Below are 72,089 nucleotides of genomic sequence, written 5' to 3' on the forward strand. Positions count from 1 at the left end.
CATTCTAGGTTAATCTTGAATGATCCATTTAACCAAAATTTAGGCAGTAGTAGTGGTGGTGGTGGTGGCGGTAGTCGTAATGGTAGTGCTAGTAGTAAGTGGCAGTGATAGTGGTAGTAGTGGCAACAGTCCTAGCAGCAGCACCACCACGACTATCTACGTACAGGTCTTAAATCAAATTTATCCTACAGAACAGAAAAACAAATATGGTAAATTACACCAATAACACATGACAGACGGGTTTCAATTCCAAATGAAAATTACCTTTTGAAGGAATACTTTGGGAAGTATATTTATGATAAGGAGTAAAGAAAAGGTACAACGTTTTTATTTGACAAGAAGAAAAGGTACAACTTTATTACAATCACAGGCAGCATCCATACCATACCATAGGTAGATGGTATTGATACATACCGAGCGGCCCAGCCAAACTATCTGCCTTTGTGTTTGATATTCTTCACACGCAGGTGGCGGCGCACTTGCTGTTGCAGTCGCTCGTGCACTGCTTACCGGTTTGCCTCATGCAGTCCGCGCACGAAGAACTGCCGGAGCAAGAGCCCGCGCATGACCGGGCCGCGTCGCCATCGCAATCGCAGCCCCCAGCCTTGCACCTGGCCCTGCAGCCGCGGATCGCGGCGGACCGGCAGTCCTCACAGCTAGGGACGTCGCAGTACCGGCTGCACTTTGGGGGAACAGAGACTCTGCACATCTCCGTGCAGTGCGGGCCACATTCGCTGCACCGCTTCGCCGGTGCAGGAGCCACTACTAGTTCTTCTTGGCCCAGCGACGAACAGCGCCCCAAGGAAGGCAGGACCAGCATGGTGAGGACAGCGGCGATGGTGGCCACTTTGAGGGCATTAGCGAGAGTGGGTGAACCAACAGGAGCCATGTTGGAGAAGAATGTATCAAGATCAAATACTAAGCGTAAGTGATGTGCATATAAAAACGCATAGCCATGTTTGTTATTTATAAGCACCCAGGGACCCTAGAGGTAGCAACCGCGCACCTTCATCTGTCAGCTATAAACATACTACTATATACGGATTCATTCATGCTACCAAGTTGATCACATGTTGAGATCTACACCATGCACGTTGCTCCATGTGTACATGTCTTGTGAATATTATTTTTCGTTTTGAGATCCGTACTAGTGCCGTAGTGCTGATCGTGACTTGTGTTTCACGAGGACAAGAGCAAGGAGCTTGCTTGCTTCTCTTCTCACGTCTTAATTAGTGGCCACCGTCGCAACACAAGCCCAGCACATGTGACCATACCGCCCAAAGCAAAAAGAAGCACATACATATATGCATTGCCCACAAATATAAATAGCGAGATATGTATACACACATGTACTCGTTTCACAACCACTAGCGTACGTGTAGACAACAAATGTGCCACCAACAAACTCAATAGTTATGACAATTATTACTCGGATGTTTGATGGCCTGTATTTGGTGTGTGCGACTGTAAATGCTCTAAGGATGAAGGACCGATAACAAACAAATGACAGACACATGGGAGCTTTGGGGTAATTAGACATCACTATACGTCTGGCCAAACAGAGATGTCAGCGCTCAATTGCTCCATCATGTACGGGGGCCTTGCGGTAGGTGATGCAGGGGTGCCTCCTCCTTGCCGTAGTCATGGACCTCCTCCTCACCTACACCGTGGAAATGCACGGCAACAACTTTGGCCTTCATGGCCGGGATGCGGCCAGCCTGCAGGTCTTCTGCCACTGTAGTCATCAAGGAGACTAGAGCCTCTGTTGGCCGTCCGCGTGGACGAGTATCCATTCCGCCTGACGAACCATCGGAAGGAGAGGAGCCAACGCCCGCTCCATTGCTTGGTGAACCTCCTCGATACTCTGGTTGTCGGGTTGTGGACTCTGATAAGAGAGGAGCATGAGAAGAAGCATAACCATGATCTTAGTAGCCATGCCTGCTTTGCAAATGTGTGGTAGTTCCTCCAATATCTCAATGGACAAATCTCAGTTGCATAACAAAGTTAAGTAGCACAAACATGATTCGGACATCTATCATCTAGAGCAAAACTCTTACAACATAGCTATGCTCTCCACTGTGTATGAAGCCTTAAATAGGGCCCTTCATCTAGTCCTTGTCATCATCACACAAGTAACTTGTTGCTCTAACGTCACCCATCAGTATCGCATGAAGTCATTTCCAAATTCCAGGCACTTGAAGAAAAAATTATTTCCATGTTCCAATACGAACAGCTAACTATTCCCTCTTGTTTGCATTCATATCAACACAACTAGTTAATCGAACTTACAGTTGTACTATGTCTAATTGTACATATCTAGTAGTTGATCACCACTACTTCTATTTATTTTAACATGCACACATGTCACCTCGCCACAAATGCCACATAATGAAAGGACCACCTCAACATGCATGAGATGATGAGAAACAGTTTTTCGCTATTAGTTGAATCCTACTCGAAAATGACAAACGGAGACCGAGTTCCATGAAGGCCTTTATTTGAAAACTTCAAAATTCAATGTTTTCAGTTTTTAAAATTTCTGAAAATAAATACACATACACCTAGATACATAATGTACATGTGTGTAAATTTTCAGGTCGAAATACATTAAAATGTGAGCTACACAAAAAAGACAAATCTGGGGCTTTTAGCATATGTATTGTTCATCTTCAAAGTCCATGATTTTCCTTTTTTTTTGCAGATCGCAATTCAAGGTATTTCATCCTGAAATTTCTCACACATACACTTTACAACCTTGCATACATGTGTATTTGGTTTTAGATATTTTTGAAACAAAAATTTTGAATTTTGAATTTTTCAAAATAAAGAGCTCCATGGAGCTCGGTGTCCAAAATGCCCTACTCAACCCTACTACTCTATTTATCTCAACATGTACACATCTTATCTCACCACAATGTCACCTTATCAAGGGACCACCACAACATGCCTGGGAAACGTTTTTCATTATATTATGCCTCTCATTTTATTTATAAATATTTTTCAAATATACAATGATCAAATACAGTATATAATATTAATTTTATTTTTAATTTACATAGTAATTTTCAGATACCCATGTTTTATAAACCAAATTATATTGAAATATATTGCGTCCGACTCCGAAGCAATGCGCAGTGTATCGCATAGTTTAATCTGCCCCTAATAATAATAAAGCAAGTGTTGCTTCTAGTCGTCCCTCTAAAAATTACCCTCGGATTGTCATATATTACCCACTATGCCACCCATTAGTGAAAACGCTTCGGTCATTTTTTTCAAAGTCACCGTCAAGCTCAGAATATTTATAGGTATAAAACCCAACACATATTCCACACATGCTAGTGACGTAGTGGCCACCGCTTATATCTCCCACCCAGATGACTACGGTTCGAAACCCAGGTTGCACCGTTTTTCCCCACCCCTTTTTCGCCCACACACTTCCTCCCCCAACGTACGTGTTCTTGGGCCGGGCCGCGGTGCGTGGCGCCCCAATTTTTTCCAATTCATTTTTTTGTCTTTTCTTTTCTTATCTCTGTTTTTATTTCTTATTTAAATTAATTCGAGATTTATAAATTTCAAAAAGTTGTGACTTTTGAACAAAAATCGTTTGGGAAATCATAAAATGTTTATAAATTTTAAAAATATTCAAAAAATCATACAGTTTCGTGGTTTCATTTTTTTTGGTAATTTTACAAAAATGTTGGAAAATTATAAAAAAATAAAAATTTGGAAAAAATGTGGGAAATAAAATCATGTTCTTGATTTTGAAAAATGATTGTGTATTCAAAACATATTCGTGAATCTAATGAAATATCTATGAATTTTTTGAAAATACTAAAAAAATCAACTTTTTTGTGAGTTTCAATTTTTTGCCCTAATTTTAAAAAATCATCGATTCAAAGAATGTTCATGAATTCGAAAACTACTCATGTATTTGGTAAATGTTCATCTAAACAAAAAATATGTTTGCGAATTTTTTAAAATGCCCAATATTTTAAAAATGTTTGTCGATTCAAAAAATTGTTCGTTGTTTCAAAAGTCTTTTATGTATAGGTTTTGATTAGTTTTTGGAAAGTCTTTATATATCTAGGCATTGGGAGTAGTTCGTGGTAGATGAGATTTATTTTTAAAGTTTTAAACATTTCCTTGCGCTACACAATGACAAGTGTGTCATGCGGTGGCAAGCTCATTGCCTTGTGATGTATCATGTCGAATGCATTGCAATCATGTGGACATCACGTCCATCATCAGCAAGGGTCGGAAGAAAAATAATGACAAAATGATGAGCCACCAAGCTAAAATAGAGGACGCTCACATGTCGGGGTATTGAGTCATACTTGTTTGGCCAGCGTGCAATTTTTTTATCTACCATTGCAATGCACGAGCATGTTTCGTAGTTAGATATCAAGGTAGGAGAACTAAAAAAAATTTATTTGTTTCACAATTTGCATATGGTTTACTCCTCATTTGTTCTTTGTTCATAAAAAAATAATAATTATCCATATTTAACGGTTGTTTGTCTATTTTCTCATACCATTAATCCATACACGACATCACGTTGCGCATTTGGCAAACTACTATCTAGATGTACTTTTGACCATTGAGAAAGATCACTACTGCAAACAACGTTACAGATAGATCGCCATCACAGATTGGTTGCCAAGTTCGGCCCATGAGTGCTGACACCATTGATCTCAAGGGGCGTTATAACCGCTCGACCTGCCGTCCCCTAACCCAAACACTCCCCTTCCCTCCCTTTTGTATCACTATCCAGCCTTCTCAACCAAATCTTCACCACCTCTCACCCGTCTAGCCGCCGCTCCTCTCCCTCCCATCCTCTTCCCTCCCGACCAATTTCAGACCTAGCGTGCAACAAGCTCAAAATGTCTTTCCTGGCCGCTTCTCGCGCCTCTGTGAAATGCTTAAATTTCTTGGTCTCGGGATTATAAACTGTCTTCACAATTGTTGAACGAGATAGATAGATGACATCATCTTTGATAGTAGGCTTGGTCATAGTGATGGCCGTTCACATGAGTTGCATGCTGGAGCAGTACCACCTACTAGCCTAGTACTCCATCCGTTTCTAAATACTTGTCTTTCTAGGCATTTCAACAGGTGACTACATACGGAGCAAAATGAGTGAATCTACACTCTAAAATATGTTTACATACATCCGTATGTAGTAGTCATTTGAAATGTCTACAAAGATAAATATTTAGAAACGGAGGGAGTATCTAATAACACCTACTGGGCTACACCGAACAGGGGAAGAATAAACTGCTGCTGACCCCTGTTATACACATCAACCCAAAGGAAAGGAGCAGCAGAAAACCAAATCCAGAGCAGATCGTCTTGGCCGGCTGGGTGTGATTCAGCGATGCTCGACTCTGACTCCGACACCAAGCAGTCACCCCACTCTTCTCCATCAATAGCTATAGCTAATGCAGTACAATACACCTGCAGAAGCAATCGCCACATCCTTCGGCAGGGCTTCAAACTGCAGAGTATAGCAAAGTTTCTCAATAAGTTGAAGCTTTATCGATTCCTACTGCGAAAGGCTGGTTTGGCATGCCGCGGCCATCTGCCCAGAAAACAGCATTGCCGCCCAACCATCCGTATGAACCAGGATTGCATGTGAGAAGGGACCTTTTATTCTTGGTCTGTGATGAAATGGAGTAGAACAAGTATAGTGCCATGATGTGAGTTCATGCCTTGAATTGCAGAGCTGGAATCTAGACATATGCGGGGGCTGGACAAACACGAAGAAGAAACGCACGTAACAAAGTACTCACGCTAAACACGCCACGATCCACACATCGTGTGTGCCATCCTACGTACCATAAATTGAGATGTTTGACTTCGAAACTGATGTGCAAACTGAACCTGCATGTTACAACTCGACATTACTGAACGTCTCGGTAAGGTTCAGAATGAACAATACTGAGCTCACAAGTTAATTTAATGAAGTAACTAAATGAACGATGAAACAGAGCGAAACAGACATTTTTCACACGATCGTGCAAGTCGAGGCCAGGATGAGGATGGTTGACGTCTCGCACACACCGACTGCATGAACAGCTAGCGTCACAGAGCTTGGGCAAACCCTTGGAGGGATCAAAGCAGAAATGAGAGAGCGCCAGGAACAAACGTGACCCTTTTTCGAAGGAGAAAAGACGAACAAAAGTGACACGAGGTTTAACAAGATAGGGAGGCTGAGATTGGGCCATGATGTGGGTTTAAGCCTTACATCACAGAGCTCGAATCTGGACACACGCACCGGCTAGACAGACACGAAGAAGGAACACACATAACAAACTATTACTCACGCTAAACACGCCACGATCAGTGAAACAGAGGACGGGGTGAGGATGGTCGACGTCTCGCACATGCCGACCGCACGAACATCTAGCGTCACGGACCTTGGGCAACCCCTTGGAGGGATCAAAGCAGGTCGCATTTGTTAAACACCATATATGTGCGGCATATTGGAGATAAGGCTAGGAATATTAGAGATAAGGTTAGGAGGTAGTTTGTATTGAGATATTCTTGTAACCATCTCCTCCTTTCTTCTCTTACAAGTTGTATCCTAGATTCTCTCTTATCTCTCCCCTCAAACCGCATGTAAGCCGTCTAGGGTTTCGGCTCCCCTACTATATAACATGAACACGTCGCCTTGACAAGGGCAAGACGTTTTACCGCTCGCACATGGTAATCAGAGCCCCTCTTCTTCAACTCGTCTAGCTACCATAAACCATCTGTGCCAAAGCCACCATGTCTTCCTCCTCCGGCGCTTCCCTCCCGGCTAGTCTCAATGGCCAGGTCACCGAGAAGCTATCCCGCACGAACTACGTGCTGTGGCGCACGCAGATGATCCCCCAACTGCGTGGCGCCGGGGTCTTCGTCTACGTCGACGGCACCCAGCCGGAGCCGGCAAAGCTGCTCGTCACCACCGACAAGGAAGGCAAGCAGACTTCAACGCCCAACCCTCTCCACCCTATCTGGGTCCGGGAGGACCAGCAGGTCCTTGGCTATCTGCTGGGCAACCTCACAAAGGAGGTGCTCCTCACGGTGACCACGGTCACCACCGTGGGCGCGCTCTGGACGACGCTCGCCGGCATGTACTCGTCACAATCGGTGAGTCGCATCAACAATATTTGCACCTCTCTCATCAATGCGCAGAAGGGAAACCTCTCCGTCGCCTCCTACTTCGCCACCATGTGTGGCTACGCCGATGAGCTGGCCGTGGCGGGCAAGGCGATCCTCGACGATGAGCTCATCTCCTACATCATCCACGGGCTCGATGCTGACTACCAGCCTCTGATCTCTACTCTGGACGCTCGTGTGACCCCGGTCACCCTCGACGAGCTGTTCGCTATGCTCTCCAACTTTGATGAGAGGATGGTGCACTTCCACGGGCCCGGCGGCGGCGGCTTCAAATCCTCCGCCTCTCCCGGTCGTGGCGGCTCCTCTCGGCGTAGAGGCTCCTCCCGTGGCAGGGGGAGATCCAGTGGAGGCGGAAACGGCAGCGGCTCCAACTCCCGCAATGGCGCGGGCATGCTTCCTCCAACAACCGCACTCGCCGTGGCGGCGGCAACCCTCGTGCACGCCCCGATGCTCCTCGCTGCCAGATATGTGGCAAGTTGGGTCACACAACAAAAGATTGCTGGTACCGCTATGAAGAGGATGACGACTCCTCTCAAGATGATGACAAGGTGGTGGCGGCTACAGATGGCTCCTACGGCATCGACACCAACTGGTATGTCGACAGCGGCGCCACCAACCACATCACCAACAAGCTCGAGAAGGTGACTATGAAGGAAAAATACCGCGGCAAGGACCAAATCCACACGGCTAGTGGTGAAGGTATGGAGATCCGTCACATTGGTCACTCAAGTTTTAGTACCCCTTCTCGTAAAATCCATCTTAGGAAAATTTTGCATGTTCCTAATGCCGACAAAAGTCTTCTCTCCGTCCATAGAATTGCTCTTGATAATCATGTCTTCCTTGAGTTTCACCCTTACTTCTTTTTGATCAAGGATCAGGTGATGAAGAGAATTCTCTATCAAGGTAGATGCGTTCGTGGACTCTACCCGTTGATTCCGGAGCTTAGGAGACTGAATAACCAAGCTTGTGGTGCTATCAAGCTTTCCTCCACACGATGGCATGATCGTTTAGGACATGCTTCTTTTTCATTAGTTGAAAAATTACTTAGGAAGAATAAGCTCCCGTTTGTTGGTGAGCGCAATATTGAAACTATTTGTGATTCCTGTCAACGAGCTAAGAGTCATCAGCTACCTTATCCAATATCCACTAGTGTGTCTACCAAACCATTGCAATTAATTTTTTCAGATGTTTGGGGTCCTGCCCCCAACTCAGTAGGTAGACATACATACTACGTGAGCTTTATCGATGACTACAGTAAATTCTCCTGGATTTATCTTCTTAAGAAAAGATCCGATGTCTTTCAAGTTTTTAAAAACTTTCAAGCACTCGTTGAACGCCATGACAGCAAGATACTTGCTGTCCAATCAGACTGGGGCGGAGAGTACGAGAAATTAAACTCTTTCTTTCAAACTCTCCGCATCTCTCACCATGTGCCATGCCCCCACGCTCACCAACAAAACGGCTCTGCTGAACGCAAGCACAGGCACATTGTTAAGGTCGGCCTAGCTCTCCTAGCTGGCGCCTCCATGCCCTTGAAATTCTGGGATGAAGCTTTTCTCACTGCCGTTCACATCATTAACATGCTTCCTAGTCGTGTTATAAATAATGAAACTCCAGTAGAACGGCTACTCCACACCAAACCTGACTACACCTCGCTACGTGTTTTTGGGTGTGCATGTTGGCCTAATCTTCGTCCATACAATCAAAGAAAACTTATGTTTCGATCAAAGCAATGTGTATTTCTTGGGTACAGTGCCCAACACAAAGGTGTCAAGTGCCTAGATGTGTCTACGGGGCGAGTTTATATCTTTCGTGATGTTGTTTTTGACGAAGCAAAGTTCCCTTTCGCTGATCTTCATTCCAACGCCGGTGCCTTACTTCACAAAGAAATTCTACTTCTACCCTCTTCTCTCACCGGCCTTGATCATGGGGGAATTACTTGTGATGATTCAATGTTGACTAACCCTCCTAATGGTGCACCTGAGTTTTCTTGTGACGTTGCAGAAACAACCAGCGAAAAAAATGATGAAGAAAATGGCTCCCAAGTGCCATATTTGCTGTGTCCAGATTTGGGGAACAAATCCCTCTTGGGATCGGCGCCGAACCAGCTGCAGCCCAGCAGATCCGCGCCGGGATCTGCGCTGGCAGGCGCGCCAGACCGGCCAGCAACGGAATCTGCTGCGCGTGTGGACCAGGCCTCGGCTGGTGGCTCACCCGATGCCACGCGGCGGCGTCCCAGTGGAGCGGGCGGCGTGCGCTTCCCCGACCAACCGCGCTGCTACAAGCGGCGGGCCCAGGCGCGGCCGACCGGCGCGGGTGTGGGTTCCGGTACCGACCCGACCAGCCAGGAGGGCGCGGGTTTCGGTGCTGATCATCGTGGCCCTGCGCAATCATTGGCTCATGATGAGCCCGCTGGCGCGTCAGGAGGTGCGCCAGGATCTTCTACGGCTGATATAACCTCGCCGTCACGTGCTGAAGCCACAGAAGATCCGGTGCGGGTGTCAGGCGAATCTGGCGAATCTGCCTCGGGATCACCTGCACCAAGGACTCCTGTGCGCGGCTCTGGATCTTCTGCGCCGGCTGATCCTGCAGTACAGTCCAGGAGGCTCACACGGCTACAAAAAGGTGTAACTCAACCCCTTAACTACAAAAATCTAAGCAAATATGGCCTCGTTTGTTCTACAGATGAACATGCCGAACCAAAAACTCTGGATGAGGCACTTGGAGATGAGAAGTGGAGAAAAGCAATGATGGAAGAACATGTGGCACTGAAGAAAAATGAAACATGGCATTTGGTTCCCCCACGGCAAGGTAAAAATCTTATAGATTGCAAGTGGGTGTTCAGAGTTAAAAAGAAATCTGATGGAACTATTGATAGATACAAGGCTAGGCTTGTTGCAAAAGGCTTTAATCAAAGATATGGTATTGATTATGAGGATACATTTAGTCCAGTTGTAAAAGCTGCCACCATTCGCCTCGTTCTATCTATTGCTGTATCCAGAGGATGGAGTCTCAGACAGCTAGATGTCCAGAACGCGTTTCTTCATGGTGTTCTGGAAGAAGAGGTGTATATGAAACAACCTCCTGGGTTTGAGAGCAAGTCTAATCCCTCGTTTGTGTGTAAACTTGATAAAACACTCTATGGCTTGAAGCAGGCTCCAAGGGCGTGGTATTCCCGTCTTAGTCACAAGATGCAATCACTTGGTTTTGTCCCTTCCAAGTCAGACACCTCACTGTTTATTTACAATAAGCTCAATACATGCATATTTGTTCTCATTTATGTTGATGATATTATTGTTACAAGTTCATCTAGTGAGGCCATTGCATCATTGTTGAAGGATTTAAGTGCAGAATTTGCTCTCAAGGATCTTGGAGATCTGCATTTTTTCCTTGGGATTGAGGTGAAGAAACACAAGAATGGACTTCATCTCTCTCAAGAGAAGTATGCAACAGATTTGGTAAGAAAGGCAGGCTTGCAAGGTTGTAAACCCTCTTTCACTTCATTATCTAGCTTAGAGAAGCTATCTCTCACAGAAGGGCACCTCTTGAATCAAGAGGATAGTACAAAGTACAGGAGCTTGGTAGGTGCATTACAGTACTTGACTTTAACAAGGCTTGATATCTCATTTGCTGTCAACAAGGTATGTCAGTTTCTGCATGCTCCCACCATTGTGCATTGGACTGCTGCAAAACGCATTGTCAGATATGTCAAACATACTTTGAGCATTGGTCTCAACTTCAGCAAGTCATCCTCAACTCTTGTCAGTGCTTTCTCTGACTCTGATTGGGCAGGTTGTCTGGATGACAGACGCTCCACTGGTGGATTTGCAATATTTTTTGGACCAAACTTGATTTCATGGTGTGCAAGAAAACATGCCACAGTGTCTAGGTCTAGCACAGAGGCAGAGTACAAGGCATTAGCAAATGCTACAGCTGAAATCATATGGGTTCAATCAATGCTAAAAGAACTTGGTATTCGAAGTTCTCAAACTCCATGTTTGTGGTGTGATAATCTTGGTGCCACCTACTTGTCTGCAAATCCAGTCTTTCATGCCAGAACAAAGCACATAGAGATAGACTTTCATTTTGTCAGAGAAAGAGTTGCACGGAAACAGCTTGATATTCGGTTCATTCACTCCAGAGATCAAGTTGCAGATGGGTTTACTAAAGCCTTGCCTATCAAAAGCTTTGAAGAGTTTAAGCATAATCTCAACCTCATGAAGTTGTGATTAAGGGGGGGTGTTAAACACCATATATGTGCGGCATATTGGAGATAAGGCTAGGAATATTAGAGATAAGGTTAGGAGGTAGTTTGTATTGAGATATTCTTGTAACCATCTCCTCCTTTCTTCTCTCACAAGTTGTATCCTAGATTCTCTCTTATCTCTCCCCTCAAACCGCATGTAAGCCGTCTAGGGTTTCGGCTCCCCTACTATATAACATGAACACGTCGCCTTGACAAGGGCAAGACATTTTACCGCTCGCACATCATTGACGTTGCTGGCCTCTGTTGGGACATCAACAAAGCGTGATGCATCCGTTGACGCTACCCACAAACTAGGCTTTTGCGTGGCCTATCTTTGTGCTCCCCTGGTCCAGAGCCGAGGCGCGGATGGTCATGACCGTGACCTTGGACTCCAGCGTCATTGTAAGGTCAAATGGTGGCGTCAACATGAGCTCTGGCTTACAAAGGCAGTGTTGGGGCCGATGGACTCGTACCGCTGGGGACAAACATTGGGAGATGGATTAGGCGGGAGAGGATACATCATACATGTATATTTGTTTTCCTCCAATATTTTAGATAGACTGCGGCTGGATAAGGAGAGAAGCAAATCTGGAAACATATGGCATTCACTTTCACACCCTAAGACAGTGGACTATATATACTCCTTTTAGGAAATAAATAAATAAACTGTAAGCATGGGATATGTCTTGAGCAAGCCAGTCAAGAACTGTTTATCATGTCTTTTGAGTCATGTGACCATCCTAATTGCTTGCTTCCCTCCGTTCCTTGATATAAGGTGTGTAGATTTTTGAGAAAAAAAAATCAAAATATAAGGTGTATTGCGTTGCACCACTCGGTTGGATAATTGTTTAGGGACATGATTACATTTCCTTATATCAGGCAAGCTCCTATATTTTTTTCATGTCAATTAGTCAGGTATAAAGTGGTAAAATTCTCCCTCCACGTGTGTTCCTTAATTTCCGTGCCAAAATCTATACATCCTATATTTAGGAACGGAGGGAGGTAGATTAATCTAGCCTTTGAAAATTGTTGAATGTGTAGATATAAAATCTGTTTCATGCATATAAAAACTGTATACAAAAAAGGTGATCATTTATTTTGAGAAAAATAATCAAACATTTGAACAATGCTAATCAAGTATTGAAATCTTAGTCAAGCAATTGAAATTTGTTAAATGTGTACCGAAAAAATGTTTCCCATGTAAACAAAAAATGAATGTATAAAATATACGATGTGTATGAATTGAATGTTGATGGTGTATTTAAAAAATTTCGATCATGTATGTATCAAATATTAACCATGTATAGAAAAATGCTTATCATGTGTTCCACGTTTTTAGTGGCGATAATCAATTTTTGCGTACACAATGCACATTTGTTTACACATCAAGAACATTTTTATATACATGCTTAGGATGTTTTAAATATAGAATAACTTTTAGAAATATATGTTTCATGGTGTCTACTTTTATATAATGTACATTGTACATTTTTGGTATAATTGATCAGCATTTTTATATACATGTTTAAAATTTCAAAAAAATATGATAAACATTTTCCACATGAACAAAAAACAAAGAAAACAAACTAAAACTAAAACAGAATAAAACGAAACCAAATAAAACCATCACAAAAATAGCAACAGTCAAAACAAGAAATATAAGAACATAATGAAAAAAGGAAGATACAAAAATAAAATTGAAAAATAAGAAGAAAACAATAAAAGAAGAAACAAGTGAAAAACATGAAAGAAAAAAAACGAATCAAAGAAAATGAAGAAAAATAATAATAATAATAAACAATTAAAAAATATAAGAAGAAATAAAACTGAAAAACTAAAAAAATGAAGAAAACAAGCGAAGAGAGAAAATGCTAAAAAGAATTGAAAATAATAAAGAAAACCAAATTCGATCCAGCAAACCAATCACGAGCTAGCATTTTTTTTCCCGAGAAACGAGCCTTCCTATTTAATTCGCAAGAGAACCAATCGCGAGAGAAGCTACAGACTCAGGTGAAGCGAGATATAGCTCTCGCGGCACACAAGAGCTCCTTGCATGCGCCTTAAGCAAGGCACGACTATGTATCACCTGATGCGATATGGAGCGTGCGATCGCTTTGGTGTCACTGTAGATTCCGCTCAGACTTTATAAATGTTAATCTAGCCTTCAAAAATTGTTAAACGTGTATATATATAATGTATTCCATGCATATATAAAATGTATACAAAAAAAGCACATCGCATATGAAAAAGGTGATCATGTATTTAAAAACAATTATTCAAGCATTTGATTTTTTAATATAGTATTGCAAAATGTTAATCAGGCAAAAAATCTTCTTAAATGTGTACAGAAAAATTGTTTGCCATGTAAACAAAAAATGAAAAAAAAATATATAATGTGCAGGAAACGAATGTTAATGCCAGATTTTATAATGTTGATAAATAATTGTGAAATTTGAAAAATTTATGAAAATATATTTCTTATGTGTTCAACATTTGTTAATGGCGATAATACTTTTTGCGCGTACAATGCACATTTCTTCTATACATCAAGAACATTTTTTTACATGCTTAATATTACTAAAATACAGAATTACTTATTTATATACATTTTTTATGGTGTCTAATTGTTTTATGTGAATTTTACATTTTGGTATAACTGATCAACATTTTTGTATACACGTTTAACGTTTAAAAAAACATGATCAATATTTTTCCATATGACCAAAGCAAATACAAAGAAAACCAACTAAAAAATAAATATAAACAAATGAAATTGATAGAAAAAAGGAAATAAAAAACACCACCGGAAGAATAGAAAACAGCGAAAATCAAGAAAAAAGGAAAAAAGAAAAAAGTAGAAGAAGAGAAATAAAAGAAAAAACATCTAAAAACCAAGCAAAAACAAAAACACATCAAAGAAAACAAAAAACCTAAAAAGAAATGAACCTTCCCAGTTGGTACGCGAGAGAGCTATTCCTTCCGGGGAAAGAAGCTATGAACTCGGGTGAAGCAAAATATGTATCGCCCGGAAAAGAGAGCTCTTGTTGGCGTGTTAAGCCCGGTGCACCTATGTATCGCCCGACGCAAGATGGAACATGCTATCGCTTTGAGGTCTCAATAGATGGTTCGGCCCAGATAGGTTCCAGGTTAGGTCATCCTTTTTCATGTGTTTCTACTTTTTTCGAAAATATCATTAACAAATTTATACAAAAACATAAAATTTGTTATGAAAAATAAAAATCTGGAATTTGAAAAGTTAACGAAATGTAAAGATTATGTTAGTATAATTCAAAAAAAATATTGGTAGCATACAAAAAATATGTATATAAACTCTTTGTATTATGTGACTCAAAATGTTCTTGATTCAAAAGTATTATGTGACTCTGTAACCATGTATCCATGTGTTTCAAAAGTATTATGTGACTCTGTAACCATGTATTTAGAAAATGTTAAATGTGTATATAAACTCTTTTTTATTTACAGAAAAAATGTAAAAATGTGTATGGAAAAAGATGATACAAATAACATATATTTGGAAAATGTTACTTCTGTATTTGAAAAAATTTAAACATACAAAATGTTCTTGATGTATAATAAATTGTACAATATGTGTAAAAATGGAAATATAAAGAATTATTTAAAACAAAAAAATGTTGATCGTGTAAATTTGCCCGTCTCTGTGAGATCAATTCGTGTTTCCGAACAATGAGCTCGCTCAACGCAGAAGCCATTGTGGTGGTTGAGGCGCTAGATGAGGTAGTGTCGAGGTGTTTCCCTGGTACCAAGACTAACCATTGTGGTTCTCTAGATCATGGAGGACGCAGAGTCAACGGATCCCGCCAAGCAGTTCAAGTGGGCGGCGTTCTGGTCCCTTACCACCATTTTCCTTGCGTCAGTGGAAAAGGAGGTGGAGGTGGTAGGGTGTTACCGACATCGGAAGCAGTTCAATGCTGATTGTGCTTTCAGATGAGGAGCTGGAGGTGCAGCGGGTGAAGAAGAAGGCCATGGTAGTGAGTTTCCCACGCCGCTCCGCCAGGCTCCATTCCCTCTCCCGGGCAGGGTAGGTGTCTCCCTGGATTGTAGCTGCTTCTGGTTGCTGGCCGGGGAGGATTGCGACTAGGCTGATGCTGGAGAGGGTTCCTTGTCGGATATCTCAGGTATCTTGACTCTATTTGCTAAATATTTGCATTCTGCTTCACATATTAGGGATGGTAGAAATGCTTTGTGTGGGATTAAATTCAATTGAAACTGAAAAAAAGAAACAATAGAAATAAACATGTCCAACTACATGATTCTGGAGTTTGTGATTGGGAAAATAGAGTTGATGCAAATTCGTCTTCTGTTTGTTAACCATGTATAAAAATATGTGTGTAAAACATTTTCTAGTGACTCTAATTAATTTTGCGCGCACAATGCACATTTTTTTATACATCAAAACATTTTTTCTTAACATTTTATAAATACAGAATTAACTGCTTAAAATAAATGTTGTTTACTTTTATTTTACATTGTACATTTTTGGTGCAAATGATTAGCATTTTTATATACATGCTTAACATTTTTAAAACATGCTCAATATTTTCCATATGAACAAAAAAGACGAAGAAAAGCCACTAAAACTGAAGAAGAAGCAAATGCAATCAAATGAAAAAATAAAAATAAAAACAAAGAAAACCACCTAAAAAGAATATAAAACAGGGAAAACCAAGAAAAAACGGTAAAAATGAAAGATACAAAAATGAAAAAATATGAATAAATGAAATAGAAAACAACTGAAAACCAAGAAAGAAACAAAAACACATGAAAGAAAACAAACAATAATGATAAAAAATCCAATGAAGAAAAAAAGAAAACCGATGGAAAATAAATAAACAGGGAAACAGGCGAAGAAACAAAGAAAAGAAAAAGGAAACGGGCCTTCCCAGTTGCTACGCGAGGGATCTATTTGTTCAGGCAAGAGAAGCTACGAACTCAAGTGAAGCGAGATATATAGCTCTCGTGGCACACGAGAGTTCTTCGTTGGCGGATTAAGCAAGGCATGACTATGTATCGCCTTATGCGAGACGGAGCGTGCAATAGCTTTGGTGTCAGCTATACATGGTTCGGGCCAGATAGGTTCCAGGTTAGTTCGTCCTTTTTATGTGTTTCTCCTTTCTTTTGTTCTTATTTTGAAAAATGTTGTAAATAAATATATACCAAAACATAAAATTTATTAAAAAATATAAAAATGTTGAATGTGAATGTACGAAATATGTTAGCTTAATTCAAAAAAATATAGGTAGCGTACAGAACAATTGTGACATTTAACAGATATTCACGCGGTTCAAAAAAATATGCGACTTTATAACCATGTATTTGAAAAATGTTAAACGTCTATTAAAAAAACTCTTCTTTAGTTACGCAAAAAATGTAAAAATGTGTATGAAAAAAATAGCCATCAATAACATATATTTTAATTATGTTAATTTTGTATTTGTAAATTTTTAAACATTCCTAAGAAATGTTATTGATGTATAATAAATTCTACCATGTGAATAAAAAATGTAGGCATAAATTGTTGCGTGACTTGAACTTTTCTGAATACAATGGCCGACCGATTTGACTATACGAGACATCGACAAGAGAATTTGAAAAACATTTGGAAGTACCATTTTCAAAAAATGACCAAATACTACCATTTTCAATCAATCTTGTTGCACAAAACTACCAAAAAAGTTTGATGACCGTTCTAGACGATTTAAACACATTTATGACAAGAGGGACCCACCTGTCAGGGTTGACTGTGGCAAGAGAGTTAACACCATTTTTTATTACTTTTACAAAGGTTGTAGTTCAAGGGGACGAGGACCCCAAATATGGTAGTTATTTGTCCAATACTCCCTCAACAATGATCGTTGATGTATTGTAATCCATTTTTTCAGGTCAGCGAGATGGGCAATCCATGGATGAAACTATAGAGCTCTGGGAATAGACGAGACCCTTTTTCCAAGAAGAAAAGAAGAACAAACGTGACATGAGGTGTAACAAAATAGGAATGTTGAGATTAGGACATGATGTGAGTTCAGGCCTTGGATCACAGGAGGAACATACATAACAAAGTAGTCGCGCTAAACACGCCATGTTCCACACAATGTGCTTGCCATCCTACATACTATAAATTGAGATGTTTGATTTTGAAAATCATTCGCAACCTGAACCTGCACGTTACAACTCGACACTACTGAACGTCTCGGTATGCTTCAGGCTATACAATACTGAGCTCATAGGTAAATTGAATGAAGCTAATTAAATGAACACTGAAATAGAGGGAAAGAGACTTTCTTCACACCATCCTAGCTACTTGTACTGACAGGTAGTTATTGTTTGCTTGCACTTTCTTTCTACATTATCAATGCATTTTTGTTCTTAAGTTAACCTTGTTTTCCTTTATGTGCAATTGGACGATGCTTGCTGTAGGATCTCAAAGGAAGGATGTATAGGTGGTTGCTGTATGCTCCTACTTTCCGTATGGAGCTGGGAGCGCTTGCCGGTCGGACTCCCAAAGAGCGTAACCTACAAATCCTGGGACGACAAAGGCGACAAACTACGGCTCCCCACTTGGGCTTACAAGTGGGATGTGGTATCCGAGATGACGAGTGTTGTCACTCTCATGTACAAGCAGTACACCAACGAGTTGGACATTCTTATGGCTGAACAAGTACGCATCGACATTACATCGCTCGTTGTCATGCTTTCATGAGAAGTAGACATCAATGTTGCGTTGTTGTGCTGTTTTGCGGGTGGAATAGGAGCCATATGGCGCCAAGGATCGAGTGGGTATTGCAGGAGATTTCATCATAAATCAGGTGTGCATGCAGGACAAGAGTCTTTGGCTTATGCGATGCCCACTCATATGCAATTGGGCGGTGGAGTTTCACATGCCGCACCGTGTATTCCGCCAGTTTGGTTTGTTCCAGGCTCACCCACCGGATTGGCAGGACACGGACAAAACGCTTCATAGGTAAGTGAGAATTAACCGTGTGCTTTTAGCATCGTTTGGTCCTTTTTGATGGTGCAAATATTTGGTTGTTGAACATGCAGGTTGGATAGGAGAAAACAACGCAAGATCAAGGACTAGGATAAACATCACAAGAAGTATGTCACATTGTTCGAGCTTAGTGTGGAGCAAGCTCCGGCTAGTGTAGGAGGCATGCTTCGTGAGTACTGCCCATTAGCATTCAACAATTACATTAAATGGTATCTTGAAAATACTCGTGTGGAGATTTTGAAGCCGGCGTATGCTGAAGAGATTTAGGAAGATCCCACCGTCTTTGACGAGCTAGCCCAGTATGAATACAACAAATATGTCAGGGGAGGGACCCGAGTCCCTTATGCTCCAGTGTTGAACTTTATGGTAAAGTGTTGAACTTTGTGCTCACATTTGGCCTTCATGCACCTTCTTTTCTTGACTAACATATTCATGTCCTTCGCATCCACAGCGCAACCAAATCAAGAAATCAGCCGATGAAAGCCAGGCTATTCTGCAAACAACCCCGGTTGGAAAAGGCAAAGAGGCAGTTGCACTTCGAGCTTTCATTAAGGTACATATTCATTCTGTTGGACATGTTATATATGTTGCTAAGTTCGATATCTCATTAACTTGTCCATGTTACAACGCCAGGACCAAAGGTTAAGGCGTTTATCCAACCTTGTCGGTTGTCGTGACCCCGAATATGCAGAACCTGAGATGTCTACGTCCACTACACCATCTGATCCCCAATATGACCATGGGGCTCATTTGGAGGATGATACTACGTCGACATCTCATATGGACGATGAGGGTATGGTTACCCAAGAGGTATGAAAATAGCACATATTCATCTCTTTCATGCATTGCTAACTTCATGATGACACACAATCTTTACCATATTGTTTGCTTTTACGATAGGTCGATGATGACATGACCTTGCAGAACTATCAAGTTCGGTCATCCTACATGTTAAAGCCTAGGAGGGGAATCAATCGGTTCACATCCGAGGACTACAACAATAAAGGCAAGAAGGAGGCGGGTGCGAGCTCGCGGATGGCCAGCTTGGATGATGCTGAGAGCGATGAGGAGGAGGAGGAACCAGAGCCCGTTGCTCCACCCAGGAAGGAGAAGATGCCCGTCCAGAGGGGAAGGGGCAGCAACAAGCGTGGAAGGAACTAGGCAGCGTCATTTTCTTATGTGACTGAATTGGTCGTCGTTTTGTCATGTTGATGAACTCTTAGCACTCTTTGACTTGTTGCCTTTGTTGAACTTGTTGTCTTTGTTGAACTTGTTGTCTTTGTTGAGGTTGAAGTGATGTTGAAAATGTCATATTTATGATCATTATTGCTTTTTCTGTGATGCAAGTTATCTATAATCGTTGAAGTGATGTGACTGAAATATAAGCAACACTGCATTCTATAAAGATGTGCAACACTTAAGGGCAAGGCGCCACACTGAACCGTCCAATGCCTGAATGTTAGGTGTTGCACAGTTCAGTGTGGCGCCTAGCCAACAGGCGCCACACAAGCACTCAGCGTTTTTCCTGGCCTCAAACTTGGAGAAAAGCTTCTGTTGCTCTGTGGACAGTTTGTCCCAGATGTGCAACGCCTAGGAACTAGGCGTCACACTGTACAATGCAGCGCCTAGCACCTAGGCGCCGCACATCTGGGACAAACTGTCTAGATAGCAAGAGAAGCTTTCCACCCAAATTGAGGCAAGGAAAAACGCTAAGTGCTTGTGTGGCGCTTGTAGGCTAGGTACCACAGGCGCTGCATAGTTGAGTGCGGCGCCTAGCCTATAGGCGCCACACAAGCACTTAGTGTTTTTCCTAGCCTCAAACACCAAGTCAAGCTCATTTGCGTCCTGTTCCATATTTCCTTTCAAAAAAGTGTCTTTGTCCACATGATGACATACACACTTGTCCTTCCCATCCTTATAATAATTAACACAACATAACACATCTTCCACAGGTAGTGAACTGAATATTAACAAAAAATACAAAAGCCTAACATAGATATGAAACAATAACCCTAACCCCTACTTAACAACCCAAACCCTAGCACAACATAACAACACTAACATACTAACAACCCTAACCCTAGCCCCAACATAACAACACCCACGCTAAACTACTAACAACACTACTAGGGAAATGCTTATACACAGGAGCTTAGTAGTAGCGCTTTTTATAAAGAAGCGACGCTACTAAATAACGGTATCGCTTGTCACTGAAAAGCACTGCTACTATTCATGTAGCAGTAGCGTTTGTGTTATAAAAAACGCTACTACTGTATACTAGTAGCGCTCGTATTTAAAAAGCGCTACTACTATTGTACATAGCAATAGCGCTGTCTTAGCAATAGCGCTTATCTGTAAAAAGCGCTACGACTATGCTTACCTTATCCACACCCGGCGCCCCGCGCGCATCCCTCACTCTCCCTCACACACTCACTCGCCGCACACCCGCCGCCGCCATCGCCCACCGTTGCCTGCCGTCGCCGCCGACTCCCACAAGGTATCTCCATCCTCCTCTCGCCGCCCTCTCCTCCCTCCCTCCCTCCTCCTCCTCTCGCTGCCCTCCTCTCTCCCTCTTTGCACGGCCCTCCTCTCTCCTCCCTCTCCGCCGGTGGCCCCCTCCGATCCTCCTCCTCCCTCTCAGGCGGCCCCCTCCTCCTCCTCCCTCCTCCCTCTCCTCCTCCCTCCTCCTCCCTCCTCCTTCCCCTCCTCCTTCCTCCCCCTCCTCCCTCCTCCTCCTAGCCTCCTCCCACCTCCTCCTCCCCCTTTCTGTAAATAGGTTTTAGTTTTTGTTAAATGTAGGTTTTTGTTTTTAGTAAATGTAGGTTTTTAGCATATTTTGTTTTTAGAAAATTTGAGTAAGTAAGAAAAGAATAAGTAAATGTAGGTCTTTTGAATAGAATAGGAATTTTTTAGAAATTTTGAATAAGTAAATTTGAATAGAATAAAATATGAAATTGAAAAAATAAGTAAATGTAGGTCTTTTGAATAGAATAGGATTTTTTTAGAAAATTTGAATAAGTACATTTGAAAAGAATAGGAAACTATAAGTAAATTTGAATAGAATAATTAAATGTAGTTTATGGACTTTCACTAAGTCCTAAGATGACGATAATAATGTTTTTGTTTATATTTTGTTTTTGCAGAAATCAAGGAGCCCCTGCATCATCCCCGTTGTCGTCCCCGTCACCGACCCCCTCCGACCTCGAACGAGGTGAGACCAGCCACCTCATGTTGTTAATTTAATTTAGGTATTTTAGGTGTTTAATCTTAGAATAATGTAGTATGAACCCTAGTTATGATCGAATCATGTTGAAAATGTAGGTTTTTAATTAGGTGTAGTTAATAGAATTTAGGTGTTTTAGGTGTCACATTTGTTGTTATTTTTTTAGTTAAAGCAATTATTCCCGTATCGACGTCGACGATGCCTATCCCGCATCCTCGTCGTCGACTCGGCGGAGGAGGCCTGCTTGATCAGAGGGGCCATGTCCGGGACTAGGCTCCGCCGGGCTGGTACTGGGAGGTGCTACCTTCCGTGGGGTGCAACTTGGTGAGGAGCCAGCCCGTTGTTGACCCGAACCTTGTTTGGTGGCGGTCGCATGGGCCAGTGACGGTGCGGAGGCTTCCGGACACCGCGGAGGTGGTACATCACCATGTCAGCGAGGAGGACGAGCACGTCTGTCGCTACATGGTTGTGTTGGAGGGCAAGTTCGACAATACCTGGCAGGTTCTTCAGGGATCTCACTGGAGCTATGATCCTGTGATGGTTCCTTCTCTTTGGGTGTCCACCGCCCGCGCCGATACCCGTCGGGCGCTACGGTTCTAGCTGTATTAGTGATGCTATATGTATGATACTATTCGAGGTGTATTATAGTGATAATATTCGACGATGTATTGACGCAAGAGATGATGTAGTTTTGCTTATTGAATGCATGCTAATTTGAATACTAATTTATTTACGGTTTGGTTTTGCTTATTGAATGCTCAAATTGAAAAACTACTCCTACTTTGAATGCTAAAATTGGAGAACACTATGCAAGGCGTATGCATTTGATTAGTTGATAGCTTATAGGGTTTTTGTTTTTGCAGAAATCTAGGAGCCCCTCCATCATCCCCGCCGTCGTCCCCGTCACCGACCCCCTCCGACCTCGAGGTGAGACCAGCCAAATCTCCATGTCAATATGAGTCCGATAAGATATTTTGAAACGTTTTTGCTCATATTTTCAACCATTGTAATGCAATGACCATCAAGTTTGAATGCTCATATGATGTAGATAAAAACATGTATATCTTGTGTTGCTCAAATAGGATATGTGCTTGCCCAAGTGGCCGGTCATGTTTGTAGGTTACACCTCCGAGTGGCCTATGTTTTCTCGGAGTGTTGATTAATTTCTGTTCCGACAAATTTCAGGCGCTCGATATGTCCTTTTTTAGGAAAGGTCATGCCGGATTTTTTTCGTGAATTTTGGCATGACTTGTGCTATAATATGTAGAAAATATCGAGTGTCTTGGATTTTCTAGAAAGATAATCAAACGATATTTTGGGTTGACTTTAAGTCTGTCGAGGCTCCACCATATATGAGAGGATGAAGAATACCGACTGTTGTCATGGGGTCGTTTCTCCTTCTCCTTGTGCTAGACATTTGTTATGCACTAGGGAAAGGAGGAGTAACGACCATCACCGACGGTCGCAAATGTCAGAGAGGAATTAGTGAGGGAGAGTCTCCACCATATATGAGAGGACGAAGAATCCCGATTGTTGTCGTGGGGGTAGCTTCTCCTTCGTTCCCGTGTGCTAGACAATTTGATTTAATGCACTCGGGAACGATAGGAGGAGCTACCATCACCGCCGGTCGAATATATACACCACGTGAGCTGGGAGTTTTTAAGAAAAGACTCGACAGATCGATAGTCAACCCGTGATGAATAATAATGATCAAATTTAGTTTTTTTAGTACATATATTTAATTGTACAAGTTTAATCTTTGAATTATGAACGTAGGAAATGTCGTACTCGGACGACGAAAGTCTCCCGGGGGAGTGCGACTGGTGCAACGGCGACCGAGGTCTGTGCGATAGGCCTCACCTGGACGAAGATCAGCACTTCAGCATTAAGCTCCAAGAGACCTTCGATGTTGAAACGGTACGCAACAATGACAAGTGTTATTTTCATAATTAAGCACGACTTCAACTATTTCAACATGTAATTTTCATTTTTTACAATTTGACTAGCTTATCCCATGCCATGCAAGACGCTATGTCTTGGAGAGGATGAGTTTTGAAGACCATGAAAGTTTCGAAACAAAGAAAAATCACCTAAGGAACCATAATGGTATTGATTTTGAAGTAAATCTGTACAATTCACATAGCGTAACCCATTTTGGTTGCCCAAATTGGGAAGCACTTTGCAAGATGTATGGTTTTTGTGAGGATATGCTTGTCACCATGGATCTTGGTGATCCTGACATCGAGCAAGACAATATGGACATTTGGGTCCTTGTTGATACGCTTTCAATTCTACCGCTATGTGAGTTTCTCAAACATAGTTATTAACTAATTTATATTGTTTATTTCAAAATAGTTGACAGCTTATTTCCATTGACAACTTATTTGAAGGAAATATGCCCTAGAGGCAATAATAAAGTTATTATTTATTTCCTTATTTCATGGTAAATGTTTATTATTCATGCTATAATTGTATTAACCGGAAACTTGATACATGTGTGAATACATAGACAAAAAGAGTGTCACTAGTATGCCTCTACTTGACTAGCTCGTTGAATCAAAGATGGTTAAGTTTCCTAGCCATAGACATGAGTTGTCATTTGATTAACGGGATCACATCATTAGAGAATGATGTGATTGACTTGACTCATTCCGTTAGCTTAGCACTTGATCGTTTAGTATGTTGCTATTGCTTTCTTCATGACTTATACATGTTCCTATGACTATGAGATTATGCAACTCCCGTTTACCGGAGGAACACTTTGTATGCTACCAAACGTCACAACGTAACTGAGTGATTATAAAGGTGCTCTACAGGTGTCTCTGAAGGTACTTGTTGAGTTGGCGTATTTCGAGATTAGGATTTGTCACTCCGATTGTCGGAGAGGTATCACATGGCCCACTCGGTAATACACATCACTATAAGCCTTCAAGCATTGTAACTAACGAGTTAGTTGCTGCGGGATGATGTATTGCGGAACGAGTAAAGAGACTTGCCGGTAACGATATCTAGGCCATAAAAAATGTGTACGTTGTTGGAGGGAGAAAAAAGTTGATTTAGAACATAAAGAAAGCTTTCTCCTTACTTACCTATCAAAAAAAAGGAAATTTAACCACTTAATTTGGGTGAATCTATGGTGCAAATGAGGTGAGGAGGAGGAGGCACCCCAGACCAAGCTTGATAGAGGTGGAGAGAATGAAGTGGAGAAAGTGAGTGTGGTAGGTGGTTGTCTAAAATATCTAGCTGCTCCCATGTTTACCTGGTGTGTGGTGCGCCATTACTAGTTTTGAACAAAAAAACATGTTAGTAGTGGCGTACTAGTGGACAGTGCGCCATTACTAGTTACTCCCTCTGTAAACTAATATAAGAGCGTTTAGATTACTATTTTAGTGTTCTAAACGCTCTTATATTAGTTTACGGAGGAAGTACTAGTTAAAACTAGTAATGACGCACTATCCCCTGTGCGCCACTGCTAACAAATTTTTTTTATCTTTTTTTTAAACTAGTAATGGCGCACCACACACCAAGTGCGCCATTAGTAATGAGGACATTAATGGGATACCTGTATTGGCGCACCACATACATAATGCGTTATTAATGTCCATATTAGCTATAGCCATTTTCCTAGTAGTGTGGTCTTGGCGAGCGGCACGGGATAAAGGTAGCGGCTATGGTCACCATTCTAGGAGTGGTTCGCGGTTGCACGGCGTGGCTCCTGCTGCGGTGTGTCGGATTCTCGATGCGGAGCGGGCTGGGCGGCGGCGGCTAGATGTCTGGCGTGTGCGTGTTTGCGCCCGGCTCGTGGTGGTCCTCCTGGTTGTCCCTCTTCGGCTACGGGCAGCGGTCGGCCCGCGCTCCCCCTGTCATGGGCGGGTGGTTGGTTCTTGCCACTTGAGGATCTCGGCCATTGGTTAGGCCATTGGGAGGAAGGGGTGGTTCTGACGTGGTTAGGCAGTACTAGTAGTATTGTTGTCAATAAGCCATGCATGTGCCACGGGTGTCCGGTGCGTGCACGCGCTCCGGGTCCGTCTCGTAAGGCAGCGGTTGTTAGCTAGAGTTGTGGGCTGTTAGTGCATGGCAATGCATGGCTGAGTTAGTTAGCTAGTGGAGTCTTTCTAGGAGTGGATGAGTGTGTGCAGTTAGTGGTCGTGTGGTGGCGGAGTCTTGTGCATCGTGGAGAGATTCCAGGGGTGCATGGCCTTGCCGTAAGTTGAGGACCAGGATATGTGTGTGAGTCGTTATCTTGTACTGCTATTTAAGTCAAGAAAAGGAATGAGAAAAGAGCCGAGAGGGCTGGAGAAAAATGTAGCCATCGTTGTGTTCACCAAGGGGCAGGGCCTCTCCGCAAAGCTCTTGTGCTCTTCCTTGGTGTGTGTGTGTGTGTGTGTGTGTGTGTGTAGAGTTTCTCCATGGTGTGTGTTCATGAGAGATGAGAGGAAGAAGAAGAGCGGCGCTGCAAGGAGTCGGCGCCAACAAGTTTCACATGTGTACTTTTTGTAAGAAATGGAAATTCCCTCTCATTTTTCATTGTTCCTTTTCTCCAAAGAAATGTAAAATCTGCCACCAATATTAGCAGTCACACACGTGTTTCTCTGTGCTTTTCGTCAATTGACATGTTTCTATCTATCTGAATTTCAGATTTTTGGTGCAGAATTAACAATTTTCAGTATGTGGTCGCAAGCAGCATCAAATCCAGCTGCTTGCCCCAACTCCTCCATGTCTTCTCCCACCTCCTTCTGGGGGTTAACGGGTTCGCAAGGCAGCCTGTTCAGAGGCGTTAGAAGGGCCGAAGAGGCTGGCTAACAATCCGACCTAAACAAAGGAAGAAAACACTCTTTATTTGTAGTCTGGACTGAGTACTCGGTAACACATGTCAAACTGTGAATGGCTAGAAAAAACGACCTAAACCAAATACAAAAACAGACGTGTGTTCATTAGTAACTCCCAAGAGTGGCACTTCCCTGCGTGCTTAGTGCGGACCTGGCTTCTGTGTGGCCCCTTTTTGTGCTCTCCTCGTCGGCACCCGAGGTATGGAATGTCATGACCGTGACCTCGTAGGGCATCCAAACGGAAGGAACAACCTCCTGCTCTGGAGTCATTGCGAGGTCGTACGGTGCCATACACATGAGCTCCGGCTGCGCAAAGGGAGTGGCTGGGCTTATGGACTCCCATCACTCAAGAGTAAGATGGACAAAGGGATTAGGTGGGAGAGGATACATGTATTTGTTTTCCTCCAATATTTCAGATAGACAGAAGCTGGATAAAGACTAAAGAGGGAAGCAAATCTGAGAACATATCACACTGACTCGCTTGGCATCCTAAGATGATAGTGGAGTATATATAGGGCTTCCATGAATCTTATGTATTAGTTAGCTCTTTCTAAGAAAAATAAAATAAATATTGAGCATGGAATATGTGTTCAGCAAGTCATTCAAGAACTGTTTATCATGTCTTTTTAATCACCTGTGATTCGACTACAGAATCGTGTGACCACCCTATGTGCATGTTTAGTTTATGATCCATTGCCAATAACAGAGCGAGGGCAAATGTTGTGTTTGGTTGGAGGGAGCTTGTACTAATAGAACACCAGAACAGCGAGCATGCAGTTTCTGAATGAGTGAGTAGTTGAGAGGTAATTACATTTGCAAATAGCATAGTCCTCAATGTTCCAAACTAACCAATTTATTCCATGTAGAAGAACAGCTTAATATGCATGCTAATGCTAGTTCTTTTCACTTGACTATGATGTAATAACAGAGGAGAACATGGGTTATGTATTGGGCAAGCCATTCAAGAAATGTTTAGTGTCTTTTTAATCATATGACTTGGCTGCCGAATCCTGTGATCATCCTATTCCTACCTTCATGTTTATTTTATGATAACTTGCCAACAACAAAGTGAAGCAAAATACTGTTTCAGAAGAATGGTGAGGAGTTTCTGAATGAGTGAGTAGTTGAAAGGCAATCACATTTGGAAATAGGTTAGTCTTGAATAATACGGAGTAACCAACTGTCTAGTAGTAGAAGAATATGGATGTTATGTTTTTCCTATTCTTAGTACAATCACTTGACAAAGATGAAATAGCAGAGAGTACTCCAAGCCTATTGCATCAAGAAAGATGTGCGAAATGTTTGAACTGACTCAATTGAGCTATGTTTTCAGCTACCTTTCAAGAACATGATACAATCCAATTTATAGGTATCAAGCAAGTTATTTCAGAGCCGGAAATTCTATTCGTACATAAATTTCGTACGCAAACTCTACGTACTAGTTGATTTTTAGATTGCAACCACCCCATGATCTTTTGCCAACCGTCTGTTGCTGATTGTTGTGCGTAAAACGTAAATAAAACTTTTACGTACGAATAGCACTGCTCTTTCAGAGCTGTTTACCATTTCTCTATCAAATTATCATGTGCGGATACTGCATAATCTATGACCTGTAATTCTATACAAGTGAAAATAATTAATCTTTCATAGTGGGAAATTTTAGATTGAGTAGTTCAGCAAGAGCATTTGTATGATGAAGACTACATATAGTCATGGCAAGAACATCTAAACTTCGACAAGTTGATTTACTTTCATAAAAAGAATGGTCTGCTTACGCAATGAAAGTCTGACCTGACATCTTTTTAGTAAATGAAAATATAGAACATTCGGAGCTTAGCATATTTCCCTGGCAAAAAGATTATCTATACTATCACGACGCTAATACATATTGAAGATCACCATTGCTAGAAGAAATGATACAAATACGGACAATCATAAGTTAAATCCAAGTTGCAGCTGAAACTATTACTATCTCCTTGGATGTACAAATAACTGTATCTCCGAAAATCATTCGAAGAGTTGTATAGCTCAAGCCATTGCTACCTCATCCGCTGGATGAACTCCTTAGGAAGCTAAACCCATGAACCCTACTTGCTGTTTGTGGTTTCTCCCCAATCACCGAGACTAGCAGCTCATCCCATCTACACATGACATAGCTCTCAAAATACTCCAGGAAGTCATTTTTTTATTACAGTTAAAAACAAGTATCTGAACAAGTTATACGGTCGAACCTCTCAACTAAGTAACAAACGCTAGATGGAACTAGATATATAGCTCACAAAGTGAGCATCCCAACTTCTACCAAATATGGAAAATGTTCAAGGAGACAAACTAATTCACATTGCAAGTATATCTGAACACAGCTCAAATTTCAACAAAAGCACATAACAATCACCTAGTACACTAACTATTTGAAGCAAACAAAATGCATTCCCTTTCTACCTGGTTTCCACCTTGTTTACTCATGGATAATGAATTGCTGGCGTTCCCTGGCTTCTCGAGCGGCCTTTCTCTGAACAAGAAGAGTTCATGCTCCATTTGCTTCAAGTAATAAAACAGAGAAAAACAAGGCTATGGTTAGGAACTCAATTCACTTAAGGACAATAAATAACCATGTGATGGCACAACACCAAGAAGACTTACCTTCCCAACCAACCAACAGTTTGTTTTGGTTGTTAGCAAACATGGGCTACAGATTTATTAACGACCCTTTCGTGGATAAGCTTTCACAACTCTAGAGCAACATACGAAAGCAGTGGACTGACTGAATACAGGAGGCCGTAAAGAAACATAAGAACACCATAACTTTGCTACAGACAGAACCAAAAGTTTCACAAATCTCAGTATTTCAATCTGTACTAAGCCCAAAAACTACCCAAGCAAATAGAATCGGAGTGTAAAAATCGTAGGGTAGGTATTCGGACAAGTTAACGACCCTCAAAGCTAGGTGACTCACAAATGTGACTGAGTATCCCAACTTGTACAAATTTGGGGGATGGGAAAGGAGATAATACACCCACATTGTATAATAGCTGAACAAGATAAAGTTCAGAGTTCACCAAAGCCGACAATAATCATGACAAAACTTAGTACATTATCTGAAGCAAACACATTTTTTTCCTTTCCATGCGGTATTTGTCCGGTTTTCCTCCTATTAAAATAATCTGAAGCAAACACGATTTCCCTTTCCTGCATCATAAGGACAAACATTCCATACACACCAAACGGATCAGGTGTATTTCAGACATCGATGACATACTTATAACTAATAGCATGAATAATTTTGAGATTACCCAAAGCAATATTAATCCAGTCTATCATGCTAGTAAGCTAAGTAGTATTCACATGCATGCAAATGTGATCTACTCTATAGAAGTTGATACCTAAACAGGCTAGAAAAAGTGGTTAAACAGCAGCTGACAGTGCTGGTGCTTCAGGTCAATTAATTGAACAAACAGGTCACGGCCTGATGTTAAGTAGCTGCTAGTACAAAAGGGGCATATAAAGCAGAGAAACAGGGCTATAGAACCGCTAGTTCAGACGTAGCAGAGAAACAGGGCTATAGAAGCAGAGCACTGACTGACCGACTACAGGAGGCTGTTCTGTAAATAAACATAAGAAAAACACTAGAAACTAAATCCTTGAGAAGAAGAGCACTGCTGCTTAATTCCGGCATGCAAACCATCGACTGAAGCCAGATTGTGAATGCACCAAATCGTCACTCACGGAAGCCGGATTCTGAACCTAGCACCGAGTTCGCTTGTCCAGAAGAGTAACCAAACTTAAGTAGCATGAATAATTTCAGACATTGATGTATGACAATGTAATTGATAACATGATTAATTTCGAAACTAGCAAAGGGATATTAATCTAGCGCACAACATGTGCCAAGCTAAGCTAGCCAATGCACAAGCATGAGAGCAGAGCATGCTGAAATATAAGTAATAGGCATGCAAGAAGAACATTGTAACATGTTCTAAAAAAGAAGAAAACAACTGGCTAAATTCTTACTTGAGATATTAACTAAAGTTAATTCCACCGACCCAAGCATGCGTGTACAGAGACATGTCCAATAATAGCTTGTACACATGGGGATAGGATTGTGATTTGCCTACTGTAAGAGTAGGAGCACAAATGACTTAATTTGGACATGCATTTGGCAGAGCAGCATGGTTTAAGAACCAATCATATTAGCATGCAACTGGCTACTACTGTTTTGCCACAAACAATCAACTCATGACATGCAAAACAACATGCACATGCATGCAGTTTGATCTGTTATACAGAAGTTGCTGGTTAACACAGCTACAGAAGTAAACAGCTACCAACAGAGCAGGAGGTGCTCCAGGTCAATAACTGAACAAACAGGTTACAAACTGACGTTAACTAGCCGCTAGTACAGGAAACATGGCTATCCGTGTCGATGGTCACCGGCGGCAGCTTCCCATGGCAGCCCGCGACAGGGTCTTTCTGGAGCATTAGGGTCTTTCTGGAGCATTACAAACAATGATATAGAAGCAGAGCACACTGACTAGTGACCAAGAGGCCGCAAGGATAGCAAGTACCGAAAGTAATCCTTGAGAAAGGAAGCCGTTTACCCCTGCTAAGTTTCTGTATGCAAACCATCGACTGAAGCCTGAACTCGCCTGGCCACAAGTAATCAGATTACATATCTCAGCCGCACCATCAGTAAGTTCTACTGCTGCATTACTCAGAGTGCAAAAATAAATAAAAATCAGTTCTAAACAGCAACATTCCATTGCTAAAACAGCTCATGAAAGAGGTCTGCATTCAATTCAATATCTAGAACAACCAAGCAAAACTGCACTAAGATCGTGAAAGATGGCCAGCTCATGAAAGATGGCCAAAAGGCTTTCTTTGTGCGGCCAAAAAGCTTGCCAATGCAAAAGTGAACATCACTAACTGCGCTGCGCATCTCCCACAGCCATCTCCTTTCAAGTAACACCTACTACACAGGAAAACGTGCACCGTGACAGGGGAGCCAAACTGCAGGAACAAGCTTACATCTGCTGCACTCCCTGAAACTAATAACAACACATACATCATATAACCCACAAGTGTTCATGCTCACAACCGTTCTGGGAGATAAATTCACTCACATAAAAAATAACTGAAAAAGTTACAGGTGAAAGTTCAGCAAAGTTAATTGATGGCAATAATGCCATAACCTAGTGGTACATTATCTGACACAAGCAAAACGCATATGCACTCTCCATGTGTTTTTTCGCCCTGTTCTCCTCCTTTAACAGGATACAGTGCTATTGCCCTACTGTGTGAACTGTAGGAGCTTCCTACCTTCCCGAGCTTTTCCGTGGAATAAAAGCTTAATAACCTTCAATTGTGGTTGGCCCGCCTGTGCTCACGGATTAGTCTTGGTATTTATTTCCATGTCGTCTTTGGTTTCAATGGTTTGAAGTCCGTTGCTGCACATACCACAAGTAATGTCAGAACATATCTACTGCCGTGAATTATAATGTTGCGGAGGCACATGCCCAGCTAGAACATGTAGAGTGCGTATGTTTCTCTTTTGTTGCATTAGGATCGGTCGGTGCTTGAGAAACAAAAATACTTTGATCCTCCTCTCTAATTGAGAAAGTAACCTCTCTTCTACCTCTAATGTTGCTCGGCATTCAGAGTACCATTTCTTTTCTTCAAAAAGGAGAATGACCATGCTTTCAGATCATCATATCTAATGATTTGTCACCAAAATAATGTCCCTCAGTTGCCAGTCCTGCAAATTATTGCGCAAGCTTTAGATATGATGGAAAAACATGAAACAGTAAGCATAGGAATTGTGAAATGACATAAATTAACCTGTGGAACAATCTGCTCTTGAGGCCAGGCAGCGGAAGAGACCTTCGATGGGATCTGGAATTACGAAAAGCTTTTTGATGTGAGTATTTAAGAGGACAGTAATTGGAAACACTGAGAAAGCTACACTATCTTCAATATCACGAATCAATACAGATTTACAGTAAGTAAATGTTACCATGATAATTTTGTTTTCCTCCAATATATCACATGATGTGAAGCTGGATAAAGGGATACAAAAATTCGGATTCATATCCCCCACACTTAATTCGGTATCCTAGGGCGGAAGGTATCTATACCCCTATATAGTGTGCGAATAACTTTGAAAGATGGTCGTTGGATGAAGCCAATCCGACGGGGCAGAGATGGCAAATCCGAGCACTACTGGCCGTTGGATATCATCTACGTTCCACCAGATTTTGCCACATGTACAATCTAGAAGACTCCATGGTTGAACTTAAGCATAATGCACAAACCTCAAAACACAAGCACTTCTCCTTTGTTCTAGAATCTTCTGTATCATAATTGCCCAAATATTTTTCTACATGAATTGCCATTAGTTGTTTTTACTTTATGCTTTACAACGCACAATTCCATGAATCTTAAAATAGATTAGCTTTTTTTATGAAAACTAAATGATTTTGAATGAGATGAACTATAAGTATTTAAACGAACATCTACATCATGCATATATGACTCAAAGCTTACATGCTATAATGTTGTATTTATTCATAATTTGGTTGCCAAATCTCATGCGTGCAATGCACGTGTACCTTACTAGTATATATAGGGGTAGGACTCTCATACATCTCTTGTGATGAAAGCGAAGTGCACTACAAAATCATGGGATAGGTGTGAGCAAGCCATCCAGGAAACATTTATCACATCATTTGTATTGTATTGTACCACATGAGCACACTAGAGAATCATGCATGTGACCATTTAACTTGCATGTTTAGTTATCGACCCCTCTCCTAGGAAGTATAGCTATGAAGAGAGTGAATAGACACACTGTGTTTGGTTGGGTGAGAACACAACAAATGTTCACGAGATACATGTTGGAACAACAGAGGGAAACAGGATTGAGATTAGCCTAAATTGTGAAGGAGGACCATCAACTGAATTTTGAATGGTACAACAGATTTGCCAGAACCAAATCCTTCGAAGAAAGGAAACTGCTGGAATGTCTCAGTCTGGTGATTGGTTGAGCACAAATCTGGCGCAGCTATGCCTCACAGAAGTGCATATTCTTCCTTTGGCTCTATCATCGCCGGTGTCTCCCGTGCGCCGCTCTGCTTCTCCGAAGACACGTCATCGACAGTGCTGCATGTCTGTTCTGTGGCAAATACGAGACCTTGGAGCACCTGTTGTTCAATTGCGTGCACGCTCGTGCCATCTAGGCTCCTGGTCTCCGGCTTCCCCCTTGGTTGAAGCCCTGTGTTCCTCCCGGACCGCCCGGTTCCCTGAACCGCCTTGCCTGTGCTTTACTGCCTGCACTACTGTCCTCTGGAATGTTTGGAAGAGCCAGAACGCCAAGGTCTTCCGTGATCAAAGTCTCCCCCCGCTCGACATGGTCGACAACATTTCTGCAGACGTCTGATACGTCTCCAACATATCTATAATTTTTGATTGCTCCATGCTATATTACCTACTGTTTTAGACAATATTGGTCTTTATTATCCACTTTTATATTATTTTTGGGACTAACCTATTAACCGGAGGCCCAACCCAGAATTGCTGTTTTTGCCTATTTCAGTGTTTCGAAGAAAAGGAATATCAAACGGAGTCGAAACGAAACGAAATCAACTGGAGAAGTTATTTTTGGAAGGAAAGCTACCGGATGGACTTGGACCCCACGTCAGGAGCCAAGGGAGGTGCTCACGAGGGTGGGGGGAGCGCCCACCCCCCTAGGGCACGCCCCCCTGCCTCGTGGGGCCCTCGAAGCTCCACCGACGCACTCCCTGCACCCATATATACCTATGTACCCTAAAACTTTCAGAATAGAGATTAGATCGGGAGTTCCGCCGCTGCAAGCCTCTGTAGCCACCAAAAGTCAATCGGGACCCTGTTCCGGCACCCTGCCGGAGGGGGGAACCCTCACCGGTGGCCATCTTCATCATCCCGGCGCTCTCCATGACGAGGAGGGAGTAGTTCACCCTCGGGGTTGAGGGTATGTACCAGTAGCTATGTGTTTGATCTCTCTCTCTCTCTCTCTCGTGTTCTTGATTTGGCACGATCTTGATATATCGCGAGCTTTGCTATTATAGTTGGATCTTATGTTTCTTCTCCCCCTCTTCTCTCTTGTAATGGATTGAGTTTTCCCTTTGAAGTAATCTTATCGGATTAAGTCTTTGAAGATTTGAGAACACTTGATGTATGTCTTGCCGTGCGTATCTGTGGTGACAATGGAATATCACATGATTCACTTGATGTATGTTTTGGTGATCAACTTGCGGGTTCTGCCCATGAACCTATGCATAGGGGTTGGCACACGTTTTCGTCATGATTCTCCGGTAGAAACTTTGGGGCACTCTTTGAGGTTCTATGTGTTGGTTTGAATGGATGAATTAAGATTGTGTGATGCATATCGTATAATCATGCCCACAGATACTTGAGGTGAAAATGGAGTATCTAGGTGACATTAGGGTTTTGGTTGATTTGTGTCTTAAGATGTTATTCTAGTACGAACTCTAGGGCTGTTTGTGACACTTATATGAATATCCCAATGGATTGATTGGAAAGAATAACTTTGAGGTGGTTTCGTACCCTACCATAATCCCTTCGTTTGTTCTCCGCTATTAGTGACTTTGGAGTGACTCTTTGTTGCATGTTGAGGGATAGTTATATGATCCAATTATGTTATTATTGTTGAGAGAACTTGCACTAGTGAAAGTATGAACCCTAGGCCTTGTTTCCTACCATTGCAATACCATTTACGCTCACTTTTATTGCTTGTTACCTTGTTGTTTTTATATTTTCAGTTTACAAAAACCTATATCTACCATCCATATTGCACTTGTATCACCATCTCTTCGCCGAACTAGTGCACCTATACAATTTACCATTGTATTGGGTGTGTTGGGGACACAAGAGACTTTTTGTTATTTGGTTGCAGGGTTGCTTGAGAGAGACCATCTTCATCCTACGCCTCCCACAGATTGATAAACCTTAGGTCATCCACTTGAGGGAAATTTGCTACTGTCCTACAAACCTCTGCACTTGGAGGCCCAACAACGCCTACAAGAAGAAGGGTGTGTAGTAGACATCAAGCTCTTTTCTGGCGCCGTTGTCGGGGAGGTTAGTGCTTGAAGGTATATCTTTAGATCTTGCGATCGAATCTTTTTGTTTCTTGTTTTAGCACTAGTGTAGTTTATAAAAGAAAACTACAAAAAAATGGAATTGAGTTTGTCTCATATGCTTCACCTTTTTAATATCTTTCGTGAGTATGATGGAAAAGAAAATTGTGCCAAAGTGTTAGAAGAAGAATGCATTAAAATGTTTGGCACTAAACCTTTGAATGATGAGCATGATTGCAATGTTGTTAGTATGAACTCCTTGAATGTACGGTACTAATGATGATTGCACTAGTTATGACGAAAATGTCTCCTATAAACATGTCAATTTTTGTGGAGTGGATTGGGTTTGCAAGTACACACCAAATAGGGAAGATAGATATTGCAAGAGGCATAAGTACTTAGAAACTAAATTGTTGCAAGAAAGTCTTGATGATTGCGCTGAAAGATTCAATATTTTTCGCGCCCCTTGTGAACTTTGCAATGAACATGGTCATTTAAAGCTCCAATGCTATTTGTTTTATGATCAAGTCGTGTCCAAATATTGTGATAATTTGATTACCCTTGAGCATCATAAAGAACTTAGCCTTCTTTTGGGTTATAAATAAATGAAACGTATAACTGAGGGTATTCCAAAATTTAATCTTGATAAAATTCTTGATTTTGATCTAGAGAAGATTTATATGTATTGTACGGTGAATTGCATTAAAAATCCTTACATTGACAATTACATAAAGAAAAGAAAAAAATAGAAGAATAAGAGAATGCTAATGAAAGGGAAGAGACTTCCCAATATCCTCCTATTATTTCTTATGATAAATCAGGTAACGAGAAGGAGCCTTCTATTCAACCAATCTCATTATTAAGGAGCTCCAAAAGGAGGATTGAACCCACACATGATGTGGTGAAGAAGAAGAAAAGAAAAAGGAAGAGAGGTAAAATGGTATCTCTCCTAAATAAGATTGCTCCTATTATTGTTGTGCCTCATGAAAATGAATCAAAAATAATTGTGGGAGATGATGCATTTGATGATGATCTAGTTATGCCTATTGCTTGTTGTGATGATTATGATTGGGAAGATAATGATACTCCTTATGATCTTGAAAATCTTTTTGGCACTTGCTTGGAAGAATATAATAATTGCTATACTATTGGTGTTATCCATACTATTAATGATGAGAGTGATTATGCTTATGATATGAAAAGGCCCAAGCTTGGGGAAGCTATGTTTGATGAAGATGATGTTTTTGAGAATATATTTGCTGCTATTAATGTTTGTCCCAAGCTTGGGGATGCTACGTTTAATAATGATGATATTTTTAGCCTCTCAAGTTTTGATATGCAAAGTTGTTATGATGATAGCATGCCTTCTACCTATGATGATTATATTGATGAAAGTGGATTTGGAAGAGTGTCAACTTTAGGAAGTAATGATCCCACTATTTTGGAGTATGTTGAATCTTATAATATTTATGAAAGTGGATTTGGAGAGGTCATGACTTTATTTAGTGATGTATCGACTATTTCAGAAGAGGTTTCAATCGATTATGATGAGAACAAAGTTGCTACCTATGATGATTATTGTGATGAAACTTATGCTATAAAAAATAGTGATGATTATATTTATAAAACTTGTCATGATTATGATTACCCTTTTTCTGAACATTACTCTTTTAATGTGGAAACAATTTATAGTATTCAAGTCTCTTATAATACTCCCACTATTCCGAATGAGAAGAAATTTGCTTATGTGGAGAGTAATAAAATTTCTATGCTAATAGATCATGAAAAGGATGCTTTAGGTGCTGGCTATATTGTTGAATTCATTCATGATTCTACTGAAAATTATTATGAAAGAGGATCATATGCTTCTACATATTGCAATAATATCAAGTTTTCTCTCTATGTGCTTAAAATCTTGAAGTTATGCTTGTTTTACCTTCCTATGCAAGTTGATTCTTGTTCCCATAAGTTGTTTGCTCACAAAATCCCTATGCATAGGAAGTGGGTTAGACTTAAATGTGCTAGTCATATTCTTCATGATGCTCCCTTTATATTTCAATTCTTATCTTTTTGTGAGCATCATTGAAATCATCATGCCTAGCTACGGGCGTTAAACGATAGCGCTGGTTGGGAGGCAACCCATCTTTATTTTAGTTTCTTGCTTTTTAGTTCTGTTTAGGAATAAATAATCCATCTAGCTTCTGTTTAGATGTGGTTTTGTGTTTCAATTAGTGTTTGTGCCAAGTAGAACCTTTGGGAAGACTTGAGTGAAGTCTTTATGATCATGCTGTAAAAAATAGAAACTTTAGCGCTCACGAGATTAGCTAAAACGTTTTACTGGAGAGCGCTATTTAGTTGATTCTTTTTGCAGATGATTACTAGACAAATTCCTCAGGTCCACCAATTTATTTTAGAATTTTTGGAGTTCCATAAGTTTGCGTTAGTTATAGATTACTACAGACTGTTATGTTTTTGACATATTCTGTTTTCATTGTGTTGCTTGCTTATTTTGATGAATCTATGGCTAGTAAAATAGTTTATAAACCATAAAGAAGTTGGAATACAGTAGGTTTAACACCAATATAAATAAAGAATGAGTTCATTACAGTACGTTGAAGTGATGTTTTGTTTTCTTTCACTAACGGAGCTTACGAGTTTTCTGTTAAGTTTTGTGTTGTGAAGTTTTCAAGTTTTGGGTAATGATTCGATGGACTATGGAATAAGGAATGGCAAGAGTCTAAGCTTGGGGATGCCCCGGAAGGCATCCCCTCTTTCGTCTTCGTTCATCGGTAACTTTACTTGGAGCTATATTTTTATTCACCACATGATATGTGTTTTGCTTGGAGCGTCATTTTATTTCCGTTAGTTTTGCTTGCTGTTTAAATAAAATACCAAGATCTGAAATTCTTAAATGTTAGGGAGTCTTCACATAGTTGCATAATTATTCGACTACTCATTGATCTTCACTTATATCTTTCGGAGTAGTTTGTTGTTTGCTCTAGTGCTTCATTTATATCTTTTAGAGCATGGTGGTAGTTTTATTTTGAAGAAATAGATGAACTCTCATGCTTCACTTATATTATTTTGAGAGTCTTAAATATCATGGTAATTTGCTTAAATAATCCTAATATGCTAAGCATACAAGATTTGTAGAATTCTTATGAGTGTGTTGAATACTAAGAAAAGTTCAATGCTTGATAATTGTTTTGAGATATGAAGATGGTGATATTAGAGTCATGCTAGTTGAGTAGTTGTGAATTTGAGAAATACTTGTGTTAAAGTTTGTGATTTCCGTAGCATGCACGTATGGTGAACAGTTATGTGATGAAGTCGAAGCATGATTTATTTATTGATTGTCTTCCTTATGAGTGGCGGCCGGGAACGAGCGATGGTCTTTTCCTACTAATCTATCCCCCTAGAAGCATGCGCGTAATACTTTGCTTTGATAACTTCTAGATTTTTGCAATGAGTATATGAGTTCTTTATGACTAATGTTGAGTCCATGGATTATACACACTTTCCTTCCTTCCACCATTGCTAACCTCTCTAATACCGCGCACTTTTCGCCGTTATCATACACCCACCATATACCTTCCTGAAAACAGCCACCAGACCTACCTATCATGGCATTTTCATAGCCATTCCGAGATATATTGCCATGCAACTTTCCACCGTTTCATTTATTATGACACGCTCCATCATTGTCATATTGCTAGCATGATCATGTAGTTGACATCGTATTTGTGGCAAAGCCACTATTCATAATTCTTTCATACATGTCACTTTTGATTCATTGCATATCCCGGCACACCGCCGGAGGCATTCATATAGAGTCATATTGTTGTTCTAAGTATTGAGTTGTAATTCTTGAGTTGTAAGAAAAATAAAAGTGTGATGATCATCATTATTAGATCATTGTCCCAGTGAGGAAAGGATGATGGAGACTATGATTCCCCCACAAGTCGGGATGAGACTCCGAACGAAAAAAAAGAAAAAAAAAGAAAAAAGAGGCCTAAAAAAGAGAAAAGGCCCGAAAAAATGAGAGAAAAAGAGAGAAGGGGCAATACTACTATCCTTTTACCGCACTTGTGCTTCAAAGTAGCACCATGATCTTCATGATAAAGAGTCTCCTATGATATCACTTTCATATACTAGTGGGATTTTTTATTATAGAATTTGGCTTGTATATTCCAATGATGGGCTTCCTCAAAATGCCCTAGGTCTTCGTGAGCAAGCGAGTTGGATGCACACCCACTTAATTTCTTTTGTTAAGCTTTCAAACACTTATAGCTCTAGTGCATCCGTTGCATGGCAATCCCTACTCACTCACATTGATATCTATTGATGGGCATCTCCATAGCCCGTTGATACGCCAAGTTATGTGAGACTATCTTCTCCCTTTTTGTCTTCTCCACAATCACCATATTCCACATATAGTGCTATATCCATAGCTCACGCTCATGTATTGCGTGAAGATTGAAAATTTTGAGAATGTCAAAAGTATGAAACAATTGCTTGGCTTGTCATCGGGGTTGTGCATGATTTAAATACTTTGTGTAGTGAAGATAGAGCATAGCCAGACTATATGATTTTATAGGGATAACTTTCTTTGGCCATGTTATTTTGAGAAGACATAATTGCTTTGTTAGTATGCTTGAAGTATTATTATTTTTATGTCAATATGAACTTTTGTCTTGAATCATTCGGATCTGAATATTCGTACCATAATTAAGAAGAATTACATTGAAATTATGCCAACTAGCATTCCACATCAAAAATTATCTTTTTTTATCATTTACCTACTCGAGGACGAGCAGGAATTAAGCTTGGGGATGCTTGATACGTCTCCAACGTATCCATAATTTTTGATTGCTCCATGCTATATTATCTACTGTTTTAGACAATATTGGGATTTATTATCCACTTTTATATTATTTTTGGGACTAACCTATTAACCGGAGGCCCAGCCCAGAATTGCTGGGTTTTTTTTGCCTATTTCAGTGTTTTGAAGAAAAGGAATATTAAACGGAGTCGAAACGAAACGAAATCAACTGGAAAAATTATTTTTGGATGGAAAGCTACCGGATGGACTTGGACCCCACGTTAGGAGCCAAGGGAGGTGCTCACGAGGGTGGGGGGGGGGGGGCGCCCACCCCCCTAGGGCGCGCCCCCTGCCTCGTGGGCCCCCCGAAGCTCCACCGACGTACTCCCTGCATCCATATATACCTACGTACCCTAAAACTTCCAGAACAGAGATTAAATCGGGAGTTCCGCCGCTGCAAGCCTCTGTAGCCACCAAAAGTCAATCGGGACCCTGTTCCGGCACCCTGCCGGAGGGGGGAACCCTCACCGGTGGCCATCTTCATCATCCCGACGCTCTCCATGACGAGGAGGGAGTAGTTCACCCTCGGGGTTAAGGGTATGTACCAGTAGCTATGTGTTTGATCTCTCTCTCTCTCTATCTCTCTCTCGTGTTCTTGATTTGGCACGATCTTGATGTATCGCGAGCTTTGCTATTATAGTTGGATCTTATGTTTCTTCTCCCCCTCTTCTCTCTTGTAATGGATTGAGTTTTCCCTTTGAAGTAATCTTATCGAATTAAGTCTTTGAAGATTTGAGAACACTTGATGTATGTCTTGCCGTGCGTATCTGTGGTGACAATGGGATATCACATGATTCACTTGATGTATGTTTTGGTGATCAACTTGCGGGTTCTGCCCATGAACCTATGCATAGGGGTTGGCACACGTTTTCGTCGTGATTCTCCGGTAGAAACTTTGGGGCACTCTTTGAGGTTCTATGTGTTGGTTTGAATGGATGAATTGAGATTGTGTGATGCATATCGTATAATCATGCCCACAGATACTTGAGGTGACAATGGAGTATCTAGGTGACATTAGGGTTTTGGTTGATTTGTGTCTTAAGATGTTATTCTAGTACGAACTCTAGGGCTGTTTGTGACACTTATATGAATATCCCAATGGATTGATTGGAAAGAATAACTTTGAGGTGGTTTCGTACCCTACCATAATCCCTTCGTTTGTTCTCCGCTATTAGTGACTTTGGAGTGACTCTTTGTTGCATGTTGAGGGATAGTTATATGATCCAATTATGTTATTATTGTTGAGAGAACTTGCACTAGTGAAAGTATGAACCCTAGGTCTTGTTTCCTATCATTGCAATACCGTTTACGCTCACTTTTATCGCTTGTTACCTTGTTGTTTTTATATTTTCGGTTTACAAAACCTATATCTACCATCTATATTGCACTTGTATCACCATCTCTTCGCCGAACTAGTACACCTATACAATTTACCATTGTATTGGATGTGTTGGGGACACAAGAGACTCTTTGTTATTTGGTTGCAGGGTTGCTTGAGAGAGACCATCTTCATCCTACGCCTCCCACGGATTGATAAACTTAGGTCATCCACTTGAGGAAATTTGCTACTGTCCTACAAACCTCTGCATTTGGAGGCCCAACAACGCCTACAAGAAGAAGGTTGTGTAGTAGACATCAACGTCTCCCTCAAGCGTTGCTGCCCCTCTGCACAGATGTAAAAAAAACCGATTCCTGGTTGTTTTGGTTGATGGTTAATGAAAATTCAGGTGGGCAGGGCTTCTGGCCGTTGGTGATGCTTCAGCAAGAAAATGTACTTCTCGAATGGACACAAAGTCAGTTCTATCTACAGATATCAAAACAACATCATTCGATTGCTAAAACAGCTCATGAAAGATGCCACCATCGAATTCAAATCTACAACAGCGAAGGAAAACTATATTTATCTACATATTCAGTTTCTTCCTCACCTCATCTTACCACCAAACCTTCCTCATCCAGTGACGCCAAAAAGGCTTTCCTTCTGCGGCTGGACATGGACACGGTCTGACATTAACTAGCTGCTAGTACAGGCATTGCAGAGAGACAGGGATCAAGGGTGACCGTCTCCAGCGGCAGCTTGCCACGGTGATGCAGAAGCATTACAAATAATAATACTATAGAAGCAGAGCACTAAGTAGCATTAACTAGCTGCTAGTACAGGCATTACAGAGAGACAGGGATCAAGGGACGGGCTTTGTGGAGCATGACAAACAATAATACTATAGAAGCAGAGCACTGAGTAGCTACAGGAGACTGGAACTTGGCAATATGTGACCACCAAGCTGTTACACGCACTAGAATTTTTGTCCATTACTCACACTAATAGAACGCCCGTGCGTTGCCACGGGCTTTAAAAAATTTACTTGGTGCATATATAACATAATACATGTCAGATTTCATGTGTAGAAAATTGAACTTTACTTTACTTGCAATGTATATTTAGATTAAAAAAATGCAATTCAACGACGTAGACTAACTCACCTGATACACAAAATAAAAGGAAGTGGTTTAAAAATATAGAACAACTTTATCATGCACTCCATTACAAACGATAGATAACACCTGAACGCCTTTTTATGCAGTTTCTATCTAGGATTCTAGATAACACCTGGACGCCTTTTTATGCAGGTGCTACCTATCAAATGATAGGTCGTCTAACGGGGCATTTCCATTGTTATTATCCCTTAATTAAAGACAAAACATGGAGGATTTTGTTCCTTAAAATTAATGTTCCAAGATGCTGCAACCAGAAACTTGATTGCGTTACACAATTGTGTGGAAAACTGTTACATATGAAATTAGGCATTTGGAACCATACATGTTACCATTAGGAACTACTGCAGCAAAAGACATACGCAACGTAATATCCCAACCCTACAAGATCACTAAGAGTACATACGCAGGGGCAGATACTCCCAATCACGGTTATAATAAGTTATAAAAAAGATTGTTTCATATTATTGAAAAAAAGTACAAAAAATCAGGCGATCGAGCAGCTAAGAAATCTCACTGAAAAATATAAGAACAAAGTATTTTAACTCTTGAATAGATTTAGTGGATCCAGTGCTTGATTTATTGAAGATGCAAGGACAAATTCAAGTATTACCAAGGTGTTGGGATCTATGCCGAAAGGAATTTCAACTTCTGACAAGCTTGGACAAAAAGAATGATGGGGAATTAGGGGCACATGGCAAAGGCGCTTGGCTAAATTCAAGAAATCAAACAAAAATCACAGGCTGGGGAAATTGACTTGATCTTGTCAGGGAAGATATTTACCTAATCAAACTAATATAATCCATTTTCAAAGAGAATTAGTCAAATCCTAGACTACTTTCGTCAACCAAATCAAGAACTGCATGTTTGCAAGAGGACACCCCCACGAAGGGAAGAAGAATATCATACCTTGTAAGGGAAGAGCAATAAATCGACAAGTCGCCGGCGGGCTTGGAGGAGGACCAGAGCACACTGTCTTCTCCACTCATTCACGAGGCTGCGCCTCACCCTCCCCGAAACAAAACGACCTACATGCTCTCCTTTAATAGTACAGATTAAACTGTTGATTATTCCAAAGAGTAATAACCATAATTAAAAATGCAGACAAGGAAAAACAAAAAAAATATCTTATACTCCCTCCGTTCCTAAATATTTGTCTTTTTAGAGATTTCAAATGGACTACCACATACGGATGTATATACATATATTTTAGAGTGTAGTTTCACTTATTTTGCTCCGTATGTACTCACTTGTTGAAATCTCTAAAAAGACAAATATTTAGGAACGGAGGGAGTATAATGCATTGCATACCTAGTTGATATGGAGGGGTTGGCAAGAACAGTCTTAGAACTGTGATATTTAGTTTTCACTCATATAAAACCTATAGGCTGACAAATAATAAGCTAATACATAATGTCCAAAATAATTGGCAAAGCATGTTAATTTCAAAAGGGAGCATCGTCAATACAATACGAACATTTGCATTTGTGCTCTCCATATGCATGACTGGCATGCCACGTGACGTCCATCAAACTTTGGTAATTATATTCAACCCTTTTCATATAAAGCACACTGTCATTGTAGGGAATTTATTATTAATGTCAGGTTCCATTGGATGTACTAATCTGACAACACAGTCAAAAAGAAGTTTAGAATGGGTAGCCTCTATTAAGTAACAATATAACTTCCAGCACATAGTAGTTGGTGAAATAACCGGACCAAACTGCATGGAGAGTAGCCATAATTCAGAAGTATTATTAGGCATGGTCAAAACTCAAGAAGGCCCATCTCCGCATTCCTTTAATCATTTTGAAGGTAATTCGCCGGTACTCAATCAAGTCGCCTTAATAGAAGCCATATATAGAAATGTGTTCTTACAGATATGAGAAGAATAACTCGTTAGTAGTTGTAGCTCATTCCAAGAGGGAGATTTATTAAAAAAACAGAATAAATGTACTAAGCTTTTGCCCTTCAGATATCTTGACATACAAATCCAGCATGTGTTATGGAACCTTGTAATGGGAGTGGTTTGCCAAGTCTTGAATTCATGAAAGAATCTTACGAAATAGGCTTTCGCCCCGCTATATAGATATAGCAACAACCCGATACAACCAAGAGTCCAATGCTGGGGCAAACAGCACAAGCACGCCCAAAAGAAACAAAAGAGAAAGAAGAGAGAAAATAATGTCGACAGCATCGGATCGACGAAAATGATGATGACCCGCAACCGCTATGCCCACCAGGGATTTACCACCTCGCTCCTAGCACCTTGAACCTCCGCTTACCAAGCAACACCTTCAAGAAGGAACACGACAACAATGACGCTACTGCCCGGACAAGTCCTAGGGTTTTCCCCGATACGCGGACGGGAGTGGGGAAGGGGAATACCCGATGCCCTTTAGGAAGGAACGGTGGCGCCCACGGGCATCACCGCGTCGGTGCCGACAAGCCGGCAGGGATTTCTCCCGTCCACCAAACACCCACATCCCTGAATGGTCCGATGCGCTCCACCACTGATGCCGTCCACCAACATGCGCCACCACGGTCTTGCCAACATCACCGCCGCCTCACCATGGTCAACGAAGCGAGACCGACGAGGCCGAGGGGGAGCAGCCGGGAATGGGGAGCGGCAGCGACAGCAGCCATGCAAGAGGAGACAACCTCCACCGCCATCGGCAGTCACTGACTGGACGCGGCGAGAGGAGCACACCGGGCCCTCGAGGCCCGGCCGAGCCCAAAAGCGGCTCATGAAATGCCCGTCTCCGCGCTGCTGTAGGCACGCCGCCGTCTCCAAAACCCCCCGCAGAAGCCGCACCTCCTCGACCCCCGCCGGAGCCGCCGCAGGCGAGATCAAGCCAGGGCGGCCCAGACCCAAATGGGGCCCAAAAGGGCCTAGATCTGGTCCGGGAGGGCGCCGCCACCATCCACCGCGCCAGGTTGTCGCCAAGTGCCCGCGCCGCCGCCCCCGGGCCACCCGGAGCCGTGCCGCCGGAGCTGGAGCACCACCGCGGGACACCCCCACCCGAGCCAGGGCACCGCGCGCGGGGAAGGACGAGGCCGCCGCCACCGCCGACACCACACGGGCTGGTGGCGCAGGTCGGCGGCGGTGGAAGTAGGGTTAGGGTAGGGAAGACGCTGGGGGGCGGGGAAAGGAACCCCCGGTCGCCTCGCTCGGGGAGGCGACACGGGGGGACTATCGCCTATGCTGGGACGTCAATCAGTGTGGAATTAACCCTAATTGTCTATCAATGAAGGAATCTGTGAGATTCAGGTTTCAGGATGATACTGATTAGTATCATGTAGTATCATGGTCTAGGCATTTGGGGCCAAACAGGTTGCTTGACGGAAAGATTGAACAACATTATTTAACCTTCTTATTATCATTTCACTTATCTACATGTTCACAAGAAGAAGAAAATTAAGCTTAGCTAGTATAGCAAGTAGCACACTGCCGATACGAAATGTCGCTAAAGAGTAACTCATGTAGCTTAGAGAATCTTCCTATTTCTCATGGATTAAATAGACCAATTATTTTCAGCAATTCCACAAACAGACACCTAACATTATGCCCTGCTTGCTAATTCTGAAGGATGCAATGTTAATGCATCAACAGTAAGTAGTATGCAGGCTTCTTGCAAATCTCAAATGAGTGTTTTCAGTGTGGAAGATTACATTGATGTAGGCAATTACGGAAGCCAGCAAACATTTAGTTATATTGATGATGCTTGCTAATGTGGCTTCAGAAATAAAAAATCATGACAAGTGTTGCCTAACCTCTGAATTAGCTCACCAATTGCTTCTTGTAAACTGCATCAGAAGCCTTCACAATGTCCTGGATAAGGATACACAAACCCCACAGTCTTTCCTTGATAAAATGAAATGAAAAGGTAAGAGTTGTGGGTAAGGTCAGTTCAGGAAGGGATGGAACGACGAAACGATAATTAAATAGAACATGATCAAATGCCCGTCTTTCATTATACTCACTCTGGTTTCATGCGGTGCACATCATAGTTACTTCATGGTTCTAATCTAAAATGCAGCCCTAATTCACTGGCAAATGGCAGACTGAATACAAAATTTTACAAATATCATTTTACATACAAAAAATAAAATCACAACAAAGGGTCATTTTTTCGTTAGTTGGAACAGAGGGCCAGTTCAGGGTCAAACATTCCAAATAGCACACTAAGAAACCTAGCATGGCCTTCTAGTTTATAAAAGGATAGGAAATGAATGCTCAAATAGACTTCTACACTGATAATTTAATTTGTGAATGACAAAAAAATTACGGATTGATATTTTAATTTGGAAAGAACAAAAAATGATATACCATTTTTCAGTGTTGAACACAACTGAATGGAAAACAATCCACCAATTCCTTGCCACGGCTAACATACCTATAGCATACTTTCCACCCCTATTTTACCAGGTTCGCCTCCCCATGGTATCCCCCTCCTCGGCAGGTCCTTGCTCCAATACAATGCATGAATGCACCCCATCCAAAACCTACATATGTAAGAAGAACACAGCCCATTGTAGAAGTCCTCAGTGATCCACTCAAGTGGTGAATCCGTCCACCAAACAAACGGAATTAACCGATGAAAGGGGCAAGAGAAATCACCTCTGATAAATGGCAAGTTTGAAAATGAGAATGATGATAAGGGGCGTAATCTTCAACTGCAATGATTACCTAAGATCCTCAACAATAATTTAGTACGTAACCAAGCTCATTTGGATCCTGCAAGGAACATCGAAAAATGTTTGAGCACAAAAAGGATGTCAAAGAGTGGCAGCCCATAAGGAGCAGAAAGTGATGAAACAACACAATAGCAGAGGAAACGCAGAAATGTACAGCTTTTTTATATCACTACTAAACCTGAGATCATCCTAGAAGCAGAGGAACTAAATAATTACAGTCACATAGGCGCATCCACGATAAAGGAGCATAGATAAACCCACAGGAACACAAATTAGTTTCTTATAATCAAAGTTTCCATAATGATTTACCAGAGTACATGAACTGACAATCCAATCGAGCAGAACTGGGGAGAATACTGTGTGCTGCATAACTAAAAATAATCAATCTGTAGGTTTAGTAATACACTCTTGATTAATAGACAGATCCATTATGTCAGTCAATGATTTTTTTGCTGGAGTCAAGGATGCGAGACATTTATTATATTTGTTGCTTGTGTTGGGAAGGAAATCAAATCAAACATTCATTGTTTTTAGTTGTTATTCCTAATAGAGTAGCACATGAAAACTCAAACAAAATAGGAAAGTGTTGTGGCCATTTAATACTGAAACCAACAGGGTACTAAGAAACTGATGGATATAAACTTGTTATTGTCATGCTTGCTGGAGAGAAACAAAAATAGAAACACAATTAATAATATGCAGTGCTAAATTAACCCATGAAACTAATACTCAATGTGACTGCATGCTGAGCACTGTCCACCTCATTTTGAGTTTGGTTACCCAACTCTTTCAGGCTGAGTTGCAAAAACTTCAAAATATGTAACTCTTTCAGAGCAGATAAAAGTTGTGTTTAAGGCGAAACTTCCTCCGTCCTCAAAGAACATGTAAGCTAAGTGTTGTCCACCTCATTTTGGGAATTGAGAGAGTTGTGCTCCGTCCTCATCCTTATGATAGCTAAGTGTTGTCAAGGAGTGAGCCTGAAGCATGTAAAATTCAGAAAAGTTAGCAATGCACACCTGGATTGTTTCTGTTCCTCAAAGAATACGGTGACCCCGTTGACAGTCGTGGTCCGGCTGAGCTTCAGTATGATAGTGTCTGCCCCCGGAGATCCAGACATAATCATCAATTTATCTAACACAAAAGAGTTCTCGCAGATGCCATCCTTGACGTTGTCGCCCTGTTAACACAGAAGTCTATGTGCCAATGAACCTTCTCCCCGAGTGTAACGAACATCAAATGGTTGTGATTCTTTATGTGCTCAGTTATGAACCAACTATTTATTAGCTGCATGTAGCAACCTGATCAGCGCGGGACACTCGTACATGCATGATCGGCTATTCTCAGCCTTAGTCTTTCCCTGAAAAAATTCAAAAAAAAGTGATGGCACATCAGCTCACTCCATGATGCCTTTTTTCAAACCAAAACTGCACCAAAAAAAAACCACATATAGTATCTCGTACCACAGAACTTAGTGAACAACTGCACTCTATCTTCTGCATTTAGTCGGCTTTCCCAATATCTAATACCGAATCCAACTTCCCATGAATACAGGTTGTAGAAGTCGTATGCCTCGCCCAACAAATCGAAACTTGTTCCTAGTTCTGGTTTAATCACACTATTCGTCGGTTCCTCGGCAAACTTCCTTATTGATTGCTCCAGTGTGCTCATCCATGAAGCGCACAGAGTTCTGTCCGGTGGTGCATTCTCTAATCTTAACCTGCAGCAATAATGCTTCATCCAGTCAATTAACACAAAACTGGTGTGTTGCAGATAGTAGTGTTTTCTCAGGAAATTATGAAGTCAAAACATTTAATCCACGGACTCCTGATATGCAGCCTGGTTCGCAACGTTTCTCTTATCTGAAATTCCAAACACCTTACGACATCTAACTACCTGAAACACGCCGAAACCAAATACCTGCTCCCATGATTTCAAATTAACTAAATATATTGTTTGGTGAATCACCATCAAGAGTCCTTGAACTTAAATAGCTGTCTATAAATGCACTCAAATTAAATATACAATCAGACCACGGGGACGAGACGGCTCACCTTTCCGTCCATCCCGGTGCCTCCCGATTAACCTCAGGGCGCAGCCAGATTCACCAATTGAATCCTCCGTGCCAAGAGCGCCAGCCTCCCCCTGGGTGGCAGCCTTAGCGGCACCGGATCGGAGTGCTTAAGGTTATCGGCGAACTCTTGCCGAAGTGGGAACCTGCGGGCGCCGGAGTTCAAGGAAAGGTTTGTAAAAATCAATAGAGGGGCAGCGGACAAAAAGAGCTTACCTGACCACCAGATCGAGCACGAACTCCAGGCCGTTCTCCTCCATCCTACCATGCCGTCGGCCGTTCTCGACGCCACATGGTGGGGGCTTGGTCTTCGGCGGCCAGCTCGAGCCCCTTCCGTCACGGCCGCGCGACCTCAGATCTGGGAGCCGCTTCCATGACGAGCATGTGCGCGTCGCGGACGTGGAGCTTCGCCGCCTAACCTTGGCGATATGCAAGCGGATCCGACAATGGGGAGAAGGGTGGGAGCGGTGGAGGTGGCTGAGCGGGAGGGAGGCAGGGGCGGCGGCGGCGGAGGAGCAAGAGATGGGGGCAGCGCCGCATCGGGAGGAGAGGGGAATAGAGCGGTCTTCCTGAGTTCGCTTCCCAGTGAAATATCTATCATTTCTTTTTATTGCAATATCAGAGCCCCTCCACTTACCATTTTGTTTTTAGTTACAGTTCCAAGTCCTTCCTTCAGCATATGATTATTTCTGCATGACTAATATGCTTCTGCATCTGCATATGATTATTCTTTTTTGATAAGTTGTCAACAGTTTAGGCCATTAACTAATGATAACACTGAGAGGCAAAGCGCAATTGAGCAAAGTTTTTTTTAGCAAAGAACAACTCCGTACAATAAATTGGCAGGAGTCCTAGATCCTCCATGAAAGATACTATTAAGTGCTTCAAAATATATAGTTCAATGCACATAAAAATAATTAAGCCACTAATACCATGATGCAATTATTTATTTTCTTGATATAGAATAGTAAAGTACAAAATTGGCAGTTTACCATTCACATGTAGAGATCAGAAGCTCTTCGGTTAAACTATCTTTGGAAGCTATTTTCTTGACTTGAAGCAATACCCTACAAAACTACTTCACAAAGAGGCTCAAATTGTCGCTGATAGTCTACATGCTACGCATAAATCACGGAAGGGGCAAACACTGATAACATTACCATTTGAGCCTCTTCTATATCTAGTCATAGTATTCCAACTATCCCAAAGAAAGAAGTATCTGAAAGCTGCACTCTAACCTGCAACAATAAGGGGAGAAAATTAGAAACACATAGGCTAGATAAAATGATTGCCATGATCTTAAATAAGCAAGCAATAGAGCAGTGTCGTTCCCATGTGGAGTGAGAGTTGGGCATGAAGATGTTGTCACAGGCCTTGGTGATCATGTGATGCTGCCCTTGAGCAGCCAGTGATGAGGCGATGGAGGATGTGCTACAGATCGGCATTTCATGCAGGCCCAACCCACATGGCATTGTGGCATACACCACATGGTACGTCCAGAACGCACACATGATGGTCACCGGGCTCGCGTGCTAGCGCGTCCCCCAGGTCACAAGCCGCCACCGAGATGGCCTCTTCCCTAATCCGCGCCCGCAAGTTAAGCCCGCGCTTGCGCCACACACGCCTCCTGCTGCGTCCGCCTCTCTGTCCACACCGGCATCTTCTTCTGCAGGTTCTTCTCGTGCAGCCGCATCCCGTCGTCTCCACCAGAGACAGCACCGAAACTTAGTCCACCCCTGGCCCCGGCGAGCGCGCTGGAGGCCACCAGCACCACGACAGTCGTAGCCTCGTAGGACTGCTTGCATGGTAGGGCTCGATGATTGCAATGGAAGATGGCTAATTGGAAGGCGGGGCGGCGGGGATGATGAAAGGGGATCAGCGGGAACTGCGGTGGATTGGATGAAGATTGATTTGTGAAATCCGCTGGGAATGTGTCGGTCAAGGCAAGGCAAGTTTCGATTCTGTTATGCTTTTGCAAGGAAAGAGTAGGATGGGGAGGGATCGGTTGTCATGTCATGGGAGTGAAATTTGAATGGAAACAAACAGACGGGGTGTGGTTTGTTTGGAAAAAATCGGCGAGGAGATCCTTCCATCGACGATGGAGCACTGCGGGGGAGGAAGCGAACGATACCAACGACAACGTATGAACGTACCATCACAACCACAGACTCCTCCAACAGTTTAAGCCATTTACTGAACCAATCTAACTCACAAACTTGTAGATAGAGACATCAAAGCACTTGTTGAATTCGCGACATCAATTGAACGCGTACGCATCAATTCTTAAAAGAAACTGATAGTTTAAAATGTATACATTGTGAAAACTAATAACTACTACCTCCGTCTCTATTTACATGGCGCCCTCAGGTTTTGTGTTTGAACATTGACCAATAATAGATGATTCACATGTCAGAAAATATATATACTGCTGGAAACTATTTTATAATAGAAATTCAATGGTATAATTTTTATGAACTAACCCACGATTAGTTGGTCAAAAGTTGAACCCGTAAATATGTGGGGGCATGTAAACATAGGAAAAAAGGAGTAGATTTAATGGTGGAAAAAATTCATGCTTGCAAGTTACTTACTGTCCGTAACCTTCATTGAATCAGGTGAATCTATACTCCAAGACAAACATAAAATGTTGCATAAAGTAGTGCCACACTAAATACAGCCATGCCATGGCTGAGAAATCAGCTGCACAAACACCAAACTGTTTTGGTAAATTATTCACTATTTCAAATCGAAGAAGGGGGAAACGCATGAAAGACAAACACCATAGATAACAAATAAAACCTGCAACGCTTTCGTTGCAGACCCCCAAGCAGCACTTGAAACTAAAATTTGCACATACCGCAATCCACATCCCAACAAATCATGCTAGTCTAGTACACAAAAGCTCCAAGAAGAAAGGCATTAACTGTAATATATTCAGAAGTTGTCCTGTGTAGCCGTGAGATTAATGAGACAAGAAATCACGAGTACAGCCGAGGTTTCAGAAAAACAGTACGGAATCACCTTCCTAGGCATGATGCCTCCAGCTGCAGGTAGTAGTGCGAAAGAGATAAGATGCCAAGGATGACAAGTGACATCATGCAAGCCATTTTAGAAATTGCTTCATACTTGCATACTACAAGATCCTTCAGCACCATCTGTAATGGCATCAGATATCTGAACGGTAGAAGCAATATGACAGATTAAGAACTTGGTAACATTAAATGTGGAACCAAGGCCATGTACCTGATTAGTCACACGCCCCTGCCACCTGTCGGATCCACGCGACAGCTCTGCATACCAGTGAGGATTCGATGATGTCATTGCCTGGCTTCATAGGAGGGATCCTACAGCCACGCTTGCGCCACACCTCATCACAACTGTGTCATGACGTCTTGTCCACGACGAGGGGGAAATCCGCCAGTCCCGTTTCCTTAGCCATGACCTTCGCTGGTAGAGACCTGACTCTACTAAAATCTCTAATATATGACTTAAAGTCAATACAATCAAACAATAGAAAGGGGAAAAAATAAATTGATTATCACCATGGTGAATGGAGTAGATGTAACCATATTGTATACATCTTAGAGCCGGTACAGAGGATCATGATGACATACTCATGGGTAAGAAAATATATGATTCTGGGCAAGGTACAACCATGCATACTCCTTTGCTCCATGTTCATCTAATTCATATGCTAATGTATAAGCTGACTGTCAATGGAGCAAATAGAGAACTATGTGCAGGAGCTGAACAATAATTCTCAAGCTGAAGAACAAATACCTCAAGAGAGGAGCATAATGGAGCAGCAGTTCTGGGGAGCCCCTCGCCTCATGGAGTGGCGCGGAGGTAGGCTCCTCGCCCCGGCGACTTAGTGGTCCTCGCCTTATTGAGGTGTGCGACGGTGCTGTGGCGTCGTCATCCTCCTCACCTCCGAATTAGTCTGAAGTTTCTAAAAACATTACTCTCAAAATCAATATTAAATGAAGGCGATCTTTTAGTTCTAACCATTTCACAAACAATTTAAAAGACTGAACACTTGGGCAAATACACGATGGTTTCACTGTTACTACCCACGAGTGCTCACTTCAGCAAATTTCAGCTAAACATACCCAAGACTTCACTTGCAATCAATTGTCATTTTCCTCAAATAAACATACACAGTATAATCACACAACATATCTAACAAAAGAACTCGGAGCAGTGAAATAATAAATATTAACAACAGATCCACCAGTAAGGTGAGCTACAGTTGTTCAATTCCCTGGACATAGTTTGCTCATAGCAACCTTCATGGCTCTGTTTTGATCTACAGAGCCTCGGCACACTAATGAACCAGATAACAACCTTGAGACATACAAATTATCTCAATCTACCTACCTGTCAAGATGGACTTCGGCGCCAGCCCACTGATCATATTTAGGAACTCAGAAAATATACCCACTCGAAACTCTCAACTTGCTCATACCTCATAAAAAGTCCAGCTAATATAATGCTCTGGAAATGATTGTTCACTTCTATAAGAAGGTCGAACGGCATGTCCTACATATTGGTTCGTTATGAACCAATTGTTGTCATTCGCGCGCAACAACCTGATCAGCGACCGTCACTGACATATGCAAGACTGACGGTTCTCTGCCTCTAGCTTCCCCTGCATTAACAAATCGGAACACCATTAGGTCCATAGTCTATGATGTACTTACAAATGGTGACATTATTCAGCAATAAAGTACGCAAGACTCAGTGAACACCGCAAAACAATCTCCTGCATGGATTCACTCTCCTCTGCGTTTAGTCTGCTCTTCCCATAACGTATACCAAATTGTTCCATCCTAATAACATTCTTTGGTTCCTCGGCATATTTCCTGATTGACTGCTCATATTCACTCTTTTACGAAGCTTGCCAAGTTCTGTCTGGAGGTGCACTACCAAGGCGAAGCCTGAAACCATTTCTTTAGTTAACAAACCAAGCGTAAATGAGGAGTACGCAAACCACGAAATATGCCAGTATATTTAGTGGCTGCACCCCAAACAAGACAATATGCTCCTTTGCTGGAACACATTCAAATAGAGCCTGCAATTCTATGCAGCACACACTGTACAGAATCGGTGGTTCAGAGATAACTAAGAAGAGCAGAAACTTTTCTTCATCTACAAACAGAATTCGAGTAGTTGAATGAAAGATTAGAGACAGGAATGAGGAGGCAGCCTCGATTGTGAAGACCTGTGGCGGGAATGGGGGCTGAGCGTGCTCATCAGTCGTCACGGCCACGCCGGCGGCGTGTGAGATCGGAGCCGACGGCGGCGACCTGGTGATCTGCGACGGCGGCATCCTGGTGATCCGAGGCGATAGCGGTGGCGGCGTCCCGCCGATTTGCGACGGCGGCGTCCTGCCGATCCGCGACGGCAGCGACGTCCCTTGGATTCAGCGGCAGCGACAGCGGCGTCCCACATTTCCGCGGTGGCGGCAGATGGGAGCGGAGGGGAAACAGATGGCGGCGGAGGAGGAAGACTGCGCCCTGCCCCGCCCTTCCCCGAGGTTCTGTGGCGGCGGCGGCGGCCCACAAGTGGGGGGCCTCGGATCTTGGTGGAGGCGGCATATGGCAGCAGAGGAGTGGGATGCCCAAAAACCAAGGCAGGCAGGCAGGGTGAGGGGCGGCGGCGGCGGAGGAAGGCGGGAGGCGGCGGAGTGGGATACGAGGGAAAGAGAAAACACAGCGAAAGGGGGTGGATCGAGAGGAGGGGCGAGAGGAGCGTGCGTCAAGGGGATCGAGAGGAGCGTAGGGTTTTTTAGTGCGTGGGGGAGGGCGAAAAAAAACCAGCGAAAAAACGGACGAAAATGATGGGACGAAAATGGTGGGACAAAAATAAAATCCGGAACGCGACCTACCAACTGAGACATTAGGAGTTTAGATGGACGAATTGGTTGAATAGTCCCCCCCACTTTCAACCGGTTTATTTTCAACCGGTTTATTTTCAACCGGTTTTTCTTCGTCCCACCTCCCACCAGCCCCTCCCACCGGTTTTTCTCTTTTCTCGTCTGACCGGCAATACCCAACGTATTTATGGTAATCAATCATAATTGATCCACGTATAGTAATAAATCAATCCAGGTATGGTAAGGTCATAGCTCAGGAAATTTTGAATATGGTAATTATATGGTAATAAATTTAAATTACCCCAAAGGCTATCAATCCAGGTATGGTAAGGCCATAACTCGGGAAATATCGAATATGGTAATAAATTTAAATTACCACCAGGTATGGTAAGGCTATCCACGTATAGTAATAAATCATATAATAATAAATCATAATTAATCCACGTATAGTAATAAATCAATCCAGGTATGGTAAGGTCATAACTCAGGAAATTTTGAATATGGTAATTATATGATAATAAATTTAAATTACCCCAAAGGCTATCAATCCAGGTATGGTAAGGCCATAAATCGGAAAATATCGAATATGGTAATAAATTTAAATTACCCCAAAGGTTATCAATCCAGGTATGGTAAGGCCATAACTCGGGAAATATCGAATATGGTAATAAATTTAAATTACCACCAGGTATGGTAAGGCTATCCACGTATAGTAATAAATCATATAGTAATAAATCATAATTGATCCACGTATAGTAATAAATCAATCCAGGTATGGTAAGGTCATAATTCAGGAAAATTTTGAATATGGTAATTATATGGTAATAAATTTAAATTACCCCAAAGGCTATCAATCCAGGTATGGTAATGCCATAACTCGGGAAATATCGAATATGGTAATAAATTTAAATTACCACCAGGTATGGTAAGGCTATCGATCCAGGTATGGCACGCCCTCACCTGATCACCTATCACAATCTCCAGCCCCACGCACGCACCAAAGAACCCACCCGGCACCAAACGCAGCTTCTCTCGATCCCCTCGAGTAAACGCCGCCACCGTCGTGCGATCTTCCTGACACAGACGCCGTCGCCGCCTCCTTCCCACCTACGGCGTCCCCCACGTCCATGGTGACGGCGCTCGCGTCCTACACTGACCCTCCGCCTCATATAGGTTGGTCATTGATGGAGTGGGATGTGTCGCTGCGGTTTGGGGAGGCGCAATCACGATCTGGTTGGGATCTCAGTGTGGACTCGTTCTCTACGATGAAGGATGGCGCTGCCTCCCTGGCAAATGGGATCGAAGGAAGGGGCTCTACGTCGTGAATGTCGGCGAGGCAGCGGCCGAAGGCGAGCCCGACGGTGAGCACGGGTGTTCGTCCCATGAAATAGGCGGCCACGGAGGGCGGATCTGAGGCCACCCCAGTCGCCGGTGGCCCTTCCTCCCATCGCTCATCGCCTCCATTCTCTCTCTCCTCTAAATCTTTGTCGCCCCTGCCTGATTCTGGCCGACGCCATCCGGCTCTCGCATCGACCACCACCAGCACGGCTACGGACGAGGCGCAACCGCAGACGCCGCCGCCGCCATCCTCATCCACCTCCTCCACCATCCTTCCCAGCCGTCGTCGGGGGCACCCGCCATCTGCGCTCTAGCCCACCCACTCCCTCCTATCCCCTCCCCCTGCCTGTCAGCCCCGTGATCCATCGCACAGATGGCAGGTACTACAGCGACCTCCTCCCCAGCGGATCCGGCCTCCTCCGATGGAGATCCATCCTGGGTACCGCCTTATTCTCATGCGTGCACGTCTATATCAACGTCTCATTCCACCTCACCTGAGCCTTTACCTTCCCACCTCTGCTTCAGATCCACATCACTTTGCAAGGTATGTGCTTGATTGTTCCGAACTGGATCGATGGATTATGCAAGGTACTTTGGGTGTCGTCATTGACGGCAATTGCACCATGCTACCATCGGAGGGGTCCCTCGTCGATGATTAGGGTCTTCCGAACTGCACGAGCTCCATTGAGAAGGATGTTTTTAATTCTGGTTTTGCCTACATGCTTTCTTTGCCTGTATCTACTTAGCTAATGTCTTCTTATAGATAGTAGCTGCTGAAGTGGTGATCAAAGTTGTTCACTATAAGGAAACAACCATGATAACAAAAGTGTATATTCCCTGACCTTTGACCTGAAGTACTTTTTCATTAGAAACTTGCAACAGCCAGGCATTGAAATTAGCAACAGCTTCGTACGTACTGAACTAATTTGCAGCAACACGTACTGAACTAAGTTAGGTTATGCTCATCGTTCCAACATGCTTAGTGATAACCACCTAGCAAGCTGATCAAACATGAAAAAATTGAAGTGCTACTGCTAATCGTACTATTCTGAATGTGAAAATCTATTTAATTGGCTCTTCTCTAATTGTACACTTGCATAAATCTCAGATCTTGCAAATTACAGTATAACCATAAAAGTCATGCTTTGACTCCTATAGGGCCTTTTGCACTTTAATATGACTAATAATTTGTCTTAATATCACAGATTGTATTACTACCTTTCTAAGTGAATGACATTCAAGAAGGTCATTAAATAAAACCAAGAAATCCTTCTGGTATTGGAGTGTAGGAAAGTTGAGACTATAAAACCAAAAGGTTATATTTACGTTTATTAGAGAAGGTTCTTTACTTTTTATAGGAAAACACAAAATGTTGCGATGTAGAGTCTAGGTGGTGGGCCTCCTTGATCCACTTGGTGGATGAGGGCGACTCCGGTCCTGCCACCCATAGTGCCAGTGATCCAAAAATCATAGGGCCTGGATATAGCTCTAGCAGACGTATGCGGCTTGCGCATCGAGCTTGGTCGTCTCGAGCATGGAGATAGGCGAGTTGTAGACCAAGAGCTGGTACAGAGATAGGCGAGTTGTAGACAAGAGCTGGTGGGCAGCAAGAAACGCATGCACACCAAAGAACAAATCTGAGTCACATGCCTACTTCTATTGGTTTCTACAAAGAGCGGCTAGCTTAGATCTTAGACCAGTCGGTCACTGTCGAGGTCGCCAAGGTGATCTTACAGCACCGCCATGGGGATTTCTCATGATTTTATGTAGGCAAGCCGCAAGCGGTGGTGGTGATTGGCTGGGTGGTGTCGCTGCCTTGGGAAGAGACAAAGTGATGGTAAAAGTAAGCAGGATCCGATGATTCTTCCGTGGGGATAGCCAAAGTCAAGATGTCGACTACAGACTCGTCGCAGAATTGTAGTGAACCTGGATGCGGCGAGCCTGATTTGTGGATCGATGGCGGGTCTTGACTTTGTTAGGCCGGGATTGGATGGTTGCGGAGGGTGGTGTGCTTGGTTGGGTTCCCATGGAAGAATGTGGCCTCCTCGTGGATCTGGTCATGCCCATCCTAGAGAACATTGTGTCCCTAGCTCCCTCGAGGAGCAAGGACAGTGCAAGCGGCAGCAGGGGATAGGGGTAGATGTGGGGAGGGATGTCGGCGGCTGCTCGAGGTCATCATGATGAAACCCTTGACGTCTCATCTTTATCAATGGAAGTGGAAGAGCACGAAGTCGAGATTGGATAGGACTTTGAGTTCTTTTTGGCACCGATCGGTTCCCCACTTTAGAGATGTATTTTTTTGCGTGCGAGCAAACAGTGGGTTGATTCTAAAAGGGATAGGCACTTTTCAACAGAAGTGCATGACGGACCAAAAATATGACCTCATTTTATTCGTTTGATAGATATCGTATTATTCGTTGTTGTTCGTTCGGTGAAATTTCCTAATATTTGATTGTTGTGTTTCTAATTAGAGCACCCCATAATCACCCAATATGAGGGGATGATAAATGAAAGATACTGATTATAAATTTTGAAGAGCCCGTGGCAACGCATGGGCGTTATACTAGTTAGAAGTAGAGACTAGTAGAAAAAGGACCATTTGTCCCGGTTCGTAAGGCCCATTTGTCCCGGTTGGGGAACCGGGGCTAAAGGGTCGGTACTAAAACCCTATACCTTTAGTTCCGGTTCTTATACCAACCGGGACAGATGGGCCTCCATGTGACCGCTGCGGCGAGCCCAGACAGGAGGGCCTTTGGTCTCGGTTGGAAGTATCAACCGGGACCAAAAGGCATCCACATGTCAGCAGTTGGTAGGAGGTGAGGTTTTTGTTTTTTTTTGAAACGGGGTGGGTTTAGGGGGTTTTGGGGGGTTAATTTAGGTGTTTCATATATTGTGTTAGCTAGCTAATTAATAGAGAGAAGTGTCCTCTCTTATCTCCGTGCTTGGTTGATGCTACGTACTATACGTATAGAGAGGACTCGACATGCTAGATAGTAAGCAAATGAAGGAAACCATTAAGTACAGAAGATCGTCATGAATATATGCATACAGAGAGAAGTGATATCGACCTCTCCTTCTCCAAGAGATTGGTCGAACAACAAGTTTTCGTATATCTATCCGACGCTACTGGCTACATATATACAATATAAGATCTCTTACAATATAATCCTCTAATTATATATGAACTCAGGTTCCACATGGTATTCTCCATCTTTATTGATCACGTGGTCAAGAAAGAATCCCGTCAATTCCTCTTGAATTGCTCGCAAGCGATCTTGTGCTAGGAGTTCATCCCGCATCTGAAACATCTAATTTGAAGAAGGGGGTCAATACGTATATATGAATGAATGAAACTCAACACAAATGATGGTAATAAAATAAAATTATGAATATTATTGCTTACGCACTTCATATTGTTTTTAGAGTAGCCCCGCTCACAGGTCGTGTGGCGGATGGACTCGCAAGCGTAGTATCCACAATAATTATTCCCGGCTTCCTGCGACAACCACCTTACAAGAAATAGAGGTCAATCAAACTGATAAGCAAGCATGCTAAATGGTATTGATGAAACTAGCGCTTGAATCACTAGGAGATGCGCGGAACTAGCTAGTAGTACTTATTTTCGGTTGTGTAAATCGCAGCTTCCCTGGCAGTCCCGGAGCTTTTTGCAGTGATTTTTTTCCAAACCCTGCCAGACAAAGAAAACAATTACTTGATATCAGGAAATGAACAAAGTTGCCGATATGGTGCGATAATGATCGATTTAACTTACTTCTCGAGCATTTCAGTCATGTCTGCATACTCCTGGGGATCTTTTCGTCTCGAGTCTAAGACGGTTACTAGTCCCTGCTCAAGCTTAATCTCTAGGAGAATATAGTGGAACCTGCGCATGCATGCATAACTCATCAATTACATTACTATACCCTCGAATATAGTGGAACCTTACATCTTTGTTTTGATTTATTAACAACGATCGTAGCAAGTTGGCCTCGGTATCTTTGACATGAAATTTAACCGTAAATGCATCTATGAGATTTGTGTTAATGAACCCAATATCACCGATTTGTCTTTTCTTCAATTCGGCGATCTTCAATCTGCATAATATAGTGAGGATAATTATATATAGATGCAATGAAAGAGCTTAGCTATATATAGAGACTTAATGACAGAAGTAGTACTTACAGACAGTAGCGAGTGACCGTTAATTTATCGAGGGCCTTTTGATTGAAAAACTGGAAGAACTCCTCAAATGGAACAGACAACAGATCAATTCCAACAAGGTCATGCTCCTCTTTAACTCTCAGCGTCAAAGTATCCTCCCCCCAGACTCTCTGCAGGTTTTCATGTACCAATCATGGAATCTTCGCATCATCGTTGTTAGAGATCTTTCATCTTTGACGAGAGGCTTCCCGCAATGGTATTTGTGTTCGTCCACCTCCATTGTATCATAATGTACATTGTCGGGCAGGTAATCTCCAAGATTGGTACCGGCCAAAATCTCCGGATGATTAGCGATGATGTCGCTAGACACCTTGAGCGGGGGGCACAATTTGTTCGATTGTTTGCCGAGCTGGGCAATTTTTTTCCTACCTCATCATTCTGCTGAGCTTTGATCACTGATAGTACTTCCCGACCGCTCCGCTTCGATATATGACTTTGGAATAATGCGATCATAGTTGGATTGCGGCGGAGAAGGTGGTGGTCACTTCAGGGCATCGATAGTGCGCTTCGCTTTCACCGGATCTATCTTCTCCTCCGGAGGTGGATGTTTCGTTGCTTTCATCGCTTCAAAGAAGTCCCTCAGTTCAGCTTTCATGATCTTCACGTTTTCCTCCATGGCCCTCTCGTATGGTAACTTCTCTAGAGGTTTGAGAGATGGACCGAATCTGTATTGCCTCCCGCCTCTGGCTGCACTGCTAGAAGCCGGAGCAGACAGAGGGGCTGCGGCTGTCTTCTTTCCTTGCTTACGAGGCGGAGGAGAAGGACTATGATGCGCCGAAGCTGCCGGAGCGGCGACGGGTCTCTTCCGCCCTTGCTGACGAGGCAGAGAAGGAGGAGGAGGCTGGCTGCTCGGGCACCGACGCAAGCGGAGAAGGAGGCGGACTGCCGCCACACGCCGGGGAAGGAGGCGGAGTGCCCTAATCACTCGTCGGAGGAGGAGGCGGAGGAGGAGGCGGAGTTCCCTGACTCGCCGGAGGAGGAGGAGGAGGCAGAGGCGTCCAGTTAGGAAGGTTGATGAGCTCCTTCCGCCATAGGCATGGAGTCTTCAGAGTAGAACCAAGCCGAGTCTCCCCTTCACCGGTAGGGTGGTCAAGCTCGAGGTCCTCAAATCCCTCCGTTATTTTGTCCACCGTCACCCTAGCATATACTTCTGGAATTGGACGGCAGTGAAAAGTTGCGCTGGGTTCAGGAGGTCGAACAGAGCCGACAGCCCCCTTGACTTTCAAGTTCTGCCATTGCGTCATAAGGTGGCAATGTTGAGACTCTGTGATAGCATCACAGGGTAGCTAGCAGGAGCCGTGAAGACATGCTCTAGCTGAAGAAGCTCGGTGGAAGCCACGCTGCTTCTCCGCTGAGATGGAGGTGTAGCTTCGGCAGGTCGCTTGCTGTGAACTGTTCCTTGTTCCTCTAGCGCTTGTACCCTTGTGTGAAGCTTCTGCAGTTGGGTATGCTCCACTTTCCTCCTCCTCTCCTGGCATTTGTAACCGCATGCGTCCGGAAACCCAGCCTTCCACGAAACAGAGCCTGGCATGCCTCGTGTCCATCCAGGGTGCTCAGGATTCCCGAGGGCCATTGTGAGCTCGTTGTTCTCTTTGTCTGGTACAAACGTCCCTTCCTGCGCTGCGGCGATATAGTCCTGAAGCTTCCTGACGAGTATTCGCAGTTGCTCATTCGTCCAAATGCACTTCCGTGATTCAGGGTCCAAGGTTCCGCCAACCCCGAAGAACCATGTCCTTGAACGGTCTAGCCAGTTCAATGTCTCTGGTTCGACCCCTTTATCAAGCAGGTCATTCTCAGCCTTGGCCCACAACAGCCGAGCTTTGAGGTAGCTACTTGACCCCGTGCGATGGTGATGCTCCTTGTCGCAGCATTTATCTTGTTTGTCGCTGACATCTTCTTACTCTTGTCCGATGTCTTGTGGTCCACAAATGCGTCCCAGTGATCTCTGATCTTCTCAAATCGGTCGGTGAATCCTGAACTCTTTTCTTTGTCGACAAACGATGCTTTTAGCCCATTCTTCCACCTCCTGAATAGATCTGCCATCTTTTTAAGAGCATGAGACTTGACCAATGGCTCTATAGTAGCTGGCTTCTCCGGATCCTCCTCTGGCGGTAGGGTGAAATTTGCCTTCAGCGTGTCCCAAAGATCATCTTTCTGCCTATTGCTGACATAAGACACCGCAGGGTCTTCCTTCTTAGGCTTATACCATTGGCGGATGCTTATCGGGATCATGTCCCTAACAAGAACCCCGCACTGAGCAGAGAATGCTTCCTTGGTCCGGATGGGTTCAATCGGTTGGCCATCACGCGCCATTGCTGTGATCGTGAACCTTTCATCCGAGCGCAACTTTTTCTTCGGGCCTCGTCTCTTTACCGAAATTGTGCTCGATCCAGAGGGCTAGAAAAAAGAAGAAAGACAAGAGTTAATATGTGTACATACCAAAACAATGAATGCATCAATTAGCTAGTCAGGACAGGCTTAGTTAATATATATACCTGGCCGGACTCTGTTCGGTCACCGGAGCCGTCATCACGGTCTCCTTCTTGCACCGGCATTCGGTCACCAGAGCCATCATAATCATGTCCTTCCTCCTCCATTGTTCGATAACCGTAGCCTGCTTCACCCTCTTCTTCCAGACCATCGGTTTCGTTGAGATACGACATGACATCACCTCCGGCTGTGATTATGTCCCGCAACACTTGTTCTGCTTCCCCGTCTCGGCTGTGCTCCATAGTTTCTGCAAATATTACAACCTGGCAATTATTATACAAACATGACAGATGGATATATTAGTGTAAAACATAGACCTAGCTAGCTAATCACAACAATGAATGCATATTAGTGGCCTCGAGGCGTCTCTAGGGTTTGGGGTGGCCTCGGCAACGCTTCAAGGGTTCGGGGTGGCCTCGACGACAACGCTCTTTTAACTTGGTAAATTTGGGTGGCCTCGGCAGCTTCTAGTGTTTGGATCAACTTGTGCACATTGCCAGACCCTCGACCCTCAACCGCTCGGTGATCCACCACCCTCTACGTACCCTATTTCCCGACCCTCGACCCCCTCATGTCACGTTTGTCTATTGTCAAAGGATTCAACAAAACCATGTCTTCATCATTAGGCGAAAGTAATAGGCGCATGATGGTACGAAGTTCTACAAACTTGTTCTGGAACTGAGTCCCAGATAGGATAATTCGCTTTTTCGTACAAACTTCAGCAAGATCCTTCCGAATATCGCTAGTTGCAAGGCCTTTGCATAACTTCGTACAAAAAGGCGAATTATCCTATCCGGGACTCCGTTCCAGAATAACTTCGCACATTTTCATACCATTATGCCCCAGTTACTTCCGGCTAATGATGAAGCCATGGATTTCTTCAATACTTTGACACTAACTAGGCAACCTCTCGACCCCTCGGCGATCCTCGACCCTCGACCCCTCGGACGATCCATGACCCTCTACCCTATTTCCCGACCCTCGACCCACTCATGTCACGTTTGTCTAGTGTCAAAGGATTCAACAAAACCTTGTCTTCATCATTAGGCGAAAGTAACAGGCGCATGGACGAAGGTCTGCAAAGTTGTTTTGGAACGGAGTCACAGATAGGAACATTCGCTTTTTCGTACAAAGTTCAGCAAGAGCCTTCCAAATATCGCTATTTGGAAGGCATTTGCATAACTTCATACAAAAAGGCGAATTATCCTATCCGGGACTCCATTCCAGAATAACTTTGCACAACTTCATAACATCATGCCCCGGTTACTTCTGGCTAATGATGAAGCCATGGATTTCTTCAGTACTTTGACACTAGCTAGACAACCTCTCGACCCCTCGGCGATCCTCGGCCCTCGACCGCTCGGACGATCCACGACCCTCTACCCTATTTCCCGACCCTCGACTGTTGGGGAACGTAGTAATTTCAAAAAAAATTCCTACGCACACGCAAGATCATGGTGATGCACAGCAACGAGAGGGGAGAGTGTTGTCTACGTACCCACGCAGACCGACTGCGGAAGCGTTGACACAACGTAGAGGAAGTAGTCGTACGTCTTCCCGATCCGACCGATCCAAGCACCGTTACTCCGGCACCTCCGAGTTCTTAGCACACGTACAGCTCGATGACGATCCCCGGGCTCCGATCCAGCAAAGCGTCGGGGAAGAGTTCCGTCAGCACGACGGCGTGGTGACGATCTTGATGTTCTACCGTCGCAGGGCTTCGCCTAAGCACCGCTACAATATGATCGAGGTGGAATATGGTGGCAGGGGGCACAACACACGGCTAAGGAACGATCTCAAGGATCAACTTGTGTGTCTAGAGGTGCCCCCTGCCTCCATATATAAAGGAGCCAAGGGGGAGGGTGCGGCCGGCCAGGAGGAGGGCGCAGAAGGAGTCCTACTCCTACCGGGAGTAGGACTCCCCCCCAATCCTAGTTGGAAAGAAAGACTTCGGTGAAGCTGCTTACATATTGAGCTTCAAGATCTATAAAGATAGATCAAGACGCTTGATAAGTTTTTTCAATGGGTACATACCTTGACAAGATTTCGAAGTAGTTCAAAATGGAGCAGTCAAAGAAAGAGTTCGTGCCTGTATTACAAGGTGTGAAGTTGAGTAAGACTCAAAGCCTGACCACGGCAGAAGATAGAAAGAGAATGAAAATCATTCCCTATGCCTCAGCCATAGGTTCTATAAAATATGCCATGCTGTGTACCAGATCTATTGTATACCCTACACTGATTGGCATACAATAGTGATCTAGGAGTAGATCACTGGACAGCGGTCAAAATTATCCTTAGTGGAATAAGGATATGTTTCTCGATTATAGAGGTGACAAAAAGGTTCGCCGTAAAGGGTTGCGTCGATGCAAGTTTTGACACTGATCTGGATGACTCTAAGTCTCGATCTATTATACTCTGTTCTAATACATGGATCATATCTCAGATTTCATGGCCTCAAACCATTTTGCGGAATCTGGGCTCATCATCGCTTCCTCATAGTTCGCAAGTTCGTCATGGTCTAGTAACATGACTTCCAGAACAGGATTACCGTACCACTCTGGTGCGGATCTCACTCTGGTTTACCTACGAGATTTGGTAGTAACTTGATCTGAAGTTTCATGATCATCATCATTAGCTTCCTCATTAATTGGTGTAGGTGTCACAGAAACCGGTTTCTGTGATGTACTACTTTCCAATAAGGGAGGAGGTTCAGTTATCTCATCAAGTTCTACTTTCCTCCCACTCACTTCTTTCGAGAGAAACTCCTTCTCTGGAAAGTTTCCGAATTTAGCAACAAAAGTCTTGCCTTCGGTCTTGTGATAGAATGTGTATCCAATAGTTTCTTTTGGATATCCTATGAAGACACATTTCTCCGATTTGGGTTCGAGCTTATCAGGTTGAAGCTTTTTCACATAAGCATCGCAGCCCCAAACTTTCAGAAACGAAAACTTTGGTTTCTTGCCAAACCACAGTTCATAAGGCGTCGTCTCAACGGATTTTGATGGTGCCCTATTAACGTGAATGCAGCTGTCTCTAATGCATAACCCCAAAACGATAGTGGTAAATCGGCAAGAGACATCATAGATTGCACCATATCTAATAAAGTATGGTTACGATGTTCGGACACACCATTACACTGTGGTGTTCCAGGTGGCGTGAGTAGTGAAACTATTTCACATTGTTTTAACTGAAGGCCAAACTCGTAACTCAAATATTTTACCTCTGCGATCATATCGTAGAAACTTTTATTTTCTTGTTACGATGATTCTCCACTTCACTCTGAAATTCTTTGAACTTTTCAAATGTTTCAGACTTTTTTTTCATCAAGTAGATATACTCATATCTGCTCAAATCATTTGTGAAGATCAGAAAATAATGATACCTGTCGCAAGCCTCAATATTCATCGGACCACATACATCAGTATGTATGATTTCCAACAAATCTGTTGCTCGCTCCATTGTTCCGAAGAACAGAGTTTTAGTCATCTTGCCCATGAGGCATGGTTCGCAAGCATCAACTGATTCATAATCAAGTGATTCCAAACGCCCATCAGCATGGAGTTTCTTCATGCGCTTTACACCAATATGACCTAAACAACAGTGCCACAAATAAGTTGCACTATCATTATTAACTTTGCATCTTTTGGTTTCAATATTATGATTATGTGTATTACTACGATCGAGGTCCAACGAACTATTTTCATTGGGTGTGTAACCATATAAGGTTTTATTCATGTAAACAGAACAACAATTTATTCTCTTACTTAAATGAATAACCGTATTACAATAAACATGATCAAATCATATTCATGCTCAACGCAAACACCAAATAACACTTATCCAGGTTCAACACTAATCCCGAAAGTATAGGGAGTGTGCGATGATGATCATATCAATCTTGGAACCACTTCCAACACACATCGTCACTTCACCCTTAACTAGTCTCTGTTCATTCTGCAACTCCCGTTTCGAGTTACTAATCTTAGCAACTGAACTAGTATCAAATACTGAGGGGTTGCTATAAACACTAGTAAAGTACACATCAATAACATGTATATCAAATATACTTATGTTCACTTTGCCATCCTTCTTATCCGCCAATCACTTGGGGTAATTCCGCTTCCAGTGACCAGTCCCTTTGTAGTAGAAGCACTTAGTCTCAGGCTTAGGATCAGACTTGGGCTTCTTCACTTGAGCAGCAACTTGCTTGCAATTCTTCTTGAAGTTCCCCTTCTTCCCTCTGCCCTTTTCTTGAAACTAGTGGTCTTGTCTACCATCAACACTTGATGTTTTCCTCGATTTCTACCTTCGTCAATTTCCGCATTACGAAGAGCTTGGGAATCGTTTCTGTTATCCCTTGCATATCATAGTTCATCACGAAGTTCTACTAATTTGGTGATGGTGACTAGAGAATTCTGTCAATCACTATCTTATCTGGAAGATTAACTCCCACTTGATTCAAGCGATTGTAGTACCCAGACAATCTGAGCATATGCTCACTAGTTGAGCGATTCTCCTCCATCTTTTAGCTATAGAACTTGTTGGAGACTTCATATCTCTCAATTCGGGTATTTGCTTGAAATATTAACTTCAACTCCTGGAACATCTCATATGGTCCATGACGTTCAAAACATCTTTGAAGTCCTGATTCTAAGCCGTTAAGCATGGTGCACTAAACTATCAAGTAGTCATCATATTGAGCAAGCCAAACGTTCGTAACCTCTGCATCTGCTCCTGCAATAGGTCTGTCACCTAGCGGTGCATTAAGGACATAATTCTTCTATGCAGCAATGAGGATAAACCTCAGATCACGGATCCAATCCGCATCATTGCTACTAACATCTTTCAACACAATTTTCTCTAGGAACATATCAAAATAAACATATGAAAGCAACAACGCGAGCTATTAATCTACAACATAGATATGCTAATACTACCAGGACTAAGTTCATGATAAATTAAAGTTCAATTAATCATATTACTTAAGAACTCCCACTTAGATAGACATCCCTCTAATCCTCTAAGTGATCACGTGATCCAAATCAACTAAACCATAACCGATCATCACGTGAGACGGAGTAGTTTTCAATGGTGAACATCGTTATGTTGATCATATATACTATATGATTCACGCTCGACCTTTCGGTCTCCATGTTCCGAGGCCATATCTGCATATGCTAGGCTCGTCAAGTTTAACCTGAGTATTCTGCGTGTGCAAAACTGGCTTGCACCCGTTGTAGATGGACGTAGAGCTTATCACACCCGATCATCACGTGGTGTCTGGGCACGACGAACTTTGGCAACGGTGCATACTCAGGGAGAACACTTCTTGATAATTTAGTGAGAGATCATCTTATAATGCTACCATCAATCAAAGCAAGATAAGATGCATAAAAAGATAAACATCACATGCAATCAATATAAGTGATATGATATGGCCATCATCATCTTGTGCTTGTGATCTCCATCTCCGAAGCACCGTCATGATCACCATCGTCACCGGTGCGACACCTTGATCTCCATCGTAGCATCGTTGTCGTCTCGCCAATCTTATGCTTCCACGACTATGCTACCGCTTAGTGATAAAGTAAAGCATTATATCATGATTGCATTGCATACAATAAAGCGACAACCATATGGCTCCTGCCAGTTGCCGATAACTCGGTTACAAAACATGATCATCTCATACAATAAAGTTCAGCATCATGCCTTGACCATATCACATCACAACATACCCTGCAAAAACAAGTTAGACGTCCTCTACTTTGTTGTTGCAAGTTTTACGTGGCTGCTATGGGCTTAAGCAAGAACCAATCTCACCTACGCATCAAAACCACAACGATAGTTTGTCAAATAGACTCCGTTTTAACCTTCGCAAGGACCGGGCGTAGCCACACTCGGTTCAACTAAAGTTGGAGAGACAGTCGCCCGCAAGCCACCTATGTGCAAAGCACATCGGGGGAACCGGTCTCGCGTAAGCGTACGCGTAATGTTGGTCCGGGTCGTCTCGTCCAACAATACCGTCGAACCAAAGTATGACATGCTGGTAGGCAGTATGACTTATATCGCCCACAACTCACTTGTGTTCTACTCGCGCATATAACATCAAACCATAAAACCTAGGCTCGGATGCCACTGTTGGGGAACGTAGTAATTTCAAAAAAAATTCTTACGCACACGCAAGATTATGGTGATGCACAACAACGAGAGGGGAGAGTGTTGTCTACGTACCCACGCAGACCGACTGCGGAAGCGTTGACACAACGTAGAGGAAGTAGTCGTACGTCTTCCCGATCCGACCGATCCAAGCACCGTTATTCCGGCACCTCCGAGTTCTTAGCACACGTACAGCTCGATGACGATCCCCGGGCTCCGATCCAGCAAAGCATCGGGGAAGAGTTCCGTCAGCACGAGGTGACGATCTTGATGTTCTACCGTCGCAGGGCTTCGCCTAAGCACCGCTACAATATGATCGAGGTGGAATATGGTGGCAGGGGGCACCGCACACGGCTAAGGAACGATCTCAAGGATCAACTTGTGTGTCTAGAGGTGCCCCCTGTCTCCGTATATAAAGGAGCCAAGGGGGAGGGTGCGGCCAGCCAGGAGGAGGGCGCAGGAGGAGTCCTACTCCTACCGGGAGTAGGACTCCCCCCCCCAATCCTAGTTGGAACAGGATTCCCCGAGGGGGGAGAGAGAGAGAGGGGGCCGGCCACCTCTCCTTGTCCTAATAGGACTAGGGGAGGGGGGAGGCGCGCAGCCCACCTTGGGCTGCCCCTTTCACCTTTCCACTAAAGCCCACTAAGGCCCATATAGCTCCCGGGGGGTTCCGGTAACCTCCCGGTACTCCGGTAAAATCCCGATTTCACCCGGTACACTTCCAATATCCAAACATAGGCTTCCAATATATCAATCTTTATGTCTCGACCATTTCTAGACTCCTCGTCATGTCCGTGATCACATCCGGGACTCCGAACTAACTTCGGTACATCAAAATGCATAAACTCATAATAACTGTCATCGTAACGTTAAGCGTGCGGACCCTACGGTTCGAGAATAATACAGACATGACTGAGACACATCTCCGGTAAATAACCAATAGCGGGACCTGGATGCCCATATTGGCTCCTACATATTCCACGAAGATCTTTATCGGTCAGACCGCATAACAACATACGTTGTTCCCTTTGTCATCGGTATGTTACTTGCCCGAGATTCGATCGTCGGTATCCAATACCTAGTTCAATCTTGTTACCGGCAAGTCTCTTTACTCGTTCTGTAATACATCATCCCGCAACTAACTCATTAGTTGCAATGCTTGCAAGGCTTATGTGATGTGCATTACCGAGAGGGCCCAGAGATACCTCTCCGACAATCGGAGTGACAAATCCTAATCTCGAAATACGCCAACCCAACATCTACCATTGGAGACACCTGTAGAGCTCCTTTATAATCACCCATTTACGTTGTGACGTTTGGTAGCACACAAAGTGTTCCTCCGGCAAACGGGAGTTGCATAATCTCATAGTCATAGGAACATGTATAAGTCATGAAGAAAGCAATAGCAACATACTAAACGATCGGGTGCTAAGCTAATGGAATGGGTCATGTCAATCAGATCATTCAACTAATGATGTGATCCTCGTTAATCAAATAACAACTCTTTGTTCATGGTTAGGAAACATAACCATCTTTGATTAACGAGCTAGTCAAGTAGAGGCATACTAGTGACACTCTGTTTGTCTATGTATTCACACATGTATTATGTTTCCGGTTAATACAATTCTAGCATGAATAATAAACATTTATCATGATATAAGGAAATAAATAATAACTTTATTATTGCCTCTAGGGCATATTTCCTTCAGTCTCCCACTTGCACTAGAGTCAATAATCTAGATCACATCACCATGTGATTAACATCGATAGTTCACATCATCATGTGATTAACACCCATAGTTCACATCGCCATGTGACCAACACCCAAAGGGTTTACTAGATTCGGTAATCTAGTTCACATCGCTATGCGATTAACACCCAAAGAGTACTAAGGTGTGATCATGTTTTGCTTGTGAGAGAATCTTAGTCAACAGTCTTTCACATTCAGATCCGTTATGTATTTTGCAATTTTCTATGTCTACAATGCTCTGTACGGAGCTACTCTAGCTAATTGCTCCCACTTTCAATATGTATCTAGATCGAGACTTAGAGTCATCCAGATCAGTGTCAAAACTTGCATCGACGTAACCCTTTACGGCGAACCTTTTTGTCACCTCCATAATCGAGAAACATATCCTTATTCCACTAAGGATAATTTTGACCGCTGTCCAGTGATCTACTCCTAGATCACTATTGTATGCCAATCAGTGTAGGGTATACAATAGATCTGGTACACAGCATGGCATACTTTATA

At 42.8% G+C, this 72,089-nt stretch overlaps 2 long non-coding RNA genes across 17 annotated transcripts; one reads left to right on the top strand and one right to left on the bottom strand.

Annotated features, from left to right (window-relative positions):
* Positions 1 to 25,848: 25,848 nt before the first annotated feature.
* Positions 25,849 to 27,069, top strand: LOC123064205 (uncharacterized). The gene is made up of 2 exons (XR_006430650.1): positions 25,849 to 26,153; positions 26,296 to 27,069. It is a non-coding gene; the product is annotated as an uncharacterized lncRNA (long non-coding RNA).
* Positions 27,070 to 31,532: 4,463 nt separating this feature from the next.
* On the bottom strand, positions 31,533 to 50,935 carry LOC123184785 (uncharacterized). 16 transcript variants are annotated; one of them, XR_006493086.1, is made up of 12 exons: positions 50,916 to 50,935; positions 50,748 to 50,830; positions 49,972 to 50,469; positions 49,739 to 49,901; positions 49,148 to 49,404; positions 48,704 to 49,044; positions 47,611 to 47,727; positions 47,387 to 47,495; positions 43,899 to 46,854; positions 32,322 to 32,375; positions 32,119 to 32,238; positions 31,533 to 31,930 (listed from the first exon to the last, which is right to left on the bottom strand). It is a non-coding gene; the product is annotated as an uncharacterized lncRNA (long non-coding RNA). The 16 variants fall into 16 exon arrangements; XR_006493085.1 differs by lacking the exon at positions 50,916 to 50,935 and having other exon boundaries at positions 50,748 to 50,902; XR_006493098.1 differs by lacking the exon at positions 50,916 to 50,935 and having other exon boundaries at positions 43,899 to 44,017; positions 46,764 to 46,849; positions 49,972 to 50,902.
* Positions 50,936 to 72,089: the final 21,154 nt, after the last annotated feature.

Source organism: Triticum aestivum, chromosome 1A (genome assembly GCF_018294505.1).
Source record: "Triticum aestivum cultivar Chinese Spring chromosome 1A, IWGSC CS RefSeq v2.1, whole genome shotgun sequence".
Taxonomy (NCBI): Eukaryota; Viridiplantae; Streptophyta; class Magnoliopsida; order Poales; family Poaceae; genus Triticum; species Triticum aestivum.